The 72,089-nt window shown below is 38.6% G+C and overlaps 2 protein-coding genes and 1 long non-coding RNA gene across 4 annotated transcripts in view; 1 reads left to right on the forward strand and 2 right to left on the reverse strand.

Annotated features, from left to right (window-relative positions):
• Positions 1-2,485: 2,485 nt before the first annotated feature.
• CERK (ceramide kinase) lies at positions 2,486-43,604 on the reverse strand. 2 transcript variants are annotated; one of them, XM_085041484.1, is made up of 14 exons: positions 43,329-43,604; positions 34,464-34,577; positions 33,164-33,286; positions 31,040-31,165; positions 30,458-30,521; positions 26,224-26,369; positions 17,998-18,021; positions 17,394-17,468; positions 15,764-15,916; positions 14,859-14,964; positions 12,108-12,178; positions 8,308-8,513; positions 6,187-6,395; positions 2,486-5,240 (listed from the first exon to the last, which is right to left on the reverse strand). In XM_085041484.1, the coding sequence occupies exons 1-14, from the start codon at positions 43,465-43,467 to the stop codon at positions 5,141-5,143; spliced, it is 1,656 nt and encodes a 551-aa protein (XP_084897610.1). In that variant the 5' UTR covers positions 43,468-43,604; the 3' UTR covers positions 2,486-5,140. The 2 variants fall into 2 exon arrangements, with proteins under 2 accessions (XP_084897610.1, XP_084897614.1); XM_085041488.1 differs by lacking the exon at positions 17,998-18,021.
• Positions 43,605-46,860: 3,256 nt separating this feature from the next.
• LOC146443235 (uncharacterized) lies at positions 46,861-69,107 on the reverse strand. The gene is made up of 2 exons (XR_014846447.1): positions 68,558-69,107; positions 46,861-50,383 (listed from the first exon to the last, which is right to left on the reverse strand). It is a non-coding gene; the product is annotated as an uncharacterized LOC146443235 (long non-coding RNA).
• Positions 69,108-70,855: 1,748 nt separating this feature from the next.
• Positions 70,856-72,089, forward strand: part of TBC1D22A (TBC1 domain family member 22A) — a 146,592-nt gene continuing 145,358 nt past the window's right edge. The window contains exon 1 of the mRNA XM_085041493.1: positions 70,856-71,062. Within this exon, the coding sequence (XP_084897619.1) occupies positions 71,001-71,062 (62 nt within the window). The 5' untranslated portion in view covers positions 70,856-71,000. The remainder of the gene's footprint in view (positions 71,063-72,089) is intronic.

A 72,089-nucleotide genomic window follows, 5' to 3' on the forward strand; every position in this document is an offset into this window, starting at 1 on the left:
TTGAAAAAAAGAGATTAAAAACCCCTTCATTTTATTTATTGCTGAAGGATTTCTACAAAATAAGGCAGAAATTTGCAACTTAGGTGAAATAGCTACCAACAAGAGCAAATCACCCTTTCAGACACGCAAGAGTCTCAAAGGAGCCAACATTTTTTGAAGACCACCTCACTGGCAATTTTGGTAGGCACATATTAGGAATCATTTCTAAACATTAGCAAATTGAATTTAAAAATTGTTAATACTCTCACTGCAGAGTGTTTGAAAGGCATGACTGAAGAATGAATGCCCCACTCCCTTCTAATTAATTGGACTAGTCATGCATTAATTAAGAACATGTATAAGCCTTTGCAAGAAGTACATCATGTACATGAAAGTGGGAAAAGACAGAAGTTGGGAAGACTGTCGCTTCAGTATGGACAGAACTCATTTACTGCAACTTAAACACCAGTTAGAATCTATTAAATTACTTAACTCTACTGGTGAAATAAGAGCAATGTCACTAATGAGAATAGAAATTATTAATTCCTGTTACTCATTTACTTCACAGGGAATTTATTTCTGTGTTCAGTTCTGGGCCCCTCATTAGAAGAGATGCTGGATCGTGTCCACAGTAGGGCAGTGGAGCTGGGTAACTGTCTGGAGCACAAGACTGGTGAGGAGCTGCTGAGGGAGCTGGGGGTGTTTATTCTGGAGAAAAGGGGGCTCAGGGGAGACCTTATTACACTCTACAACTACCTGAAAAGAGCTTGTAGCCAGGTGGGGGTTGGTCTCCTTTTCTGTATAAAAGCAACAGAACAAGAGGAAATGGCCTCAAGTTAAAGCTAATATGAGCTTTAGACTTGAGTTGATCTTTAAAGTTCCTTCCAATCCAAGTTCCTATGAAGTTGTGTTGTTTAGATTTGGTATAAGAAAAACTTCTTCTAGGAAAGGATTACCAAGCATTGGAACAAGCTGCCCAGGGAAGTGCCTAAAACACAATCCCTGGAGGTATTTTAAAGATGTATAGATATGGCCCTTAGGGACATGATTTAGTGTTGGACTTGGCAGTCCTGGTTTAAGGGTTGGGCTTTATGATACTAAAGGTCTTTCCAACCTAAATGGTTCTAAGACTCTATTATTCTATTACTTGAATTATAAGACACATGTTTAGAGAAATTTCTGATTCTAGACCATCCTCCTCAGGATGGGGTAAGATTGGTGAAAAGCTCATGGGTCAAGCTAAGGACAGGGAGGCCCCTCAGCAACTACAGTCAGGGGCAAAACAAAGTCAACTTGGGGAAAATTAATTTTATTGCCAATTAATACCAGAGTAAAATAGAAATAAACCGAAACCTAAGCTCGCCACCTTCTCTCCTCCCTCTCTGCCTCATTCCCGTGCTCAACTTTACTTCTGACTCTTCAACTTCATCCTACCCACCTTGAGCAGTGCAGGGGGATGGAGAAATGGGGGTTCTAGTGAGTTCAACACTTTTATTTCCCTTACTTCTTCCCCTTTCCTGAAGAGGAAGGGATCCCCCATGGGCCACAGTTTCTGCCAAAAATACCCACTCATGTCTGTGCTCCTCCCCATGGCTGCAGCTCCTGCCAGAAAACCTGCTCCAGCATGGGCTCTCCATGGGCTGCAGCTTCCCTCAGGGCACATCCACCTGCTCCAATGTGGGATCCTCCACAGGGGAATCTCATCTGGTGCCCAGACCACCTCCTCCCCCTTCTTCACTGTCCTGAAGTGTCTGCAGGATGTTTATTTTCCACTCACCCCTTTCACTGCTGTTGAGCAGCATTTTTTACCCCTACTTATTTATGATATCACACAAGTGCTTAGCAGTGCCATCCCATGAGCTCAGCTTTGGCCAGTGGCAGGTTCATCTTGGAGCTGGCTGGGGAAATGACTGTCTGACATGGGAGCATCCTCTGCTGTCCTTCCACAAGTCACTGTTGCAGTCCCACAGCTACCAAAACCTTGCCACACAAAAACAATATACTTCAAAAGCAGAAGGGTCTACAGTGCCAAAAAACATGTTCTCCTTCTGTGCCCATTGTTTATCTACAATGAACATGTTTTACTTGTTAGAATATGTACTTCATCTGTAGTAATTATTGCAACAAAATTCTAGACCCCCATCTATTTAACACACACTACTTATAGTATAATATATATTTCATGCTTCTTAGAACAGCAGTTTGTTTTCACTTCCATAATAATAACTTTAAATAGCTGCATTATAATAATATTTATATCTAGTATACTCTAGTAGAGTTGCTTAGTTTTACCCTTAGTCCAGCTTCACTAGTTGCTTTCCTTCACTCTCAGTGTTTGCTCACACTCACACTTGCCACGAAGCAGTCGTCAACCCAAATGGAAGGTTATGAATTGCGTCACTTGGTTTGATCTGCCCACAGTGGGTACACTAAGCACACTACTGCCAGATTTCTGTCAAAGTGAGATTTTTTTTTCAAATCAAGCTGTGAAAGAAAAAAGCCAATGTATTGTTGTACAATGCGGTTTTATTTTTTTAATGAAATGCCCTAGCATCATAAAACAGAACACATTTTCTAATCTTGAAGCCAGCAAGATTGAAAAAAAAGAAAAATCGAAGTTGGTTTTCCTGTACATAATTTCCATACTAAGATTACATTCAGAGAAACAAAAAACCCTAGAATTAAATGTAAGCAGACATTACTTATGTAGCTCTCTTAAAGATAAACTGGACATGTCATACAATTCACATATGGCTCTTTGCTAGTTTAATATGCTACAAATAGAATTATTCAAATGCAACTATGCAGCTTTTCTACTACCTAAGACCTTTTCATTTTATTATGTTGCAATACCTTTATTATTTACTTCACACTTCTTTACCATAGCATACAATGATCTTTCCTCCTTTTCTGGTGGCTTTTTCTCAGAAAGGAAACCTTCACTGTGACTTTCTTTGGAAACACCAAGCACTCAGTTGCAGATACTCAAATATTCAAAGCATTTCAATTTACATTCACTAGGAGATTAAGAGATTTTTCAAGTAGGGGTCTCATGACTTGCTAATAAACTAATGGAAAGAGCTGGCTAGTATTTATTCCTGTTCACATTGATAACAATGTGCTCTGGATACCTGCAATGCCTCAAACTTCCTCACTGTTGGTAAGCTGAGTGTGCACCATTATCTCCTGCACAAGAATTACTGTAATTTGGAAGTCTGGGTAGTCTCACAATATTCATGGATAGACCACAATAAGCATAGACATTTTTAAACAAATGACACTTTCGAAAAATATTCACATTTGTAGAACTGCATGATTTCATTTTCAATGGGAATCTTACCTCAAAAGTACTATTCCACTTATTAAACATGGCTTTAAAAATACAGTGTATTTAACACCTGTTACAAATGTCAGAAAAACATTGGATGAATCAACATTTCAATGCATTGTATTAATAAGGAAAGCAAAGAGCAGTAGATTTGGAAAAGTATTCAAGTATTTTCTGGAATACTATATAACAAAATAAAGATCCTAAACTTTGTATGATTATACTTCAGGCAAATATAATTTGCAAGTGCTTTTTGTCATATAGAGCAATATGAACAATACTTTGTAGCAAAGATACAGCACACAATTTTGATAATACACAAAACTGGAATGTTAATAACTACAATAGAAAAAATAACCTGCCATTTGTAACAATATTCAAGTGCTTCAGTAATAAAATGACCAATCACCATGGCTTACATTGACCAAATATATGAGAGACATGAAACTAACACAAGCTGGATGACAGAAGTACCAATAAATACACATGAATACAGAACCATCAGCTGTTTGGACACAAAACCCCCTCAGATGTAGTAAATTTTAAAGAGAACTTTAAACTTAAAGGAACACTTAAAAAAAGACAGAACAGGGGCTAACTTCTGGTCCTCAAACAGGAATAAGTCTGTACAAGAAGAGCAAAATTTAGCCCCAACCCTGGACACAAAACATGTATGTGCTAGCTTCAACACACAAAACTGTACACAACTTAAATAATCACTCCATAGCTCTATATGACAGTATAATGTTTTTTGTTATAAAAACAAATCAGCACAGTGAATTCATGATTTGTCAGATGCCAGTTTCTTCCCTTGGCTTCCCAAAACAAGTTATTTTGTTTCATATTTAGTTAAACAAACATCATTTTAAGGACTTTCAATCATCAAATCATATTTCTAGACTTAACAATTTCAGCACCTTATTTTGCAAAGACATTTTAATGTATGGAGTAGAATGTCCAAAGAATTGTGTACTGAAGAGGGAAACTTTTAATATGTTAATATTAGGTATTTTTAAAAAATTAAAACTTGCTGGTGTTTGAGATCTTATTTATATTTTCCTTTGCCTGTGCCTTCCTGATATTATACAAGTATTCCTGCAATTTGCTTGCAAGACATTTCAGTTGCACTGTGTGGTATTTGGTATCATCTAAACTGTCACAAAACCCTTTATAATCCCAAAAAGTATGATGCAAGGACGCCTTCAAAGACAGAATATATAGGATGAGGTGTGACCTGAATATAGTTGTGCTTTTATTTTTCAAAGTATTTGTACACTATTATTACTACTTAAAGCCAGGAATGTATGTTTGAATTGCATTGATAAGTTGCAAGGTATTGTCAGAATTACAAAATGCAAGAGTTAAAAAAAAAAAAAAAAAGATGAGAATGACAAGACAAGACTGTTGTCCAGCATTTAAGCCACATGCAACTACATAACACTCCCAGCCAAAAACATCTTCTCAGACACTGAAAATGTCTTGCCTTGGTGCCAATGGGAAGTCCAATGTTTCGTAACATTTACATATTATTGCAACACAACTGCTAAATTAGCTCTCTAGAAAAGCACAGAGAATTTATCAGTGATCATGAATACACAGATAAAGGCCAATCCTCTCTTTTCTAACATAACTTAGATTACATTGCTCCAAGATATATTTTGATGATTACAATATTTTTTTTTAAATTACACTATCCACTAAGATGTCTAAAATGATACTGAAGCCATTAAAAAAATCTAAAAGTTTAAAATACTTGTCAATTTGACTAAAATGCATATTTACTCAATTTCCTTGAGCTTTTATATTTTCTCCTCCCCATTGGAGGAACAATGTCTATAGCAATTGTTCAATGCTACTCTGGCTGTAGGCAGCTTCATCTTTACCGTTTTCCTCAATTCCCCTTGCAAACAGTTTCATTAACTGGCAGTGAACCCTGAAAATATATAGAAATCAATTAGTAAGAAATAAATGGGTACAACATATTTAATTCTAGTAATTTAATACCAATAATCCATTAATTTCAAACCGCTGGACAAAGTTCCTTACTCCTGACTACAGAAACCACGCCCTCATTTTTCATACAATCCTCCCCTGCAAAGAGGGCTGGATGCTTCCATGTATCCTGTTATTCCTCCTGTCCACACAAAAAGTTCTATGAGCACTTAGATGAGCCAATCTTTTACATGTACAAATATACAGCATTTATAAAACTCACCTTTGGACTGTTAAGTGACTATGTTTTAATGGAACACATTTGTATGTAAATATGATGGATTTAGTTCCCTTTGTTCTATAAACAACAAATAAAACAAGCAACCAAAACTAATCCAAACAAAAAAAAACCAAACCAGAAGAACAAACCACCTTTCAAATTTTACAGACTTCTTTTCTAATTTGATTATTTGCACAACTGCAAAATTCTTTCTCCATATGCGAAGACTGGAGATAAGACTCCGTGCTGTGTGCCAAAAAAAGAGAAGTATGGGACATATTCAGTATTTCTGCACGATAAAGATGCTTACTTAAGCTAAATAGGAAAAGCTATTGCTCATACTAATGAGGTATTCCACTCATTTAAAAAGAATCCTTCCAACACCATCTTCACTTTCAGCACTTTAAGCACATAATACCAGTTCCTAAGAAGTAACTATGACTTCAAAGGTAGGGCCATCCATCTCACTCAGAGTGATCATTTACAACTTACATGGTTGCAGTATCCTCTGGAAAGGATTCAAAACGGTAACAAAAATATTTAAGTTTATTATCAGAAGACTCAAATTTGCTATGCACAGGCATCTTTTTGGGATGTCTCTATGAGTGTCTTTAAAGTCAATGGGAAAGCTTAATGTGTTCTGCTACATAGAAAAATTGAAGCTTACCTCACTTCAATTGCTGAACTATCCAGAGTTTCTCCATCACAATTCCAGGTGCTATTAACAATATTACAGCAACAGGCTGGATGATCTCTGCAGAACTGGCCAAAACGTTTCTTTCCTATGTCCATGACATTGCTTTCGTTGTCTTCTGAAAGTTTTGATATAAATTGGAAACACTTCACCCGATAAACATCTACAAATGGAAAGTCAAACTACAAAAAAGCAAATCAGACAATTACAATTAAATACACTTGATGTGTAAAGTAACTCAGCATGCAGCATTTTGTACTCAAGAAAAGCCTGTCCACTCCAATTTTCTAGAGAAGCTGACCTGAGGCATAGAGTGATTTTTGAAAAACTGCACAAGTCAAAAACAACAAAGCCAAAATGAAACCTTACTTCTCAATGGTCCTTTTCAAGCAGATGCAATACTGCTACTGTGTAACAACCAGATAACAGGTTCGGGGATTACGAGTAAATGGATTATAAAAACTATTTTAAATAAACTATAAAAATCATTATAACATGGTATAAAAGTCAAAAATGTTTGGATTGTATCTCTGCACGATCCTCAGGACCTGTTTAAGTACAGTCCTTAAGACACTTAGGCTTTTCTGAAAGTCTTCTGCTTTTGCCCTTGGAACAATGCCCTGAAGGTGGGAATTCCATGGCTGTGTGATCAAATCACAGAGCTGGGGATACATGAAAATAACAGAGGGCAGTATTATTACAAAATAAAAGTATTTTTAACTAGTTAATTCAGCTAGAAAAAGCAGGTCAATTAGGAGATTGCTCTTAAAGCAGAGGCTTTTTACACTACGATACTGTACAATTGCTTTAAAACAGGCTACATTAATTGAAAAAACAAAAAATTAGAGGGTGCCCCCATCTGCCCTGAAAGCAACTTAAGAGATATAGAGCTAAATATTCAGCAAGCTGTAGTGAATACAGACAGGTCATTTAGCAAAGGCCATGGAGTACATCTGTGTATGTCTATGGGAAGGCAAGGAAGCAAACATGAAGAAACAGTTTACCCATAAAACAGTCTGTGTGGATGTACAGTCACCCTTTTCTTCCCTTTTTTTTTCCTTCAAATTTCGTTAAGTTTTCAAAAAGGGTTTCCCACTACTATGGTGAAGCCATCCCTATTAGAAGCCATCCCTGGCTACCTTTCAAATTGGCTGTAATATTGAAAGGTAGCCAAGGATGACTTCAAATGATTGAAAACATCAAGGGAACAGTGAGTGAGGAGTGAAGGAAAGAAGAGGAGATTGAGAACAGCAGGAAGGACAAATACAGACACATTCACAATGTCCCAGGAACTGGTAATGAGAAAATTAAAAAAAAAGAATCTACACTAATTCTTTTACAGAGGAAGAGGAATGGCATCATAAACATGTGATATTTGTTATTGCTTTTATGCACTGGATATGACATTAGTCCATTGTTCAGATAATTTCCAAAACATGTGAATAATATCAGACTGTGACAAATATTAAATGCATGTATTCACAGCCATAGCTCTGTTTCAACAGATACTGCAATCCAAAGCATTGATGAATCTTCCCCTGACAGCTACAACACATGCAAGAAATAATGTTGAAGCTGAATGCATAAAGCTCATATCCTGGTCACTTAATGTAGTGAAATACTGCTCAAAGCCTGCAGTTTACAATCAAACTGCAGTTCTGGTAACTTTCTTCTAAATCACATTTTTATACAGTTCACAAAAGTGATTTATTATTCTTTACCACATCGACCTCAGCTATTCATGCTGTGAGTAGTTTTTCATGCTGTGAGCAGTTTTTCATGACAACTACATGAGGGCACAGTTGTGATAAAACAACTTTAAATATTGTCTAAACAGCAAATACATGGAAAAGCTTACAAAACTGTATTCAGTTGGCCAAAGTGGAATTTTGTTAGAATGCTATGGCCAAAGAGCTGACTTTGGTAAAATGTTTTGAGCTGCTTGTTTTTTTTATGGTATACATGCTGAGATAGCATCACCCAAAATGTATAAATTTAAAAAAAAACAAACAAACCTGCTTTACAGATGTTATTTCTGTTATATAAGAATATTAGATGGACTCTGTATAATTCACTGTCAAAAGGAATACACACCTGATCATCTTGGTTTGTGTGTCTGACAAGATACCGTAGAAAATCAAATCTGGAGCATTTCCGAACTAGAATGAGGTCTGCTGAACCATCTGCCAAATGAGCTGCTGGGGAAAGACCTTTTGGACTTCGTGGACAAGCACAGCTCATATTTACTGCATTAATGGCTAGGAACTTCCCTTTTATAATCTTCCATTCTTCTTCACCTTCTGAAACACATCAATAAAGACGTGGAGATAGGTAACCATTTGATCTACTTAAAAGAACACTATAAAGCAAGCCACTGGCAACTTAAAAGTCTTCCCTGGGCATATTCATGTACTTTCAATAAATATTTAAAATAAACTACATTAAAAAATTACATTTTTAAGTATCTGTTTTTCACACACTAACAGAGAAAGTTGCTTTCTCCCATCAGAGACTGTGACTATCTCCCAAAACTGCTTGCCTGTTCTGGCATATGCATGTCAAATTCAGGATCAGTGCTATTTGGGCAAACCTGCAAAGACATAGGAAGGGAAAAGACAGAGGCAAGTTACAACTCTTGTGTGAAAGTTCAGAGGGATTAACTTTTTTAAATTCTGTTTTTGCTCTTCAACTTGTTAATCTTAACTAAGAATGCAAAGATCGTAGTTTAGTATTTGGTTTCTAAAGCAATATTCCTTTTCTTCCTCAATGCTACAAATTAATATTTAAAAAAGACAAAGGGAAGAGATGACTCAGGGTGCAGCAAGGACCAGCAAGTGGCAGATCAGGAACCTGATCATCCCAGCCCGAAATGTCTGAAGATTTGAACTGTTAATAGAGTTAAATGTTCCTGGGTCTAAATCTTCAGAGATTTCTGGAAACAACACAAAGCCTGTTTTCAACCCTGTGAAACTCTGTTGAAGATTACATCTAGACTGAGCTTAAACATGTGCTGGCATCGATACTACCAGGATGCAAAGGAATTTTTTAGAACAAAGAAGCATTGGCAAGCAATGCATTGTTACCTAAACTGTATTTTCTTGAATATGGATAAAAATAGATAAAAAATGCCTTTGCATTATTATATTACACATAATTGTCTTCCTTATCACAATAAGAAAAAGCAAAAAAGCAGCCATAACACTCTTTTCTCCTACCAATCTAAATGGATTCATTTCAAATGAACAATTCCACAGACATAATGACTGCAGAATAGATTATGGACATACATGTTGTTCTAAGACTGGAGTTCAGGAGTGAAGTGCCATTAGGGGTAAAATTAAGGAGTGAACAAAAAATGCTGAAGTTTGTTTGGGTAAAGAAGGTAGAGGTTTTGAGCAATGTTAACTGGTATGAACTTGAAAATCTAACATTATTCAGTTCCCCACATTTCAGTTAAATTACAGTGATTTTCAAGGTGTTTTTCTGACATGACTAAAGACGATGATCATGCTATATATTGCATGTTCTGAAATTCTGATATTCCTTACTGTCTCAATTTTAGGAACTTCACATTTACGTTAGAGAATCAGTATTACAATTGCCTAGATTATTTTTAACCTAAAGTCTAAGATGCATTCATTTTGAATTGACCTGTTCCAAGCTCTATACATCAGAAGAAAAAGAAAAAAAAAATATTTCCAAAGTATTCTGTAGTTGTTCTTCACTCTTTGAACTTTTCTGATTTCCTGGAATTTTTATTCATTGAAACTTCTTCCTATCCACTCTCCAGTAACAAGACCAAGAAAAACAGAACTCCAAGAAAAAACATGTAAGATCATAATGTGACAAAAGACTTAGAGAAAACAAAATATTTTATTGTAGTTTTTCCATCTAGACTACCCCCTTTATCTCTTGGGAAACAAATCAGAAATGGCAAGAAAAACCACAGTTTTTAAATTCAACATTTTTGCTTCATTTGCCACAGTGCTTTTTAGTATTGCCTGCTTTACTGCTGATCTTTTTATGTTGCTTTCAAACAGGACATTACTGAAAGAAGTAATTTAAATCAGATTCAAAATGTGCATCTTAAGAGAGATGAGACAAACCTAAATGTCAGACTACAGAATGACTGTTCAGGCTGCAGGCAAATGACAAGACCCTGCTCTGAGATGAAGGTAACTGAACAGAACATAAACTACTGGAACTGGAAACAACAGGCATTTTCTGATACACAAACAACAAATTTAAAACAATGCCCTTTACTGATAAATCCTTTTGCTGTTTCTCTGAGAAGCATTAGTAATTTAGTCATCGGTGCATCTAGATATGTATTAACATTTTAAGTATGCTCACTGCAGTAAATAAGTCTCAAAATCCTTAGGGTAAAATGCTTATTTATGTTTCTGTAATAGATGGTTTTCATCTGGTATAAATTTCAGCATGTCATATTCAAGAACACCTTCACTGTTAAAACTAAGAACAAAGTCAGGGTATTAATCACATTTGAAATGAATGACTGTTTTCATAACCATTTTGCAGTGTGTATCAGTGTAACAGCACAAATTATTTGCTCAAAATATCTTTCCTACCGGAGGGCAGTCATAAGCAGGGAGTGCCTAAATGGCACTCATTTTAACTGCCTATTTTGTACATACACTGCAAGCTGCTGAAGTCAGCATAAAGTACTAACACTCAACATTTTCTCAGCACATGCACAGAAACTTCTGCACAATACAAAGAAATGTGTTCAGGAACAACCAATCAAGCATCCTTCTAAACTTATCTGAATCATACACAGACCCAGTAGGCACAATGCAAGAGTCAGCCAAGACACCCTGCTGAGTGAAAAGCTTGTCTAAAGTGGAGACTTAAAATCCTTTCTATTGTGAATGAGAAGTAGCTGACTGTATTGTTTCCTTACCAGTACTGCATGGAGAAGAGACTGGACTGCAAAGAAAGCCAGCTACCAGAAGCAGAATGGATTAAACAATATCCTACATAATCAGCTGCTTAATGTCATGTGCAATGTTGGCTAAAACTGTCTTGATTGCTAACTAACTTGTAGCTTTCTAGTAGCTCTTTTGCTGGATGAAAGGTAACAAAATGGCAGATTTAAAAACTAAACCAACCAACAAAAAAACACCACACACAAAGGTGAAGAAAACCAAATAAAAAATCCCAAAACCAAAAGAGGTTTGCAATTTCTTACTACTATTATTTCTCAAAAAGACAGATTCTTTTTTATCAAGAAACCTACTGTCACATTTATATTATTATTTATACCCATTATTTATACTCTATAAAAATTTCTTTAGCTGAATCTGGGCATAGATTAAAATATCCCAAGAAATATTCTGATTTGGCCACCTCTTGACTGTATCAAAGATCTGAAAGCAGCAGCTGGGATGAAAGCACTAAACATGTGTAACTGGAATTTAAGTTGCACAGGAATCTTTATGTTACCAACGAATCTCCACAGTATGATGATCTACAGGCTACACCCTCCTCTCAGGCAATTGTAGAGAATGATAAGGTCTCCAGAGCCTCCTTTTCTACAGGCTAAACACCCCCAGCCCCCTCAGCTGCTCCTTACAGGACCAGTGCTCCAGACCTTCTCCATCTCTGTTGCCCTTCTCTGGACACACTCCAGCCCCTCAATGTCCTTCTTAAAGTGAGTGGCCCAAAACTGAACACAGGGTTCTAGGTGTGCCCTCACCAGTGCTGCACAGGGGAGCAATGACACTTACACATGTTTTCTGTAAGCTGAAAGAAACAATGGATTGTCTAGTAACACAGAATGTTTAAAAAACCAAAATACACACACTTGAAGTGATATATTGTGAAAAATAATAATTTGCATAATACTATCACAGTTTACATTTTTGACAAATTACCTTCATGTTTTAATCCACATTCCTTCTGCTGTTCTGCCAGCTGTTTCTCACTTTCCTTGCAAATGTAACATCTAAAAATAAAAATACAATTCAATTCCTGAAAAACCTCCACTATTATTAATTTCAACCTTTTTATTTTACCCAGTCATTACAGGACCTTCCCCCATCACAAGATGCAGCATAGCACTGCCAACCCCCATGTGGCATGAATCACTGCAGGCAGTGCAGTTATTTAAGTACAGTTTGGAGATTACTGGATGTCAGAGGTAACAGCAGCACAGAGCCATGAGATCACATAGGTTAGAAGAGATTTCTGATCGGATCAAAGTTGGTCTCACAGGAGAGCTCAAAGTTGCCCTTACAGAATCAGGATATTCAGTGTCTTATTCAGTTGAGTTTTGAAGATCTGCAAGGGTAAAGTCCACAGACCTCTGGGCACCTTGTTCCAACATTTGACTGCTCTAACAGTGAAAGACACTGACATACTGGAAACAGTCCATCTCACGAGTGTTGAGTGCAGGGGAAGAGTAATTCCTGACCTGTTGACTTCCCTTCTGCTTAGAAAACTCAATGTACGGTGGGCTTTCCTTGCTGCAAGGACATACTGCTAACTCAGGTACAGCTGATGCCCACGAGGATTCCAAAGTTCCTTTTGGCAGAGCTGCCTTCCAGCCAGTCAGTGCCTACTGTTACATGGGACTACTCCACCCCAGGTACAGGACATTCACGTCTCCTGAAATTCAGGAGATTCCTGTCACCCATTTCTTTAGCCCACCAAGATCCCTCTGAATAGCAGCACTGACTTTCAACATAAACCACTCCTCCCAGTCTGGCATCATCCATAAAACTGCAGAGAGTGCACGTTCTGAGACTGTCCCAGTCATTCCTAAGGATGTCACACAGTATTAGTCTCAATATTCCCAAGAGATACCATTACTAACTGGCTGCCAGCTGGACTTGGCATTCACAGCCTTTCTACTAGTCCAGCCAGTTTCTAACCCACCCACTTACCTACTCCACACCTCACCAACTTGGTTTTAATCCTATCACAGGAAACAGGACCAAAGGTCTTGCTAAAGTCAAGATATGTAACATCCACTGTTTCCCCTTCAGCCAGGAGCCTGATACTGTATGTCCTGGGGGGAGACTACGTTAGTGAAAAAGGGAGTAAAGGGGCACTTTTGCAGCCTACTGATATATCTTATCATATGTTCCCCATGCTAATAAGCAGCAGGCCCACAGTTCCTTCAGCCTTTTGTTATGATTGGTATATTTAAATAATCCTTTCATAAGAAGCAACACCCTTCACATCCCTCACTGATTTCAACTCCCCCTGGGCTTTGGCTTTCTCAATTTCATTCCTGCATGTTTAAGCAATGTCTTTGGTGTTCTTCCAAAGTAACCCATTCCACTTTTGCCTTCTCTTTACTACTCAATTCCTTGCTCATCCAAGTTGCTTTTCTTTTTCCTGGGTATTCAAATTTCTGCATATCAGAATGGACTATTCTTGTACTTTGAGGAGGTACCAACTAACTCTCCTCTATGCACTCCAGGACAGTCTCCCACGGAATCTTGCCAAGATCCCCAAATAAACCAAAGTCCAGGGCTGCAATTCTACTTTTTGTCTTGTTTACTTCTCTCAGAAGTTAAAACTCTGTAATTTCACAGTCACCACTGCCAACACTGCCCTCAACCATCACATCCCCACTTCTTATTTTCTGTAACAAGACTGGCAGAGCAGTTGTTCTAGCCAGCCTGTCAATCACCTGCATGATCAATGTCATTACCACACTCCAGGATTCTCCTAAATTGCTTGTGCCTGCCCTATTACCCTTCCAGCAATTATCAGGAAGTAAAAAATCCCCTGTGAGGCACCAGGCATCCTTTACTATATTACTGAGACCTCGATGACAGCTTCCTCCCTCTGGAGCTTCCCCAGCATCAGGACACCTGATGGGTGGGGATAGTTGCTCCAGCTGATACCAGAGACTGCGATCTGTAGTGTGTCACAGCACTAGCACAGCAGTGTTATTGTTTCTGGACAAAGTTTGCAGCTCCACTGTATCCTGCTGTTCTGGTTGGTGCTGTAAAAAATACTTTATCCCTGATAGCTAAATTCATATATAAAGAATAATAAATACTAGAGCATAACTTCAAGCAGGTGAAAGCAAGGAGAAAGGAAGGAATGCTGTGAAATTAAGGTAGGCCCCCTGACTAAAGAAATAAGTGAAGAATATCACATGGAATTTATACAGCATCATAGCAGTATAGAAAAAAACAGGCTAAATAGGCTGCTTCCTGAGAGGACTTGTCCTCAGGACAAGCCATGCCAGCTGTTGTCATGGCACTAAAACAGCTGCTAAAATTGCTAGATCCAGTTACTATGTGAACACTTGAGAATTTCTGAATTATTATTTCCATTTGTAGAAGCTATGAGGCATCCAGACTTTTGATTTCTTAGTAGTAACACAGCATAGCACCACCAGCATCTTGTAACTGGGTCCTGTGGTATATTTTGCTTCAGTAAAACTGAGGGAGGAGAAGAACCAGCTAACAAAATTTTATTAGTTTTTTGTTTAATGACCTGAAAAAATGAGGTGCCCTTTTTAATGAGTCAATAACTTTTTTACAAGCTTATCTCTTTTAGAGTAATTGTTTTGATACTAAAACCAACACTTCTGTAACCTCTATTTATGTACAGGTCTTTTCAAATATTTCATACCAAATAGCCAGAGATAAACACTAGCCTACCCTGTTCTGCAGCTCTCTTTATCTCGTGGAGATCCTTGTGTGTGTTTTGCTGGTTGATAAGCAATTGTTCCTTCATAATAATGATGGGAAAGAAAAGTCTTGAAGCCTACATAAGAAACACATTATGCAGCATTAAGTCATTGTAAATCCACACGGCAAACATTTCTGCATACATTCCTTAATTTTTCCTCTTCTTCCTTCTCTAAGGACTGCAAAACAATAGTAGCCCTCCTCAAGCTCAGACCTCTTTTTCTTATAATGTTTTAGACTGTAAGGAGCAAGAAAATACCACAGCACCACTTCAGTTTTTTTAACATTCACCAAAAGTGCCATTATTTCACTTGACATCTTCAAAAACCAACTAAAATATTTAGTTATACATCACTGCTGAATCTTAACTTGGCCTACACTAAAATTCTCCCCATGCATCTTCTTTCCCTAACACAAGATAAATCAAAGGAGGCAAAAGATACTTTCTACTAGTAAAGGATTTATCCAAATATCAGGTTACACGACTAAATCACTCATCTCTCTCTAATCAGTGCTAGAATAAGGGCAAAATGAACAATTCATTCCATCAGCTGAATGTTCAAGACAGAGGAGTGCCTATCTCTCTTTAGTTACTAAAAATGATTAGGACACAGAGTTACTACTTTTTAGGCCATTTTCAATAGGTGACACATATTTAACATAACTTTATTGAGGCCACTGTCAATATTAACCCCGAAGTTACAGAGCTTTATATGATGTGATCCAATATACTTGGTGCTACAAGGAGCTTAAAATCAGATTCAGTCTGCTTCTGATGTTTACAAGCTTCAGAGAAGGTTGGTTTGGAGAGTGTAAATCAACTGCTCCAATATGTTTACATGCTGACAAAAGAATGTGATAATTATAAAAATTACCTGAGTAGTCGTATCTCATCGGACCCATCCACCGCTTCTTCTCACTGTCTTTCAATATATCTCCATAAAAACCATAACCCAGCAATGACACGGAGTATTTCAAAAATGTGTTGTTGTGATGTACAGAAGAGACATCCAGAGGCTGACAGTCACCTATGAAGATGAGAAGTGCAAGCATCTATTAAGCCTCATTTTATTTGCAGCTGCAAACATGATAGTAACTTTAACACTGCCAAGTCATTAAAAATAAAAAATACATATTGCGTTTACGTCAATCTGTATGTCATGAATGCATATACTTCTTACACATGCTGAAAAGGAAAAATAATTTTTAATGCTAATTTAATTTCATTCTTTAAAAGCATTAAACACTAAGTGAGAAGAAAAGGCTCAGTACACCAAAAATGTATAATGAAGAATTTATATCCCCTTACTCTGAAGCAGTAGGAGGGGATAGAGTTACACAACTATTTTGATTGGAAAAGACCTTTAAGATCATCAAGCCCTAACATTAACCCAGCCCTGCCAAGCCCACCACTAAACCATCTCCCTAAGTGCCTCATCTACACATCTTCTAAGAATCTCCAGGGCTGGTGATCAACCACTTCCCTGGGCACCCTGTGTCAATTGCCACAGCCCTTTCCCTGAGCAGATCAAGGCACTACCTCCTGTACGTCCCCTGGGTACTACTTAAACCTCTGTGTCATACTATCAGAGGATAATTCAAGCTGGAAGGTTTGGTTTCTCACCAAACCTCCCACTCAAAGCGGATTCAGCTATGAGGTCAGATCAGGTTACTCAGGGCTTATCCAGCCAAATCCTGAAAATCTCTAAGAACAAAGAGTACACCACTTCTCTGATGTCCTCACTGTGCAAGCTTTGGAGTGATGGTGGGCATTGTGGGGGTGAGTGTTGGTTTTTTAGCTTGTTTGGTATTTTGGTGTTTGGGGTTTTTTTTGTTTCACAGGGAGATTGGACCAGATGAGCCACTGTTCTGGGACTTAATAAAACGGATCAAATACTATGATATACTAAAGCCACATCAATCCTAGTCCAAAGGCCTAAGCCCTACAGATGCTGAACAGAGTTAATCATAGGTTAATAAGAGAAACACATGTGCAAACCTTTGCAACACCAGATCCTAAAACTGCAACTATTAAATACTCAGTAATGATACCAAAAGGTACCTTAACTCTAACTTGGCATGGGAACATTGAATTGCCCAGGAAATTTGGACAACTTCCACAAAATACTACTATTCAGACACTTCTCAAGGCTTTCTATAAGATAGATATACATATATACAGCGAGAGATATTGTCCAACAACTGATGATGCTTATTGCATTTTAGTATTTTCAAAGGAATGCCAGAATGCCTGAAAACTTTAGCAAAGTTTCAAAATGTTATGATTCCTTGGAAACAGTGAATTACTGTAGAGAAAGAAAGTGATTTTTAACCTCCTGTATTTCAAATTAGAGACTTAAATCACAGACAAAAACTTGGTATTTCAACTCAGCCATTATGTTCCAATTATATTTTTCATAGACATAAAGAGAGAACTAAATGAAAATAGTATTTTGGGCTACTTTCACCACTTCAATAACACAACAGCAAACTGCAAACACCCACCTACAATAATATGAAGAGCCGAAGTTACAGGATCAGAAATGCCAACAGTTGAATAGCATATGCAATCTGTTGATCCTGAAAAATAAAACACTAGGCATCAATTTGTATCTTTTCAAAATGAATATTATTGGCATAGTCCTCTAAATAAAAGCATTATATTCCTTTGGTTTGGTCCTTTCTATTTTATGAACAAAGTAAATATGGGGATACAAACATTACTATTTAAACTGTAACATTCCCCCCCAGTGAGTACAAATTATTGCTCTCCATACAAAGTAGAAAATTTTCACAATATAAGCAATAAATATGTAGCAGTTAGTGAAGGGAAGTTAATTTACACTGAAAATTTCATTATTACATTATAGATTTTATATCAAATGAGGTAGGCATACATGGATATCCTCTGTTTAAGATTTCTTGCTCATTGAGATCTCATGAAAAGATGAGAAATTGACTGGTCTGCTGTTTTTTGTGGTACTGATCTAAATTCCAAGGTATCATCTTTCACCAAAAACTTCTGCTTAGTTCTATTATTTGGAAATTAGTAAATACTTATTTTCAGGAGTTAGTTTACAGATAGGGTAACAAATAGGTAGAGAGGTACCTTTACAGTCTTGATGCAAAGTACCTACAAGAAGAAAGGGGTGAAGCTTTAGGTTTCACCTATATGCTGTTTAGAAATGGACAAGTCTACCTGTTCCCTATAAAAAACAAGAGCCTAACGTAGGGATCTGGTTTCTACTCTGCAGCAGGGACTTGGAACTCAGGTCCAGACATATAGAAGTGTATTTATTGCAACCTAACTCCAAGTTTATCTTACAGTTTCTCCCATCCCTTCCATGAAACTGAATTCCTTGAAAGTCAAGGCTGGACATCTGAAAAGATAAACTTTGTCCACATACATGTTCACAGATTTCCTTCCAATACACTAGGCTGAAGAGCAGCTCAGATAGAGCATACTTGATTCTGAGGCCTTATCAAATTGAAATAGAAACTAAAAATGGAGGAATGAGCAACCATTATTTAAAACCCACTTTTGGTTCTTTTTCACTTTGAAAACAGTCAGGGCATGAGCAATTAAGAACAGGAACAAAAATAATCCTTTCCTCTCCAATTCACTTTTCAGAAAATTGATACCAGTTCCCCTAGCTGTGAATGGCACAACAGAAGCTTCTACCAAGTGAACATTATGCAGAAATCTGCCACAGTGAACAAGCAGCAGCTCCAGGATCCAATTAAAGAGAATATAACAGAACTGTAGAACAAAAGAAACAGTGTGACTAAATAGACCTCTTGCTACAAGGCTGAGGTTCAAGATGGTGCAAGTGTACCATTACAGGCATATGCCACTGCAAGACAGAGGACTCCAGTTTCCCTCAGTATCATAACAGACAAGGTACACAGACAATAATCTCATGTCATATTTAAAGTTTTATACCAGAAAACACTAAGTGGAGTTCTGAAGCTGAAGCTATACTTTATTGCCAAGTTTTTCAGTTCCATTTTGTCTCCTACACTCATGAACAGAAAAATCTGACTACTTTTGAAAAGAGAAACAAATAATCACTGAGAAATCTGACCTAAACTTTGACTGCTGAATGTAGAAGTCTAACACTTTACCCAACATTTCCCATTTTTTCCAGATTTATGGGCATTCTGCTCCTAGAATGGCCTCAATCACACTTGTCTTGATGTAAACAGAGCTTCCCAGTAGTCTTACACTACAGGTGGCAGGAGAAGAGGGGAATTCATGCAAGCTACATTTCAACACCAAAGGCTCATCTCTCTATGATCTTCTGTAGTCCATTAAAAGCTGATTCATCTGTTTGGCAATTACGTATGACTTATTTTCATTTCTGTTCATTAACTAGCAAGGAAGGGCTAAAATTAAAACTGAAGTCTGAAATTAATTCTGAGATCCTAAAATGGGAGACTGGGGAAGACACCTACAGTTTTTACCAAGTGCCTTTCTCAGACATGAGAACTACAAACTACAAACAGTAAAACACTGTTTTTTTTTTCTCTTAGAGCTGGTAGTATGGAGCTAGTGACCAATGACCTATTCACATGGATGCCCCTATGGCATTCCTCACACACATGCCAAGAGAATGTAACTTGCCACAACACCACACCAAGCATGAACCTAAGCGCATTTATTTAAAGGTCACAAAAATGTTCATGATAATTAAGGATTTGAATCCTTTTGAATACTTCTTAACCAAACAAGACTTCTAGACCATTAGGTTGGTCTCCACTAGATGTGGAATCTGCAACTGCTGAAACAGCACTCTGAACAGATGCATAAACAAACCCACCAAAATCTGGGTTATTTTAACAGTACAAACCTAGTATGAAAAGCAGGATTAGAATGTAAATTTAGCTTGAATAATATGCCACGATGAATAGCTTAAGACTGCCAGAGCACTGAGTTCAGGCAAGAAGCTTTCCATAGAGCATGACTCTTGACTAATGAGGTGGCTATTGTATGCTCTGGCTAAACCAACAGAAAAAATATACACACACTCAGCCAGATTTTCTGTGGGGATTTTTAAGGGCAACAGCCTGAGTGAAGAAACATAGAAGAGGTTTTTAGGGATTGCAGAGAACTACAGTCAAATGTGAAGAAAGTAGTTGGACTGCTTGCTAATTGGACCCTAATTCACTTTACAAAAAAAAAACCTAAAACCCCGTATTTGATATAGAAACAAATTTTTGCATTGGTTTGCTAGTAGAGAAGAAAATCAGCATGCAAAGCAATGAGTGAATTTCAGGTTAAGACACTTCGACACAGCTATATGTATGCATCCTCCACTGCAGACAGTACATGAAAGCTTCTGTTCTGGTCAGGGACATCTTGTCAGGAAGAGCTGATGGCAACTTCAGCTTGAATACTCACTTCACTGTGTGTGAGTCCTTCAGTACTCACACACAGGCCTCAGTGAAAGGGACTTGGGAGGCAAGACATCTGCACATGACAAGCAGATGCAACAGAAGATGAACAGGCTCTGCTGACCCCATGGACCAGATGGCCCCTGGTATGAGGTTAGATGCCATCTCACTTGCAGACACCAAATGAGCAGGAAAATTTGAGTGCCAGTTTCTAACTGAAACTTACCCGAAGGAGATTAATTCCTGTACCTAAAATGCCACCAACCACCACAGATCAAGTGCTGCAGATTACTCTGCTCGTCCTCCAACTCCTACTCTAGTACTACCATCATCTTGCATAGGGCCAGCACATTTCAACGATGGTGGCACCACACCACCACACCATATGTAGATGCTGAATGTCTGAATTCTCCCAGCTAAAAAAGCTCTCATCCCAGATACTTTGATATTAAGAACTCACTGAAAACATGAAGGATGTAGAGGGCACAACAACTTGTCTTTGTTAAAGCAAGTATAATTATTCTCAATCTCTACCATCCATTACTCATTTTGCCAGAAGTCTGTTTTTTATTAGGAGGTATCATACAATCACATAGTTGTTATACAGGCAAGTTGTCTGTGTTCTTTTCCTCCCCAAATATGAAAAATGCAATCTTTCATACAAATACATTTAATGATTTAAAAATTATGAAGGAAATATTTCCTTTTAATTAATCACAAGGAAGAATGATCAAGCTATTTATTAAAGAGCATGTACTCCACATAAGTAAGTTTTGCTAAAGCAATATTAAAGAAAGCAAAGTGATGGACTGCATTACACAGAATGTACTACAGCTAAATGACCAGATTTCCCCTTTGCATGTGAACATCGCCAGGTATTTTTGAGTAGACAAGTCATGCAAAAAGGTACACTCAGACACCACAAGTTAAAATTAGTCACAAAACAAACTCAAGTGGTTAGGCAAAACCAGGTAATTTGATGGTTTTATGGAAGAGTTCATGCCATTGATCGGTGGACCAACAACAAAAAGTCAAAGTGCTAGACTAAATATCTGAAACGTAATCAGACTACTAACTTACAACTAAGGTTTCTTAAACCAAAACACATGTGGTGTGGGCTACAAGTATTTGGTTTTGTGCTTTTATTGATGGAAAACTAAACAACTTACAAACAACTGAAGAATTAAACTAAGCAGGTGACAGAAACAAGTCAGCTAGATGTTGATCCTATGGAAAACAGTGAATTTAATAAAGAAATAGAAATACTTTTAGAGCTCATGAGCAGTGCTTCATGTGAAATACTCTTGACGGGGGCATGTTCTCCCATGGCACATACAGAATCCTCAGACAAATCTGTATTTGTGGTGAAAACAGGTAGAATGGCTACTTCAGTGGGGGCCCAATATTTGTGCAGTGTTTTTGTGAATCCATAATCCATGCAGTCATTGCACAGACAAAATGTCAGGTAAGTCACCCTAGGGACAGTAACTGCATGCTCTTGGGTCAAACAGTATTTAATATTATGAAAAAATCTAGAAAATTACTTTTCTGAGAAGTGATTTTAAAATGAGAAGGAGCTGGCACATTCAAAAGTAATGGGGAGAAGCTAATGCTATAGAGAGAGATGAAGTGTCTAGGCTTACACCCCTGTACCTCCTTGAAGTTTTATATATCTTCCTTTCTGCATACAGAAACCAAGAAGTCAAGTTTTGGTAGATAATTACTTCAGCATAAATTCAGTAACACAGAGCAACAAAAATGGATTAATCCAACAATGGCAGATTTTAAAGATGAAATTAACATCACAGGAATAAGTAATACTGACTTGTCTCCATGGCAGGCCTACTATATTAAATGCAGTATTTAGCCCTAAGACTGCCATTTCAAGAAGTTTAATGGATTTAAAATGCTGGAGGAGGAACATAAAACATGCATTTCAGATTTCAAAGTGGATATACTGAACTTTGAAATGAGATGCTAACTAAATGGCAAAGATCATTAAATATTACAAGCATTGTAATTAAGAAGGCTGTGAACAGATCACTTGAAGTAATTAAGCAAGAAAGACAGCTTTTATTGCTATGCTTTAACACATTTTTAAGATAATTTTTACACTCTAAATGAAAGCAGTATGTCCAATCACACTTCACAACTTGACTGGAATCTATTTGTTAAGTTTGTGAATAAATCCTCCGTCTTTTTCCTGTATTACCTTCAGACAGGAAGCTTACACTGTCTTTTGAATTCTTAACTTCTATAGCAGCCTATCAACAGTCTGATTATAATCACACTGCATCCTTCAATCCTAAATGTTACTGAGCTGACCACCACAAAACAGAGTGATCTGGCAGCACTAGAAGCCTAAAATCACTATAGTTATTGACTTTGTGTCTATACTTTACTCAATCTTCCCCAGTGCTTAGATTTTTCCCCCCAGGGTGGGATGCAGACTTGTTTTTTGGAATCAGTGTAATAGTATTATCCCACAGCACAGAGTGAAGTGGGATTTTTCTTTCCTATCTGTTAAGATCACTGGAGTATTTAACCTAGGTAAGTTTGTTTTAACTAAAACAGAACAGCAGTTGACAGTTTTATCCTGTTCTGTGCCAAGCAGAATAAGAACAGCAAATTATTTTGGTTTACTCCAGAGGGTATAATTTTAATACTAAAACATGTGGATGAAATCTCAGTGTCCAAGCTGTATCAGGAACGATTCTCTGTTTTCAAGTTCTATGGAGACTACAACTTCTCTGAATGCAGTGAGATTACATGGCTGTATGTGCTTTTAGGCTAGTGGGCAATAACTAGCTTTTAAGGCTGAGAGGAAGAAATAACTAAACAGAGGTTTTCATAGATGCACTACAACCTCTAAGTACTCTTAAAAGCAAATCTGTTTACACGGGCAAACAGTTTCACTGGCAGATTTGAAGAATGGCTGCAACTAAGAGGAATTCAGAAGTTAGAACTGCCATTTGAGCAGGAGTCTTTTATTCATGTCAACAAAAACACAAGTTATTTCATAAAAGTGTTCCATAAAGCATAAGGATAAATTATATTTTTCAACCATGAGACACACTAAGGAAAGAGGCTGGCTGGAAAGAGACACAACTGTTCTAGGAAAAAAAAAAAAAAAAAAGAGCCAAGCAGGGACTTGCTCCATAAAGTTGGAATGATGATTTACAAGTTGTATTCCACATTCAAGAAAAAAGAGCCTGGACAATGAAATTCTGCTACGAAATAAAGCTCATAACTCAAACCCAGTCATATAGACAAAAGTGTTTTAGCATTACATGTCTTTCATTCATAATTTCAAACCTTTGTAAAAGTAAATTGTCAGTCTCAGAGCAAAGAACTAAGTCTGCTGAATTTAGTGTTTGTTTGAAAACAGAAACTGTTTAATCACAACCACAAACTACAACCTGCCACGTTTCTCTTCACAATCTGGTATCAGGAACCAGATGATAAAAAATGCAAAAACACTGATCCACTGTCATCTTACCCCAGGCTCCTGTCATCACTGAGCAAACTATCTCCATGCATCAGAAGACACACAGAGCTTTAGATCTTCATCTCTAAACTATGGGTAGTGTTTGTTTTCAGAACCTCTTAATGAGTTCTTGGGATTTTAAAAAAAGGTTGGTTATAAAGAAGCAGAAAGAACATACTGCATGAAGTTTTACTAGATGCATGATTTGTATTTCAGGACTAATGTTTTACTTACAAAAAAAGGTCTTTTTAAGAATTTAACTTATTTTTGGAACAGACCTCATGCACTAGTGATGGAACTAGGGGATCTATTGGAGCCAATACATGGCAAGAACTACATTGTATCAAGCAAAGATGAACAGACAACAGCTTCACTATGGGCTGGAAAAAAACCCCCAGAACAAAAAAACCAAATCTTGCTGCCTTCAGGGTAGGTTAGCTATTTCATAGTCAATTTAGGGTCCCTGGAATGACTCGATGTCTTAAGATTTGTTCAATGACTTGACTACCTTTTTCAGTAACTAAGCACTTTCCCATATATATAGCGATGGATCATTTAAAATAGATATATAATATGTACAATATACAAGCAGATCAAGACGTATATTATGCTCTGTATTTCCAAACAGTTAAATTATGGAATTTTAAGGCCAACTTCCTTATACACCATTTAAATAATTTTCGAGGGATTTGAATAATGACTTGGAGAAAATATTTGAACTATAGCAGTGATTACAAGGCTGTACCTCATGTCGTTCAAGGAATAGAACATACAGTATACACTCAAATAGCAAAAGGATACAATGGACAAAACAAACAAAACATGAAAATATGTAAGACAAGTGACTTGAAACAAGTTAACAAAATTAAAATAACAGTGAAGATCATACTTTTTGGGTGCAATTGGAAAAAATGCATTAAGAAAATGTTGAAAAAGCAAGGTTAATCTTTCCTGAGGACAAAGAAATAGCTCTTAATATTGAGGTTCTGTTTTTTTGATTGTATTTTCTTATGGTCACATATCACCAGTAGCCAAATCTTCTGAAACCAATCATGTAAGCAAAAAACCTTTAGCTCAAGAAATTTGCCCAAATAAGAAAAAGGAGTAGAACACTTCAAATTCTATTATTGTGATGTTTATTACATATACTGACTTTAATACAAAGCTTTAGCAAATCAACTAAAAATATACTTAAATATAGTAGGAAAGTGAAAAACCGTAAGGGGATATTCACTTTGCAACTTTTAGATACCCAATATTTATTGTACTGCAAGCAGAAATGGTTAAGCTTCTTGCAAGCATGAATTCAGGTTGCTCGGATTTGGATACATTCTTTACACAGATGTAAGGAGTATAAAATTAGTCACTATAGCTTGAAGGTAGAAACACTGTACTTCACTTGGTGTATTTTTACAACTTGTGCTAAATTTTCTCACAAGCCTTTATTTTAATTCTAACCAGAAGCTCACAATGTTTATTTCATGTCCAGTTCTTTAATCCAAAGCTCAAGCATCAGACAAGAAAAAAGAACAACATAGAAAGGGTACTGAACTGTCCATCGGTATTCCTACAGAGATCTCAAAATTACTGATTCTGTTAAAGAGTTACAACACTTAATTTGGTACTGGAAGAGAGAACAAACTTGTTAATCTGCTTGTGAAGGAATCTTTGAGGACCAAACAGGCAGGATGAGGTAACACATGGGACATCAGATTGAAAACAGCAAGATAGATCCAAAGAATGCCTTTATGGTCAATAATAATAATAATAATAATACAATCAAAAAAAAGACCTCAATTTGAAGAATGAGTTCTCTCAAATGACAGCAGTCAGGGCTGCCTGAAAAAGTGGCTTACACTGAGAACTGAATGTGTAGCATTCAGAATTTAGAACGTGAATGTGTAGCACCTCTAACAGGGGGCAGAAACTGCAACTTGGTCTGGAAAACAAGAACTGTTCCTCAGCTGTAGTTGCCCTGCAGTTGCTCTGAGAGCAAATGGACGAAAAGAAAGTCAAGGAATCCTGCATTTGTTTGGAGTTTGCCAGACCAGTGAGAAGTTCTCATTACAATTCTAAGTTAGTGGAGGACCTGGAACTGGAAAAATATTTATCAGGTATATTTCTGTTTAGTAAATTCCACTCCTTAATGTGTTTAGAAGAGTATTTCTGTCAACATCTTATCTCATATTAACACACAATATACCACAAAAAAAGAAGCAGTAATTAAATTCTGAAGTTATACATTAAGATTTGATTTCCTTTACAAAATACTCTTCCTAAATAAAATTGCATGGGATCAATAATTTTATATGGATACAAACATCTTTAGTCAGGTGTCTTTATACACTATCATTGCTCAGATCTTACACTTAGGCCTAAATTTAAGAAGCTATGAATACGAAAAAATTTCAAGAACGAATGAATAAATTAAACCGAAAGTTAACCCTTTCTTACCAGCAGGAATTATGCCAATCCTTATATTGCACTGGACTAACGATGCTTTGGGATTATTTTGGTCTATGCCAGAGTCCTTCTGCATTCTTCCAATGAGACCATGCATCACTTCACTGAACATGCCGTCCCCACCAACACAAACAACACTGCCAGAAAACACAAATTAGAATGCACACTAACAGTCAATAAACAACAACACGGCAAGTGTTCTACTTAGGGCATGCACTGGGCACACCAAAAATACTTGTTCTGTTCTCCTCCTCCATTTTTACAGGATACAGTAGCCTACAGTCAACTACACAATTAACAAAAAGCAGAAAAAAATTTCAAGCTACAAAACTGCAAATGCACCTATATATATCTGTAACATTAGGAAAAAATGTTGGAATGCAACCTGCAAAAAAATTTATCCTCTGCTACTTTGTGCAGACAGCAAGTATCAGTGGAAGTTCACTATACAAATAAAACACTGAACAGGACTGTACATACAGCTTTCTAAGTACATGAAATGGAAACGGTACCTTTACTAAAAAGGGAAAAGTTGACATTTGCCACTTCAGGCAGAAGTATATTTTACACAATTTAACAGGAATATACACTATATGAAAGTCAAAAACTAGAGAAGTGTATGTCTGCACGCTCTTTTGAACATGCTGAGATCCCATCAAGCAGACAACAGTTATGTGTATTTACATAACCATTCATAATGAGACAGAGTTCTAAATGTTACTAGATGCAACACTTTGTTTCACAAGTTTAATTCAGGTCAGAGCTGGTACAGCAGCTACACAGATCCTCAATATGTTGAAGTTCAGCAGAGAGTCCACAGCCAAGCAAATTCTAGGAAGTAAAAAGACTATTCTACAGTAGTACACATTTTATGAACAATAATCAAATGCACTCTGACCTCTAAATGCATAAACATTCTTTAACTGAAAAACTAATTCAAATACAGTTTAAAGGAGCACATGAGAAATCCAGAGTTACATATGTAGTTCCTAGCATACAAGTCTAGGAATGTGTGCTGTTATCCATAGCAATAATTTCCAACTCATAAACTAATACTCTTCCATATCATCAGCAACAGATACTGCAGAATGAGCACTTATTTTATAGGACAAATCAATTTATCTAATTTTTAGGTATAGATTATTTAAATTTTGTTATTATTGTATTTTCAGCAGATGGAAAGCTTGAAAAAACCAGTCATATTTTTTCCTGAATGAAGAGGACAGTCTTAAAAACATGAACTGTTCAACTCTAAGTCAAGACCTAGGAGACTGGGAGAGAAGGAATAAAAGGTATTTTTTTTTCAATTTTTGTAATTTTTTTTTCTCTTCCAATAGCTTAACTATGCTATTCCTCAATTTTAGCCCATTTTATCTTTCTCTGCAGACTCAAGAAAAGAGGCTAAAGAGACAAAAAATTCCATATCAGTACAAGGTTAATGTTGTCTCAGTGTGAGTTTGCTCAAAGCTCCATCCAACCTGGCCAACACTCCAGAGATGGGGTATCCACAACTTTCCTGGGCAGCCTGTTCCAGTGCATCTCCACTTTCACAGTAAACAATTTATTCCTTAAGCCTTATGTAAACCTGCCCTCTTTCAGTTTAAAACCATTCCCTCTTGTCTTTGTGGAATGTCCCTCTCCAGCCTCCTTTTAAGTCCCCTTTAGGTACTGAAAGGTGCTCTAAAGCTTTGCCAGAGCCTTCAGCTTCTCCAGGCTGAAAAAGCCCAGCTCTCCCACCTGTCTTCATGGGAGAGGTGCTCCAGCCCTCTGAGCATCCATTACAAACACTACATCCAGGCTAAGAGGAGACAATTACATGAATGCCTGTACCTATCAAGGATAAATATGATACAGAACTTCACATATGCAATAACAGCACAACCAGATTCATAGCAAACACCAGATGACCACTGTACAAGTCACATATATGCTGCACATGTGAAGGTCCCTAGTGAAGAATGTCTGAAAGAAACATCTTCGAGTGATTCTTACTCTTTGGCTTTATTTTACTAGTGGGCAAGCATTTAGCTTTTTAGCTAGATGGTAACAGCAAAAAACATCTGCTAGAGGACCTCAGAAAATAATCTGCAAGTCAAGTGAGTTTTTAAGGAACTACAGTCCCTTCTAATCTCAACCATTCTGAGAACTTACTCAAAAACTAGGAAAAAAAAGCCCCAACCAGGAACAATTTTGCAAAGGCTTGTGCAACAGGCATATGGATAAGAGAGCACAGAATCACTTACTGCAAACATGGCTGTCACCTGCACTATATTACAGAAGGCTCCAATTGTTCTGCACAGTGATATACAAAACCCTGCTATATTGTAACCAAATGAATATTTTAAGTAACAGTGCTTAAAGAAAAGCTGCTCTATCACTGAGCTATTAGGTTACTACATTCACCTTAAGAAATTCCTATAAGGCAAAATAGGAAGAACAAACAGGAAACATGCATAAGATATTTAAATAAGCTGTCTAAAGTAAAAACATTTGAAAAGCAATGAAGCAATTATCATTAAGAATCCTGCATCTACTCGCAGAATTGCTCACGTATGGCTTTGTCAAATAGGGAACTTGCAGATTAAATGAAGAAATTCATCACTGAATGAAGGGAAAGCCATGCATTAGAACCAGTCTACAAGGATAGCTGAGCAATTAGATGCAGGAATCCAAAGAACCTTTTCCTGCATGTGAGAAAAGTCAAAGCTGAAGAAACACACATCTGAAGAACACAAGTAGTTCAACCAATTTTTAAATGTTCCAGATGACCATCTGATGTGTTCTTCAAAAAGTAGTTTTAATACAAGGAGTCCTTCCTAACATCACTGTTGACCACAGAAAGAGTTGTACATGGTGGACAAAAGTCAGGCTTGGAAAGACAGGCTGCAGTTCCCAAGCAAACTGCCATTCAGGCCCAGCCCAGGAATAGAAGAATCACAAGATTTTTCTAAAAAGATACAGTTCTCTGGCCTATTGTTTATCTTGGCATGTTAGAGAGAGAAAACAAAACAAACAAAAAAAAAACCAACCACCCAACAGGGAAAAAATTCTGCAATGCAAGACTTTGAATCTGCCAAAAACACTTCAGATACCACAACTAGTCACTACCATTTGCTGTAAAAATAATTTGCTAGGAGTGGACATGGGCTCACTCGCCTCCCTTTCTGCTCTGTACTGAAATTCACAAACCATCAATATACTTATTTCAAATCACAAGTCAGATAAAAGGGAAAAATCATAACTAACTAGGTTTTGCTAGGATCAATATTTCACTTTCTTGAAATTCTGAAAAATTAGGAAAAATCACAGTATAGACAAAACTGTTTATTTAAAGTCAACTCATTAAACAGATGAAGTCTGTGAACTCAGCCTATGAATATCATTTCTTACTAATGCTCTCTCAATGTCATGCCCTTACTCAACACAGACAATGTATATAACAAAGCACTACAGCAAAAGTACTCTGAAAAGACAGAATGTGCTTTCTTTTTGCAGCTTACCAGTTTAAATGTACCTGTTAGCAAGCAGATGATAAAATTTTAAAATATTGTAGCTATGAGAGTTTATCTGCATACATTTTCATATTTTTCCAGACATGTAACTTGTTTCATGTAATGAGCTGGAAACTGAAATGGCTTTTTAATTAAAATATTCTGCTTCAACAGCAGATTTAATAATGGAATGCAAGACCACCATTCAGTCAGGTCTTCTTTTAAAATAGTAACTTCCAAACAGGAGAAATGCAAATAAAGACAAACAAGGTAGCCACTATACAACAGTCATATATAGCAAGAGGAAATACCTGAAACACTTCTAAACACTGCATGCTTTTTACACAAAGGCTGAATGCCACTAGTGCAGTGTTCTGAACTCATGTATGTCAAGAACACAAAACATTTCTGGGTAGCTTTTGAGCTACAACAGAATGCTCAACTGAGCAGAATTAATCTTACATTCATCTTTTGAACACAAATCTCATGCAAACATTGTTATACTATGCTTGAACATATTGTGCTGAGCAAGTTTACAGTAACAGTTTAGTTTCCTTTTTATACTCCTAAATGCAGAACTCCTACAGAAAGGAACATGCCCCAGGACTTTCAGCTATTGCAATAAATGTATCAGTAATGAAGGTTACCATTTTAAATTAGAAAGAAGAACAGACCAATTACATAACATATCAACTTGAAAAGAATAATAAAAAAAGGCAAGTAAAGTTACTTACCCATCGTATTTATAAATATTAATTTCAAACAAGTTGTCCTTAGCATGATTAGCATGTTCAGTTACTGTGAAGAAATAAACACATTAAAATTTATTATTTAAAAATACTACTATAAAGCCATATAATATATAGACTTATAAAAGTTAATTCATTAATAACGATGAGTCTATCGCCAATGTGACCATAAAACAGCCTGTCCAAAAGATGTGTCTCAAAAGATGTTTGCCAGGGAAAGAATTGAAGGAGACATGCACAGTACATACAGAAGAAATATTTAATTAAAAATTGTGCAAATGTACAGATAGTTTTCACAGTGAAACTGAGAAAGAAAAGAAAGGTGGTATCTTATAAATTAAGAGCTCAAATAGCTCAGGAACACCAGAAGTTTTAGTTCAGTAATCAGAAGGTTGATAGAAGATTGCCATTTATTTGGCTATCTACACTTTAATTAGAAAACATTCTCCACCCCTTTGTTTCCTTAGTAAGAAAAGGTAACTAACAGAAAGAACTTTAGCTAATCAGCGATGTTTTAAAGGGTTCATACTGAGCTTATTAAGAAATTAAAATATTCATTATACTCACTAACAACATCAGTGGATATGGAAGCTAGACTGAAGAGTGGAGCAACCTTCTGTTCATAAATCCTCTTCCCTTGTCTTTTTCCTCCATATGGATTAATGTACACAAGCAACTGCTTTGGTCTAGACTCTGCAGCAAGGAAAATCATAGTATACTGCTTTTGTACACAAAACAAAAATTCAAAAAGCCATACAAACCCAAACCTATTAACATCAAAGCAAACACAGCATGAAAGACTTGTAACTCTTTATTAACTCTTAAAATTCTTTAACAAAGAGCTCTAAAAGCCTTCTTCATCTGCCCTCTTTATTATACCAATACAAACCGTACTGAACAAATTGTTAGTAAGACAGGAGGTGAAATACAGAATAATTTCTTTTGACTCCCTATGTCACATTCTTAGTCACCATTCCTGCAGTACCTTCCCACTACACTAGTTACACTACTTCCATGAGTACCATGGGCATACAAGACTAAAAGGGTAGCAATAGCAAAGGCACTTTTAAGTGAAGCATGCATAAAAATAATTTTTTAAATTAATAATTTTTATTAATTTAAACTATCCACTTACTTTAATGACACAGCTAAAATGCTTTTCCTTTCTGTGATTGTCACAGTAAGAATGCCTCACAAAACTACCTGCTGCACAGCAAGTGTTTGTCCTACAGTGTTAACTGCCCCAAAGTGTTACTCTTTCCCCCCAAAAAACACCTCTGATGTTACTATCTCAATTTTCTCTGAACAGTTATGGATTTACACTTGTAGTGCCAATGAAAACAATTACTACACCTCTGCATTAACAGATGTACAAAACAGTAATGCTGGCTGCACCTAGAAAAACCTCCTTTTCTACGGAACAGACAAAAGCCTTAACATCTGTACTTCCTCTGATGGCATTCTAAATTATTGTATCGAAAGAAAAAAAATATCAGACTTATTACATCAGCACACAAATCCAGCCAAGCTAGACAGACTGAGTAGTTTAAATCTGCTGCACACACAAAGCACTGCTCACCTATCTAAGAACACATTGCCTTTCCTGAAGCAGTTCATTACCAATAAAATGAGAATTCCATTCAAGTGGAATTGACTGCTCAGGGCACATTTCTCGCAGGTGTACTGAAGGATGCACAAACCCTAGTTTTTGAAGAAGGCATACCTTCTGTAATGTATCCAACACAAAAACATTAAGAACGCTTCTACTGCCTGTTCAGAACAGTTTTTCTTATAAGTTCATTCTTATTCTATGAGCCCTACGTACTTGCTTGAGTCACACTGTAGGTGTACTTGTATCCAATCCCTTCTCCAGCTCTGTATCTCAGATGGGCCTCAGACCTACCCTGTAGGGAGCTCATCCCTAGTCCTGTCTCCAGCTCCAGCTGCTCCGCTCTGGCCTCTCTGGATGGACCCAATTACTTCATCTCATCTGGGCTGTAAACTGGACCTGCTTCTATCCCCATCCTTGTTCTGCCCACCCTGCTCAGATCCAGTGAGACCCTGGTCAGCATGCCTCTGCTATGAACACCCTTGACCTCCTTTCTGTCATAGAGTTACTCTGCTCCTGCTGCTTCCTGACATCTACCAAGGTATCTCCTTCAGGAATAACTGCTTCAAAATTACTTTTAACCTCCCATGAAGTAGATGTCCAAGAGTCTCAGAAATGATTAATGGGAACTCTTATTACATAAGACACGTTTTGTTGATGACAGAGTCTGGAAAGCTGAAACAAGAAGCCACCCATAAATCTTCCAACTGCTACAGTCCTTGCCCTCAAATCTCAAGAGTACCTCAAATCCCTGAGCTTACATCTGCCCTTTACTTTTTCCAAACCTACAGGCATTTAAAACCTCTGCTAAGCTTCCAATGAGTCCCTATTTCATGAAAATAATTTTCTATCTGAGCAAAATTATGACACCTACAGTCCTGACTGATTAAAGCACTCAGTACAACTTCATGAATATGCAAGATAAAATAGTGATAAGGAGACACTTCAACTACTGGCTCCCTCAATTTTTGAGTATAAGCTGCTCTTAAGAGCTCAAAAAAGCACATATATCAAAATAACATTGATTGATGTACCAGCCTACAAAATGATGGTGCAAATGTTCACAGTTTATTCCAACTTACTCTGCATTTCAAGTAATTCTTTCAGCGCCTGTATCCACTGATTACATAAGTGCTCATCAACACACCAAAACGTCACATCACTGCACCGCCAGCGGTGATTTCGGGCTCTCTTCACATAATACACTATTTAAATTTAAAAAAGAAAAAAAAAAAAAGAGCCATAATAAGATGGTTCTGTGGAATGAAAAATGCATTTCAGAAAGATCTCCAAAATACTGACCTGTAATTAACCTCCACTACACATTTCTGCAAATGACAGAAGCATTCAGAGTATGAACAGCACATTTGTAAAGAGTCCAAATGAAAACATAAATGAAAAGATGTGCTCTAGGTGTCTGCTCATAGCAGACATCAAAACACAGATTTCTTTTTAAAGAAGCCATTTCTCATCAACTTATTACAGACATACTTGTTCAGAAGTTCACTGAACTTATATATTATCTGTGCTAAAGTCTGCAATATCAACATAAAATGGCACAAGCTCAAGAAGATAAGCCATACTGACATCAGCTCCCTTGTAACCAACAGGGTGGATTTCATTACATAAATCTGAAATCTGAGAAAAAAAGATTTAGTTTTCTTGTCCATTAAGACCTTATACTTACTTCATCTACAGTATCTCCAATCACTCTCACTGGAAGACTAAATGTGAGGAAAGCACTCTACAACATGGAATTTGGGCATAGCATCATTGTAGCTTAGAAGTCACCACTCTTTTACCAAAACAGACAGACACTTATTTCTGGCACTGCATTATTCTGACTGTATTATTATTAATAATGCAGTCAATAATACAAAGAAACTTTCATGCCTATATCAAGATGGTTGGGGTAATTTAAAAAACACCAAACGTTTAGAACTCATTTTTTCAGCCTCTTTTGATTTTCTAGTCAAGTAGTAGAAAGCAGGTGTCCTGCTGCAGAGGCATTCAGCAGCAAAAAGGTATTAGTTTGAACACTCAGACAGTAGTTTAAACTTCATTAAAAATAACTAAACACATGATGTGTTCCTAAAGGAAGGGTTTTATTTTCCAAATTACTATCTTTAAATGTAAACTGATAGATTTTTGGTGAGGGTTCTTTTGTTTGTTTTTGTGGGACTTTTGTTTGGGTTTATTTAGGTTTGTTTTTTTTCTGTTTTGGATGGTTGGTCTTTTGAAGTCTGGCTTTTTTTTTTTTTTTAAACATATCATTTCTGTTCAAAAAACCCCAAAACTCTGACAGTTATTTCTGGGTCTTCCTTAAACTACCTTTCAGCAGAATAATCAGCACAAGCATCCAGAGACTGTTACTTGCCTTACCTGTGAAAGCATGTAGCTTTGCCATTTTTTGCCATCTGCCAATGTTACGTTGTTTCTTGTTAAACTCAGTTTCTTCTACAGCAATGATCTCAGAGATCGGTACAAAACAGTTTCCTGTATGAACACAAGATCTTACATTATAGAATCTTCAAACAGCACCTGAATTATTACTTTTATACCCAATATGATACAGACATATGATTAGAGCAGCTGCTCAATAAGCACAACCAAGAGCATAACTAGAAATCTCTTGAATAATTTCAATTTTCTTTTGTCTTTAGTCAAAGTACATAATCCACAACCACCTACGAACTACCCAAAACAGTATTTTAAATGTGTATAATTTCTCAGAAAATTAGCTATTTCATGTATAAAAATATTTTTTGCATGAAGCCAAAAACCAGCAACGTTGATTTCAGAGTAATTAAACTGCCCCTTCAGTGAGGCCTAGTCCAGACAGTGAATAGCACAAGCTATTTCAAAGAATGTGCAACTAAATCTAGTGCACAGACTACAGAGGCTATTTGTTATTCTCAAGTAAGTAGCTGGCTCATGAAAGAAGGGCATTCATATGAATTCTTAAGATTTTAAATCCCACTAAGCTTTTAAACTTCAGTATCTCTTAAGAAAAGAATTCTAGATGTTATACGTACTGTGAAATATTTTCCGGGTATCAACTTTAAAGCTATTGTTTTTCAGAATTAAAGGCCTCTTGTTCTTAGACAATGAAATAATTTCCTCCAGCCTCATTCTTTTTTCTCTTATATTTCCTAAACATAATCTCAAATGCTCTTAACTCCTGTCAAATTGAAGATTTTTGTCCCATTTTCATTACTGATTCCAACACTGTTCTGCTTTTACTTCATCTCAAAAAAAAGTGGAACTTGAAATGCATGCTTTGTATTTATTTACAAGCAAGTGCTCTCTGTATGTGTACACATATGTATAGATTTATATTGTTATAGTCTTACATAGATAATATCTTATTATATAAGGATTATAATGTACTTCTCTCACATATACAGAATGAGTGATACCAAGACATTAAACACAAAATACAGACACTAATACCACTGTTACTGGGGTTCATCCTACATTTCATTTTCCTCTCTATTTTGCCAAGGTACAATGGGAGTGGTGAGGACTGTAAAATGAGCAAAAGGTTTTCCTAACTTCTTCACAGTGATGACTGCAATTCATTTACCACTAAGTCAATTTTACTATTTTTCCCATCCTATTTAATTGGATTAGTCAACAGAGTCTTTACCTATCATGACAGGTATTGACAATTTATGGAATACTCACTCAAGAGGTTTTGGAATTTGAAGTGATTTACACTCATTTAGTGATTTTATCTTCCCTGAGGGTTTTAGCATGATTCAAAAGAAACACAGCCTTCAAACTTCAAACTGAGGTCCTTTAGTAATCCGGCTGTATTTGAATGTTTCAACTTAAAAGCAAATTTTGGCTTATAATAATTTCATTTGCTGTATTTAAGGCCCAATAGGGAAGTGCAGCAGTCACATAATGTCTTCATAAAGATCCAAGAGCAGAGATAAACTTTGAAATGTATGACATACATACTGCACATATGCACATGCAAGACTAGATCAAGTATCTGATATTGGATGGTAACAGTTATTTGGTCTTCCTAACAGATATAAGATCTCCTAACGGATCTCAATATGATTATTTAACCTATACATTTATCCAAGGAAAAAGAAATGCAGAACAAAGATGGAACAATAAAAGAAATTAAGCACATTCTTCCATCTTTCTTCCCCAAAATTGCTTTTACTTGTTTCTGTACTGGCTCTGCCACCAATGCATATGTCAAAGTACTAAAGAAAGCTGTTGCATTTACAAAGATTGCACTTAAATGGTAATTTATTTTGTTACTGCTCAAAGATATGCAACACAACTTACAAACTATATTTAGATCAAAATTTAAATGACAATGCTCTAAATAACATTTTTGGAAATAGTTGTACATAGTGCATACTTATTAGCATGTATGCTGGGAGCAGCAACTGAAGTCGTCTTACTAGGCATTTTTCAGATAATAAAGCTGTCCAACTGTACAGATAGCTAATAGATTTAAAACTACTTTGAAATCTGTATCACTGAAAGCATTTCTTTGGAGTATATACTATAGCACGTATAACACAGCTTCTATTAACAACCTTGAAACCACTTTAAAGCTCTTCTAATTCTGTGTTCCCTGTCCAACAGTTGCATGACTGTTTTGATTTTCCAGCAAATCTCTCCACAGATGTGGCCAAAAAAGCAAAAAGTAAATATTTTTGTTACATATGTACTTTTTTTTTAACCTTATGGCACTAGAGTTACATATCTGAAAAATACAACATTCCTGAAAAATGGGGGGAAAAAACACCACCAACAAACAAAAATGAAGAACAGATCCCATTTTCCATCTGTAAATCTTTGGGTTTGGTTAAAGTCTGAAGAGCTTCTGTTGTGTGAACACCAACCCTGCCAATTATACCCCTCAGTATTATTTAGCACCATAAAAGCATCAAGCAATTCCACTGCCCTGACAGTGTACTCCAATCTTACATCAAAACCACACACTACTGAACCCAGTAACTGCAGATGGCCAGAAAGATGCAAAGCTGTCTCAAATAACTTGTGTTATTCAGAACATTCCCTACCGCTTGTAACAACAAATTCCTACGGTTTTGAATAGAACTCAAGAATTTTTATCAGTCCAAATATCTCTATTTGACTTAGTGCTACACAGAATATTGTTTAATCACATTGCAAATCAACTATTTAGTCGCACCCTTCCCCCTTCCCCTCAGAAGGAAGAAGCTTTCCATGTGAAGCAATCACAGACCTTCCGTACAAGCACCACAGCCCTGTTCCTATAAACACAATGCCCTCATCTGCCTTTTAGTCACCAAAACCTGCCCCATAAAAAAATGTACTAACCCAGCCTCTCTTGGAGATTCAACAAGGTTCACATATGTACTAATTACAGTCCTTTCCTACACCTGGTTTTGCAGCATTTATCCTATTATCAAGTTGCATGAGACATTTATTTCATTAACATAGCATAAAGGTGTTCACTCAAAGGCCTTCACCTTTATGTGCTTCTCCCAAAACATGGAAAACCTTACTGCCACGTTAACAAAACAAACACAGACAAAAAAGTTGCTAACACCAGTACTACAAGATCAACATTATTGAAAAAAAGTTGGAATATGGGCTCAAACAATACCAAACAAATAACTTGACTTGGCTCAGTCCAATATATTCAACCAAGTAGCACACAACAGCTTCTAGACAGAATTTTCTCCTTGGTCAATGCCTAGCCTACTAGAGACAAAGAGCTGACCATCCAGAAAAGCTGGATGAAGGGATATGACAAAAAAAAAAAGGTAAAAAATTAAAAAGCCAAACAAAACACACAATAAACAGGTGACACTCTTCTCAGCACTCCTGCTGTGCCAGTCATTACTCATTTTGGGTCACAGTGCTCTTAATCTTAACATTCTTCCTAAGTGCAAACTGATAAATCAGCAAAACACTGCAGTAGATGCACACTACTTTTCCCACATTAAGCAAGCAGGAGGGGGGAAATATCCCCCACAGAACCAAAACCAAGGTAAGCACACTAACAGCATGTTTTCTTTGTGAAAAATGCAGCCAGCAATTGGGAAATGTGTTTTTCTGTGTTAAGAAAGGATTTTTGGTGTGTCATTGCTGTCTGCCACTCCCACAGAACACTTCCTGAGTTTATATGCAAACTCACTCAGAACCTTAGTCAAGACTTGCTCATTCATCACTGCCAGCTATGTATCCTAAAGGCCAAATTTCCCCCTCAGAAATGTGTTACCTCAAAACAACCTAAACATGCACAAGCATAAAAACATCGCTGATCACAGCATTTGGTTTATTCTTAAAATTCAGCTGAGGCTCAAGGATGCAGTGGTATTTACAATTAACTTAAAATATTAGTATATTCTCTTTACTTTAAAATAGCAACAAGTAAAAAGCTGGGATGCAGGTTTAAAGAAAAAGTGTATTTTCAATCACTTTGAAAGTTAATTTGCTGTTAGAGACCACATGAAGGACTAAGCTTTTAGGTTTAAGCTTTGCCTTCACCTAAAAGCAAGAGAACAGGAATGTTTTCTATCAGAAGGTACATGGTATTATACCAATCATGCACAGAAAGTTGTGTTTTACAAACACTAGAGTAAGAGAAAACAGGATATAAAGCAGAATTACCAACAATTCACATCCTAAGGGAGAGGAAAGAAAAAAGGTATCATGATTGATTTGATTCAAAACTGTGGAGGAGTCACAGAAACATCCAAAGACCATGATTTCACCATATACAGCCATGTATAAGGAAATTAGCTTCCTTTATTTTAAAGCAAATCTTCAGGTACTTTGTAAACCAACAGACCAGTTTCTACTATGATCACCCAGCTACTTCACATGAATTTGAATCAAAGCAGAGGAATTTGAACTTGGGTCAATTTGAATATTTAAATCGTACTATTGAATGTCTATCCATTGTTTCTTTTTCATTTCCATATAAAATTTTCCCACTCGACTATGAATGTATCAATGATAAAGCAGGGAAATAAAGATGATGAAGATGCACTGATTCACCTTAAGGGGGTGAAAAACCCAGCAAAATGGTGTATGCTAAAGCACATGTATTGTTTAATGTGGTGTGCATCTCTCTTTCAGAAGACAACACATTCCAAAGAAGCAATGCCTGCTGAAGCAATTATTTCCCACATCCTGCCTGTGCAATGTAGTTGTGGCATTGCCTATAGAGAAACAAGGTTCCCATTCCTGCACACACCCACTGCCAAATGGGAATGCCTGATGAAAAATGACCTTGACTAATGATGTGCCAACACACTGCAGGTACCAGCTGCTGGACAGACGTTGTTCCCAAACCGACCCACCCTCTGCTGTGTGTCAGTACCCTGTTTATCAAACTGAGCTTTCTTTAGAATCCACGCCAGAATGGCATCAGTCTTGTGAACACTAGCACTGAGACCTCTTCAGGCAGTTGTTTTGGTTAAAGACATGGAGGAGAACTCTGGAACAAGAAATACAAAGGGTAAAAGAAAGTGCACACAGTAAGTGAATGCATAGAGTTCAGGGTCTAGTTTGGTCACGCCCTTCATGGTTGTACTTTAGAAATAAAAATAAATCCTAGGAAAACAGTAGGAGGATCTCATTCTGCATTTGTAATGCCTTACTACCAGGCACAATAAAATCTTAGTCAACACTTCTAAAATATGTATGTACAATACATACTTTGCTATGAATTTGGTACAAAATGTTTTATCATGTGTTACTTGAGAAAAATGTGACTGTGCCACCAACATGAGGGAAATAAAACAATGTATCCGACCAGCTTTGCATACACTATGTATGATTAATGATAAATCTCATGGAGAAATGTTACAAGGCTGAAAAATAATGATCTTCAGAAAATTTGAAGATGTACACACCCCTAGGAAAAAAAAGATGCATATCTGAAAGTAACAGAGACATTCATAAAATTTACAGGTAAAACTTTTTCATCTAAGTTCAAACATGTCTAACCATCAAAGAACAGGAAATGGGAACCTGATTACACTGAAGACAGAACTTGAAACTATGTTGCTGTTAAACAAGGTCTAACAGTAGGAAATTAATTGCATTTAGGAATTTAAAAATACACCATTGACTTGAACAAACATTTAATGGTTTCGTTATTGTTGGTATCTTCCAAATCATGGCATTACAAAGAATTCTTCTGAATTAATGCTTCTTCTGCATTTTGACAGAACAGGATTTAAATATATACATATATAAATGTAAAAATCTCCGTACAAAGATGAGAAAATGCAAGAATCTCCCCACTGTATTTTCCTGGACAACAGGAAAAAGTCTGTTTTGTTTCCTATCTGTTCCTGATTTTTGGATGCAACAGGGAAAGGTAAACATTTCAACACTCCTATGGTACACCTAGCTATAGCTCTAGTTCTGTACATGCCAAAGTCTCAAAAGCTTGAAAAAACATACCAAACAATTTTTATTTATATAGCTAAATTCAAGACTGTACTAAATGCTCTGAAAATAAGTAGCCCTGAGTTTTTACAGTTTAAAGACAACTGCTTCACTGTAATAACAACCTACTAAACAAGAAATATAGCACTTTTATACTGCATAATTTAGTCTGTATTTAGACACAATGCATAATACTCATGTAGTCAAAGGCTAAATGGTAGAAAGATAGCAATCATGGTCAAGCAACTCTTCTGAAATTATATGCTTCTAACTAACCATCTTCCATATTATTTTTATTTATATACTGTCATGTATGCTGCTCATATTTCCAAAATAATTGCAGAGAACACAATGAATCATCACAGGTCTTCAAAAGAGCTTGGAGACAACAGGGCATCATGAGTACAAAACTGTGATGGTATTAAAACACTAGTGCAGGGAGCACATGAATTAATCAGGGTGTTAAGAAGAGAAGGTACATTATCTATTGTATTGTTCCCTACATAAATTATACCTGTGCCTCCAGAACACTTAGGCATTTATTTTTCTCCTCTTTTCTCTTTTGATTCCACATCATGTTTTCCAAAATCTTGTAAATAGCTACGCTACAAGACAGCGGGTGCACCCAGTAACCACACTTGCCTCTTAATGGTTCTCCAGCTGCTTTGGAAACTGCCTCACAAAGGGTCTAATTTACTGTGTCCCACTCTCCTTCCATCAGCCCCAGAATTCTGATATTTGAAACATGCTTCAGGGCAGGTTCATACTCAGTTTGGTCTACTAGGAGCAAGTCAAAAAAACTTACAACTTAAAAAGTAGTAAAAATTCTCAACTGTAAGCAGCTGTAAGCTTTAGAGTGCTTGTGAGAGAGCTAGTGTGGTTCTGTGGCACTGGTGCTTGGTCTAAAGGAATTCATCAGACAGTAGAATGGCACTCCCCTTGAACTTGCTCTAGCCTACAGAACAGGCAGCTAGTGACTTTGCAAAGGCATTTGTAGAAGGATTTTACACAATTCAACCAAATGATCTCCAAAGGAGGAGCTGCTTTACCTAGTGGGAGCAATTATCCCAAAAGGCCTTGAAAATTTCTATTTTAAATTTAAGATTCAGGTACCTTTCTCTAGACTAATTTTATTTCATTTTGAAAAGTATATAGCTTATTATTCACAACAATATTATTGTTCTTAAAGTCTGAAGTTCCTTTAGCTGCACAACAGCGAAAAGTTCAGGAATTTTCAATTACTTTTTTCATCAGTACTGCTGATAAAAACTAGATTATGTTAAACTACTTGCACAATAGCAAAGGAAGGATAACAAACTCTATTTTTATATTATGAATAAGAAGGGTTGTACTTAAAACACAACCAAATCTCAATTATGTAAACTGTAACACCAAATTCTTACAATTCTTGAGTTCTCCTTCTCCTTTTTCCCTCACCTTCTTGAAAAAAGCCTCAGGCCAATATGATACTATGATAAAATCTGAAAAATATTTAACAAAGGTACACTGTAAGAATGGAAGAACGATTTAACTATTTAAGTTTGGTTACTTGCCTGGGATTGAAAACATCTATATTCAAACCTTTCTCAGATAAAACTTCTAGTCAGCCTTTCTATTATTAGTTTCTCTCTGTCTCAGCTCCTGCAACCTCTAAAATGAGGATGACAGCAGTTTCCAACATTACAGCAGCTGCTGTGAAAAAAAGGACATTACATATTTTCAGATCTTCACATGACATATTAATACTAACAATAGCAATAATTACTACATAAAACCTCCAAGGTCAAAGACTCTGAAAAAATACCACTTAAAAGTATAGTTTGATATGCAGACATTTCCAGAAGTTAATCTGAATTTTTTCATGTATTTTCATCAGTGACTTCTCACACCGGCAGTTTTGTACACCTGTACTAAGCTAACTGCATGAAAGAGGAACTGTAAACACCTTTGTTACCACATTGTAAACTAGTAGCCTATATTAGATCCAGCAAATCGCAGAAGGTAAACTTTCTTTGTAAAATTTCCATTATGCCCCTGAGAAAGCGAAAAGTTTTTTTTAAAAAACTCAAGAAAAAAAATAGCAATTGCCAGAGACATTGCCTCAGTATGAAAGTGTTTTAATCACAAGTGTTGTAACTAAAAAAACAAAACTGCTTTTAAGGTTTTGTAAGTCACTTATGTACTGCTACGATTACTTTAAATACATTGCAAGCGACACGCTTCTCGCGGCGCCCAGAAACAGCAGGTCTCAGCGGCACAAGTGTGTGTTGGCTCCGGCAGCTGCGGGACAGGTGTGCCCCGCGCACCAGCGGCACGCTCGGAGCGGATGCTCGGCCGGGCTGCTCCGCCACACGCGGGACGCGCTGCGCTCGCTCGCAGGGGCTGCGGCTCAGCGAGAGCAGCTCTCGGCTTTGTTTCGGAAGGCGCAGCCCCGGCGAGAGTGCAGCACAGGCGGCTGCTGCCGCGGACAGTCCCGGCTCCATCTCCCCGCTCCGAGCGCCCGGCCCGGCCCCGCGTGGGATCAGCCACCCTCCGCCCGGCGGACTCTGAACCCCGGAGGCGACGCAAAGGCGCCGAGTGCAGGAAGCGCTCCCGCCGGCACAGCGCTCCGGATGCTCAGCGCGCCCCGAGCGCGGAGGCGCCGCCGCGGGTCCCGGGGCAGCGCTGGCCGCAGGCCGCCCCGCGCCCTCCGCCGCCGGGGACGCCGCGGACGCCCTTCCCTTCTCTTCCCTTCCCCCGCCGCCGAGGGCGGGCGCCCCTCAGGCGGCCCCGGCCCGCGCCAGGCCGCGGCAGGTGCGCCCCGGCCCCCGCAGCCCCACTCACCGCCGGCGCGGCGCTGCGGGCGGGGGTCGCGCCAGGCCAGCCGCCCCCGCTCCTCGTCTAAGGTGACCTCCCAGGAGCGCCGCCCCAGCCCCAGCGAGGACACCAGCCGGGGCCGGCGGCCGCCGGGGAGCCGCTCCATGGCCGCCGAGAGCCCGGCCCGCCGCAGCCGCTACCGCATGGCCCGGCGGAGCGGGCGGGCGCCGCGGGGCGAACCCGGCAGCAGCTAACGGCGCCCCCGGCCCGCCGCTACCCCGGCTGGCCCGGGCGGGGCGGCACGGCGGCGTCAGCGCTACGCCAGCGCCACGGGGCGGGGCCGCGGCTCCCGGAGCGGCACGGCGGCAGCTGCCGGCACGGCGGCGGCTCCCGGAGCAGCCCGGGGTCGCGGCCGGGGCAGCGCGGGGCAGCGGGGCCGGGCGGCTGCTCGGGGCTGCGGGGGGCGCGGGGAGCCCGGTGATCCCGGCCCGCTTTGTCTGCTCGCTCCGCCGGCGAGAGACACGTGTCCTGCGAGCCGAGCAGAGCCTCGCCCGCCCCGAGCCCCCAGCTCCGGGCTGGGACACTTGCGCTGGCAGCGTAACGGGCTTGGATTGCTTTCGTGGGGCTTTTTGCGGAACCTATCTCAGCTTCGATGGACTCTTCCCTTTTTCCCTTTAGACAGTGAAAATGCAATGAGAATGTACAAGTGGATAGTGATACAAACCTCTCCATCTAACTTCACCTTCTTTTACATAAAAACATTTTGGGTTTGCCTTAAATATAGGGACAGTAATTCACGATAATTGAGCTCTTAAATCTTTGCTGCCTTCCTGCCTTGGTGTTGCTGAAGCTTAAAACCATCAGCATCCTACCAAAATACAGGCCAGACAAAGGAGCAGTAGCTCCACCTCCAACCTTCCTCCAAATCTGAGTACTTCCTACAGAGTTTACTAGAAATATCTCTGGTCTGTTCTTACCTGGGTCCAGACTAGGGTCAGTGCTCTGCTTCATGATGTTGATACAGAGATGCTCCGGCTGGCTTTGCTCAGGCTAAAAGAACTTATGTACTTGAGTTCTGTTCTGAACCTTATAATATACTCACATCTCACTCACATTTTACAAGGACATGTAGCAATAGAACCAGGGGGAATGACTTTAAATTGAAAGAGAGTAGGTTTAGATTAGACACTAGGAGGAAGTTCTTTACTGTGAGGAAGGTGAGCCACTGTAACAGATTGTCTAGAGAAGCTGTGGATGCCCCGTCCTGTGAAATGTTCAAGGCCAGGCTGGACAGAGCTTGGAGAAACCCCGTCTAGTGAAAGGTGTCCCTGCCCTTGGCAGGGGGGCTGGAACTAGGGTGATGTTTAAGGTTGCTTCCAACCTATTCCATTCTGTGATTCTTTGATTTCATCTTCTGAAAACAAATGAGCTAGGCACTGTCATCCAAGTTACATGTTGAAAATAGTCTTCTTGTACAACAAATACTAGTTGTCATCTATCACAGTCATTTCAATATTCTTTCCTCTAGCCTTGAAAGACATGGTATTACCACCTTTATTGTTGAACAAACCTAGATATGCCACACTTCCACAACTTCAAGGAATATTTTGTCAGTTGTTTTGTTCTTTACATTTTTGAATCTGTCCTTCCTAAACACGTGAAGAGCTCTTTATACTGAGGCTTAAAGTTTGTTGCAAAAATCCATTGTGAACATTAGTCTGCCAAATGCAGTGCTGAACAGTCATTAATATCTCACTGATTCCTCATGTTTTGCCACCTACATCATCTCTCATCATCCATCTTACCCTTGGATGGTGTAGTGATCTGACCCTAGCTGATTGCCAGGCACCCACCCATCAAAGCCTATTGCTCCTGTCCGCAGCTGGAGAGGGGAGAGAAAATGCAATGAGGGGTTTGTGAGTTGAGAGAAGGACAGAGAGAGGTCACTCACCAAATACAGTCACAGGCAAAACACACTCAAATTAGAGATATTAATTGAATTTACTACTAAAAAATCAGAGCAGGATAATGAGAATTAAAGTAAGACCTTAAAAACACCTTCGTCCACCCCTCCCTCGTTCCCTGCTCTACCTCCCTCCCCCGCAGTGGCACAGGGAGATGGGGAATGGGGGTTCCAGTCAGTTCATCACACATTGTTTCTGCCTCTGAGCAGGGAGAGGAGTCTTTCCACTGCTCCACCATGGGCTCCTTCCCACAGGAGGCTTTCACTGGTGAACCCTTCAAACATGCTCCAAGACCGAATGGATCACTAATACAAAACTGTTATCTTTGAAATATTGCACAGGGGTACTTACTTATCATTTCTCCAGTGGGCAAAGTAGATATAATCTTTTATAGCCTACAGTCACGAGAATCAATATTTTTACACTGTGATCCATGTTAACTGAAGAAGTAAAAAGTTCATTCTTTTTACCACTCTTGCCTATGATGGTTTCCCTTTATTCTTACTAATTTGACAACTCTTTTTTGCTTAGTTAAGGCTAAAGCCTTGAACTGTAAAACACAGAATTGATAAAATGTTCTCTGGTCTGTTGGAAGCCTACTAAGCTGTACTAGCACCACTAGCAGGCATGGCATTCCCCATCCAAATTTCTTGTTTAGATAAGAAGCCACTTATTTCTTCCTTGCACACTGTTTTAGTGAAACAATGTTTTGTTCACAGAATCACTGAATGACTAAGGTTGGAAGGGATCACAGTGGGTCATCTAGTCCAACCTTCCTGTTCAAGCAGGGCCATCCTAGAGCACATTGCACAGAACTGCATCAAGGTGGTTCTTGAAAATCTCCATTGAGGGAGGTTCCACAACCTCTCTGGGCAATCTGTTCCAGTGCATGGTCAGTTTGACAGGAAGGAAGTTCTTCCTCATATTCAACTGGAACATCCTGTGCATCAGTTTCTTCCCATTGCCTCTTATCCTATTGCTCAGCAACACCTAGCAGAGCCTGGTTCCCTCTTCCTGACACTCACCCTTCAGATACTTATATACATTGATGATATACATCTTATTCTTGTCTTCTCAGTACTGAACAGGCCCATCTCCCTCAGCCTTTCCTCTTAGGAGAGATTCTCCAGTCCCTTTATATTCTTTGTTGTCCTCCACTGGACTCACTCCAGGAGCAACATATCTCTCTTGTGCTGAGGAGCCCATGATTTGGAATCCTCCATGCTACTACAGGAATGTCTTGCAGGAATTCTTACTAGTGCTTTGTTGGGTCTATTCTGGTAGTGCCCTGAATATCAAAGTGGGCATCTGTCTCTAGAAAGTAAAGGTCAAATTTGAGCCAACACATTTTATTTTCAATCAGTTTTAGTACTTTACGTTTTTCTTCCCTGATTGTAACAGAGAAAGAATTTCTAAAGGATGACTGATTTAGTCGACTAAAACACACATCAATTATTGTTTTACTGCTTATTACCTAAGCCTTTAATTACCACTGAGGGGACATAACTACGGATGCAGTGAGGCCAGTAAATTGCAGGATTTATAGCCTTGGTGGTAAAGATTCCCATCACAGGGCTCCACCCTGAGAAATAACATGGTTGTAAAAGCACCTCACTTTATTCACAGGTCCAAAGAGGCCACAGGAAAGGTTGCAATTGCAGTTAACTTGAGAACAATAATACATTATGTAACGAGCACAACTCACAATGTCAAATGGGAAGAATACAGGAGGATAATGCAACTTACAAAGTTTATTGCTATGATCCATTTACTACTTATCTAGCAAGCAACACAACATTTAAAGCCAAATTTCTCTCCTCAGTTTCTGGTGTTAGAGTAGGTCATTCAACTCAAATTACAACAAGTTAAGCGGTGCAGCTGTTACTCCTGAGGGAAGTGGTGCCATCCAGAAGGATCTTATCAGCCTTGAGGAGTTGGCCCTTGCAAACTTCAGGAAGTTCAACATGGGAACGTGCAAAGTCCCACACCTGGGTCAGGGTAATCACCAGTATCAATACAGGATGGGGAAGGAAGAGATTGGGAGCAGCCTTGAGGGGAAGGACTTGGGGGTACTGGTGGATAAAAAATAGGACATGACCTGGCAGTGCACTCTTGCAGCCCAGAAAGCCAGCTGTATCCTGGGCTGCATCAAAAGAAGTGTGGCCAGCACACTTTATCCCGGGAGATATTTCTCCCCCTTTACTCTGTTCTTGTGAGATCCCACCTGGAGTGGTGAGACACTGGAACAGGTTACTCAGAAAAGTTGTGGATGCCCCATCCATAGATGTGTTTGAGGCCAGGCTGGATGGGGCTTTGAGCTGCCTGGTGTAGTGGAAGGTGTCCCTGCCCATGGCAGGAAACCATTCTATGACTCTGAGATCTCTATAAAAAGTACTTACCTCTAGCAACTCTATGGTACACTGAACAAGATCATTAGATGATAATGCAGGCAGTCAATTAAGGAACACTTCTAAGCAGGTATATCTTTTTAATCAACAGCAGCAGAGAGGTATTCTTAAGCATGACCTGTATTACCAAAATATTGATTCAAATCATTACAAACTCCAGTTATCACTCTTCCAAATCTCTTGCAGGTGTACTTCTTCATTAGGATCCTGCAACTAATTTATTTTCCACATTGAAAATCAAGTATGCCCTTGTAGTATTTTGGCAGAGGTAGAAAGTACTGTGTATCCAACCTTATCTGAGAGAGTGAGTCTAAAATGAAAAATATCTTAAACACAGGGAAAGCTGGATAATACATAAGTGCTGAAGAACAAAGAGTCACATTCCACCATATTTTGGCCACTCTACTCAGTTATGTGTTAGAATTCTAGAGGGAATCACAGATTTGTAGGAGGAGCTCTGAAAAACACAGCTAGTCACAGAGATGGAAGGGAGCCCTTCAGCTGCTATGCCCTGTGCTTCCAGGGAGACAGTTCCAGGCTCAAGGACTCTTCCATGTCCCAAAGAATATCTGCAATTATGCTCAGTCCCACTGAGGGAAGAAAAGGACATTCAAGATCAGTGATGATGTTCCTAATGTCATTCCTTGAATATGTATGTGAGTGTCAGCTGTGGTCTTGTCCAAATGACAGCTAGTACAGAAATGAAACTTTAATATCATTGCTCAAGAATTTAAAATTGGAACCAAAATGAGGGAAGGGTTTTTACTTTTTTCCCTTTTTTTTCTTTTTTACTGCTCACAGATAACTATGAAGTATTTATTTTCTTGAAATGAAAAATGCCCCAAGAAATTTTTTAGACAGCTGCTTGGGAATTATAAAAAAAATTTATCTCAGTTCATGTCAGGCAGATTGAAGTACTTGCACATGAATCAAATTCTGTTCTCAAATACACACACATTAGAACAGTGTAAATACACAAAAAGGTCAAAATTGGCAATTGAAATACTTTCAGAAAATGAAAACTAGCTGAGAAAGATAGTAGAACAGAGGAAAATAATTAATTTTAAATATCAAAATACTGACTAATGTTCTAATTCCTTTTCTACTTATCAGCAAAGGCTAAAGCATGAATAAAATATTCTTTCTCCTGATGGAAAGAATGACATCACCTTCTCCAGAAAAATACCTGAGCTATTTTAAAGCTCTTCTAAAGTTTTATCATAAAAGTTTAAATTGCATTTATTGTTGGAAATTATCTGAAAAAAAAGAAAAGAGTAATTTAAACAGCTTGTTAAAAAGGATGATTGCAGCCCTTTATTCACTTGAGCCAAAAGGTAATTGAGACAAAGTTGTTGATATACTGCTGGGAGTGGGAAGAGATCCAGAAGGTACTTTGTTTCCTTGCGAAGGGAAATGTTACATGCTGTTCCTGAACGATGGAAATTTACAGAATCCTTCCTTTCTTCCAAAACTCCAACCTCCCTGTATATTCTCTGCATCAACTGCCTATCACTGTGAAAAATACTAATTATTATTTGTTTCAAGCTGTTATAGCTGTGGCTCCCAACCGACAGATGTACACAGAAATATTGATTTGTGTTTCTTTGTTTAGGTCCTTATTCCTATTTTAATGATTAGGCTCAACCAGAGTCCTGGAGGAGCTGTGAGACCCCTCTCAACCAACTGCATCCTTTTGAAAAACAGTGACATCTAAAGGTCCCTGTCTGACACAATGATGATGCTCTCTGGCAGTGTCAAAGAAGTCTTCCAGTACCTAAAGGGGTCCTACAAGAAAGGTGGAGAGGGACTTTTTAAAATGGCATGGAGTGATGTGACAAGGGGGAATGGTTTTAAACTGAAAAATGGTAGGTTTATATTGGCTACTAGGAAGAAATTCTCTATTGTGAGGGTGGTGACACACTGGCACAGGTTGCCCAGAGAAATTGTGGATGTCCCCTCCCTGGAAATGTTCAAGGCCAGGTTGGATGAGGCCTTGATTATTCTGGTTTAGTGAAAGGTGTCCCTGCCCAAGGCAGCGGGGTTGGAAATATATATGACAGATGTTTATGTATAATAAAAGAGTATATTTTTCTCTACAAGACATGCTTTGCTGATATTTCCAGTCCCTCAAAGCTGCAGAAAAATTGCTCTTTACCATGTCCATGCTGACCTTGCCTGGAGCATGCCCAGGTGCTTTTTTTACAGAACCACGTGTATGGACCAGTTCTCAAGAAGAGCTGTAAGAAGCCATAATTCTGGGCAGGCAGATAATTTTTTATAGTTCTGGTATCAAAGTATTATCAAATTATGTATCATGTTCAATAGCAACCTTCATCATATGTACTAACTTTTATACTTTCTGAGTATAAGAACAGTAAGATTTTTTGATGGTTTATAACTCTGCCTAGAGGGTTTTTTACACTATTACAGGGCATGTGTGTGCCACTAGCACAATGCTATTGACAAATTGCAAGTGCAGGCTCCAATCTATGCAATAAAAGAGCTTCAGGATGAAAGTATTGTTAACATAAAAATTCCTACCATCACCAAAGCAACAACTTTTCTCCCAACTCATTTTTAGACTTCTAAGTGGAGCCATTTTAACTGGATCTTTTATTCCCAGAGTGCTTCTCTAAATTCTTTGCTTCAGCAGGCAGGGCTCTAATCCATATCAGGGCTCTTAAACTTGCACCAGTGTGGCCTTCATAATCTGAAAAATAAAGGAAAATTATTCTTCCATTTAAGATGGAGAGACTTATTTTTATGCCACTTTTAGAAGAACACACTGTAAGACTACTAATCAATGCTGCTAGTGAAATAATAGGAAAGCACCAGGGAGAAAAAAAAACATCACACAGACTGTGGAGGCAGTAGAAAAAATCCCTTTACAAAGAGAATATAAACCAAACCAGTAGCAAGTTTCTCTGAAGCAGAAAAATCTGGAGAAGATATTTATAAGACTTAAAATAATCAATTAGTGAAATATTTTAAAAATAAAACAATCTCGCAGTGAAAAATATTATTTACTTCCTTCAGTTCTGGATAGCCTCATTAACAAAACAAGAATTAAATAGAAATACAGATAATCAGATTATCAACACTAGCAAATAAGTACAGCCCCATTATTTATCACAACACTTCAGACCAACTATTACCTATGATGTACCTAGCTGGACTAATTAGTCTGGCAGATAAAATCAGATAAAGTATCTAGTACTTAGGCAACCATGGAAGCATCTCTGTATGCACCACCTATAGTCTTTATTGTCTTAATATACAAACCAAAATTTTAAAAAGCATATGAGCAGCAATGTCATGCACGACAGTCAAATCAATTCTTTATTTCCAAGTATCAGTGGACATATCTGTAGCCTCCCAATGTTATTAAATAAAAAAAACAACTCAGACATCAGAATGTATATGCAAAGAATCTACATTCCTAAAATAGATCTTGATTCTGTGTAGCTGCCAGGATTGAAACTCTACCTGATACAGACTGAATTAGATGAAATGTAAACCTAATTCGTATTATTATTTGAAATAATTTTCATTTTTTCTTTTCACCAAGGAGATGACACTGATGTATCGTTTCTGACTAAAGCTGTAATCATTCCTGTGAACACAGGTAGATTGAACTCACTCAGAAGCTAGTGAAATGCCTAATCACCAAAAATCCTCCCACTTCCTCTTTGACATTTTGAAGGTTTTTCAACATTTTCATCAATTTTTCTTCTTCTGAACTTATAACCTATCAAATATACTATGAAACACAAACACTCACACCTGCCTTCTTAAAAGACATTTTGGCTGATATTCACAGGCTCATGCCTTTTTCATCACCTCTGCAAGATGACGAATAATTGGTTAAAGATGGATCTTGAGTTCCATCTTCTTACAGGAGCAAGAGAGGGTCTAAGACACAGCCACTATTCACAAGACAGCAGAGTTACTGTATGAGGAAGAAAAATGCTCAGAAGGGCAAAGACATTTGCCTAAACTAAAAATATTTGACAGATTAAGCTCTATCTTTCCTGTGAATACTGTAATTTTGAAACTGAATATCATGAGTTAACTTTGCTAAAGTCCAGTTTGAAAAATTAATTATTTATAATAAAGATTTATACTTTCATAATTTCATTTAAACTATTCCACCATTTTGATTTTGGCAGAAAAAACCAAACTTACACAATACCTTTATCATAATAAAGTTATTCAGAAAATATAGGAGTGTATGAAATAAAAATAATATATCTTTTCTCAGTCTTATCAGTTTTTGGACACAGTTTCATCAGTTGTGTTATTGATTCACTATATAATTGAAAATTTCACAGGTGCACAAAGTTTTTTTTTAATAACAACTGTCTTTGTAAAGACAAAGATCCTGTTTGCAGATTCTTTCAGAGTTGCATTTTCAGATTTAAGGTAAATGAAAGAAGGGGATTTTTTTTCTTTAAATAACAATGAATTTTCTCCTAGGCACAAGTTTAGTTAATTCATGTGATTTAATTAACAGTGTTGCTTTCTGTGATTAGTACAATATTTTAAAAATATTATATAAATCTAAAGTAAATGCTTAGAAATGTAGGTGAAATTCTCTTTTTCAAACCAAGGCTCTGAATGGTAAGATCAAAGATGGATTGAAGCAGTTTGTCTGAGTAGAGTAATCTTCACTTTGATTGTTTTTCAGATCACTACTGTAGTAGAGATGATGACAGCTGGTATGAAGTTGTCTGAATCAGTGATACTAGAATGCAAATACATGCCAATACTTTGCATAAAATCCACAAAGCAGAGTTATTTATGCATATGCCTTTTGACATCTCAGCATGCATGTTTACTTGAATTGACATACTCTCTTTTTGATTTTCTGGTATTAAATTTAAATGGCAAGATAAGAATAGAATATAAAATCAGGCACAGCAAAAAAGAGGGCAATGGTGAACAAACAGGTTCAGCTCATAACTGAAGTTAAATATTTAGTTCTAGCAAAGAAATATATTTAAGGAACTTTGCTGTACCCAACTTCGAAGTTGTTCAAAGGGATGACAGGCATCTTGGGTATAGTTATGAGTACACTGAAAACAAACTTCAAAGTCAGAAGAGTAACATAATAAACATTTCTAATCCGTTTGTTTTACCAGGTGGCAATGGCTGACTAATTTGGAGCATCCATTTTACTGGAAACATATTTAGAGCTGACTAATCTACATGTCATTTGAAATACAAGTTATACAAATTGTAGATTTTGATGAAAGGTATATGTTTTCAAAAGATTGCACAGGGTTTTAGTCAATCAGCTCATTTAGTCAGAACTATGAATCAGACTTCAGTGCAATGCTTTGAAAAATCAATCACCTCAAAACTATCTCCAGACAGTGTAATGTGAAATGTTTTGCAAAAATCATGACTCTGAAAGACATAATTCTAAGTCATTGTGGATGAGAAATGACAATTAGGAGTAATCAAAAGAACCCGAGTGCAGAGGAACCATGCAACCCAAGTGCTTTTATGGCTGTATCTATAAGTGGGGGAAAAAGACTATATTCTTAATGGCAGATCCTTTGTCTTGATTATAAAAGAAAATGCAATAGTGAGACTTGAACTAATAAAACATTCTTTCTACATTTAGCTGTGAGAAACTTCCTCCACTGTCACACTAGGATGGGCGTAAGCTCATAAAGGGAGAAAACAGCAACTATAACAGAAACCAGGGAAGTAGTGTTGAGTTAAAATAAATATTCAGTCTAATTAGACTTGACAAAATTTCATTCCTCTTGCATTTTTTTTTTTTTTAAATTATGAGACTGTGACTAGAATTCTTAGGAGAGAAGCTGATGTAATGCTATGTGTGTCTTTCACAGCCAGCAATCACTGGCTACTGAGAAAGCATGTGTGACTTACTCACTGTACCATATGGTTAATAATCTCAACATCACAAATCGTTCTGGTCTTGGATGGAAGCTTTATGAACACTGTGGGATAGAACATGAAGTGGGGAGGGAGAAATGGAGAAGTGAGCTACAGATTGTCTCAGTAAAAATCAGAAATGCAACTAGAGACTTAGAAGAAGCTGATAGTACCTAACTACAAACAGGATGAGCAGAAGGAGATAAAACCCCCTGCCACATCTTCCCTTTTTAACCAGTGCAAACCCCTGTATTCACAACACAGTGTTTCAGAAGACAGGCAATGGATGTTTCATGTGGCTGATTAGAGACATGCATAGCAGTGTTGACAGCAACACAGCATGAGGTGGGGTTAAAGCAGACAAACTATTCCTATGTAACTGAATCAATGACAACATGGCCCTCTGAAAACTATTAGATAAAAAGCAATATGAGTAATGACAAAACTGAAGAAAGATGTTAATTCCTTTCACTCTCTGAAGATGCTGCAAAGCACGTGGGTATGGGTGCAGGTGTGTGTGTACTGTTCGGTCTAAAAACATTTACCAGAGCCTCCAAATTCACTGGGTAATAATGATGTTAACACCTCACCCCCTATTTAACGCTTCAGAATAATGAAAAAAAGTATAATGCAGCTAGACTTCTTTATCTTTGAAACTCAATTTGGTAATCCTAAAAATGATTAAAGTTTCTCCTTTCAACTCTCTGGTAATCTATTTAGCTGTACAGAGAGTGTGATATATGAGAACAAATCATGCTTGCTTTACAGAAAGTGGGATACAGCCTAATGAGAGTGTTAGAGTGTTGTCTCTTAAATTATTTCCAAAGATATGAATTATGGAAAGGCATAAACATATGTGGGTAAAGCAGGCTTAAAATGCAAGTCCTCACCATCATTTCCTATCCCTCCTTCCACTCCATGGACAGACACCAAAACTCTTAATTTGGACCCAAGCCATAGAAGCCATTGGGTTTCTAATCTCTTCTGACATTGTTCACAGCTACACTTTTTTTTTCAGTTTTTTTTGGTTTTGTTTAGTGCTGAACCCAACTGTGATCCAGCTGCCTAAAGCACAGTGGCCAGTGCCAATTGGGAGGCTTCTGGATAGCCAAGATGCCTGTCTGGAGCCAGCAGATTATGACAGTGTCTCAGAAAAGACCCACGTGCTCTGCAGCAGCAGCTGGTGGCTGGGGTGGGTTTCTTACAGCTACTCTGCATCTAGAACAGCACTAAATGCCTAGGTTTAAGCAGCAGAATATCATGCCTCATGGCTGATAACACTCCCTAGAAGGGAGACCTCAAGAGTTTTATCACCTAAATCCCAGGATTAGTGTTTTATCCAAGGGAACTTCTAATTAAACTCATTTTGTCCTCTACTAGTAGTGCAGTCTGATCAAAGTATGTCATGCTAAGACTTCTTACATATTGATTATATGAGGGCTGGGAGGCTCCCCCTTGTTGAGGTGTGAACTGATTTCCCAGTTAAGATGTCTCCATTACATAGGTGGTCCAACGCTCAAGGAAGAACGATAGGCAAATACTGGAGCACCTTTCGGTGGCATAGTTCATAAGCAAATCAGGAATGTTCTTGAAAAGCATTGCAGCACCTGATTTGGTTTTCTTCCAAACAGAATCTCTTTCATGGGTACCACAGCTGTCCTCACAACTTACCTAACAGACAGTAAATGAAGTTTACCAAGGTAGTTGCTTCAAAATTGCATTATTGCTCTGAACCATATTGCTAAGGTAAATTTGATTACACTGCTCATTCAAAACTTGATTTTGGCCCAGAGCCACAAGGCCAGACCATTTATGTGGTTTTATCAGCTTCACTTTTTGGTGTAGTAGTTTCCATGGCTTAGAAAACATTATCTTAAAAAAAAAAATGCACCTCTCCTGCCTTTACTGGCCTTTGTATGTCACCCAAGGCTCCAAATCATCATGGGCACCTGGCAATAAAGGGGTTAGGACAACTCAGAGTTGATGGCTGCTACCTGATCTTCCATAGTTCCATGTGTTTCAAGTTCCAGCTACAGTTCAAGTACTCAAAAAGCTAAACAGATTTCAAGGAAAATATGGCTGAGTTATAATGACCTCAAGCTGAAGAGACAGCAGCTAATGTAGAAAACTTTTGGTAACCACCAAATTAAAATATCCTGGTTTTAAACAGTTTTGTAATGGTGAAGTTATTATCAGGCTCAAGTAAATCTTGTATTTGCCCACTTGGAATTGAATCTAGAGAAACACTTTCTACAACATTAGTATTTGTCTGCGTAGCTCACCTCATTACTTCCTCTTCCCCAATCTACCAATATCACAACACATGGTGCTTATTTGTCCGCTGCTACAAGTGATTTATCACACCCTAAATAAATAATATAGAATGTCTGATTCCTTTAATTTCTGTTTTTTATTGAAAAATGTAATGGACAGCTGGTGAAAGGGCACTTCTGTGAAATCACAACCATGTTTATCATTATGGTCTCAAAGATGCTGTTGCTGTAAGGGGCCAAGTACTAACACACTTGTAGCTACTTTAAACTTCACGCAGAGGACTCCTGTTTTTAGTTTAGGAATCCAGAAGCACTAGCTGGCAGGGTATGTTCAGTCAAACCTGCTTCGAGGGTATCTGTGAGGTATTATCATACCATCCATCCTCCTTTTCACATGTTCCAGCTGACTGTATGGGAATAACCTGGTCAGTTCCATAAACTCTTTCCAAGCCACACATACCACTCAGTGCTCCTGGGACATTTTTATAAATGACTCAATAAAGATTCAATCAATCCAGCTAAACCCAAAAAGGTATCATACTATTTTGTTAAGAACAGGTACACAGAATCCTCCACTGATCAGAAATCCACAGGTGGATGCATTTTCTGTGGAAACCTCTGACTCATACAGGAGCATGGCAAGCACAGAAAGGCTGTGTCTTTAATTTGGCGAAGAAGCTACTTCATGCTGATGCAATAACTAAACCACACAAGCAGGTTTCAAGTTTATTCCTACCAATTAATTTGGAGGCATAATGCAGTTTCTTCTCTATTAAATAATATTTTGTTTTCCTTGGAGACACCAAGATTTGAAAACTAATAGTAGAAGCAGAAAATCAGCCTATAAACTAATCATCTTGTTTAGAGCAAGCTACTAGTGAATGATCAAATCCTGCATGAGATTTTGTAGTATGGAATAGCTCAGGAGCTCTTATTTATTTTAGGGCATTGCATAGCACAGATGCACAAAATAACATAAAGAGTACAGTCCCTACAATACAATCTCATTTGCCACTATTCATTGGGGGGAAATGGTTGGCTTGGAATTTAGTTGACCTTTACAACGCCCATGGGAAACTCTCTCAGACAGCCGGGTTCTTCCACTGTGCTTTAAAATCCAGTTCATTTCTGAGTGGGCAAAAGCTTCCATCAAATCATTGGTTGTTTAACAGATTTTTCTCTGATGCAAAATGATGCGACTTTAAGAATAGTTTCAAGGCTTGTTGGAAACTGTTCCAATTCCAAACACTTTCTTTGTTACAATATTCTAGAACAATCAACATGAATTGATTTTAATAGTTACCCGTCATTTCTCAAGCTGCAGTACAGTTGGCCTCCCATAACCGGCCACCAGTCTGAATTGCAGCAGTGAAGCTGTGATGAGAAGCCATGGCGGTGCTTTGGCAGCCATAATTACTTTGATCAAACGTAGAAAGTGTTGGGCCTACTAACTTTGCAGTCTACAATCAATTTTTCTATCCTTTACTGGCATTATCATGTGCTAACCCCTATAATGTCCTGATCCCTGCTTAGAATAAACACACATTAGAAAAACGAAACTGGTGAAAAATGAATGATGAGAAAGGAAAGAAGGTTTCCTCAGATTTTATCAACTTTTTAATTAATATGTATGAATTAGATATTAATCAGTAAGTAGTACATACTGTTTAAAGAGGTTTAATGCTGCCTCTTACATAAAAACCACCCTAATTTTCAGTTACTGATTTGTTTTCAGCTGGCTTCTGTATGGCCACAAGAATAAAAACAGGAATGGAAGGGATGTTTTTCTGAAAATTCTAATGTGAAAAAACAACCATTCACAGCTTCTATATTAAAAAGCATAACAAGGGAGACAGAAGCACTGCCCATCACACAGTGCAGATGACTTTTATATTGAAGTATTGGGAAGAAATTAATCATTGCTGTAAGTAGGCAGAACACAGCTGGAAGTGGCTGAATTGTGCTTGCAACCAAGGCAAACTGAACAGCACTCTGTAGGGCAGCTCAGCTGGATTCCTGAGCAGTGAGAGGCTGCTAACCATCACAGCCTTTAAAACACCACAGCAGTAAAAGCCCACCAAATGGCTGCAAGAAAGTGTTTGGTCTCAGACCCAGTGGGAATTTCCTCAGGTTTCAAATAGTGGGGGCCATATGCCAAGATGCCTGCAGCACTTCTTAGGTTGAAAGTAAACAACTGAATGTATTTGGCAGAGTTTTTACTACTGCTGCTCAAGCAGCTTTTGTATGAGTTTGTATAGGCACACCTACCATAGCACTGGAATTATGAAGAATTCTTTTTTAAGTCAATAATTTTTAGCTAAATCTCTGTAAACTGTGTATAGGGAAAGTAGGAATTGACAAATCCACCTTAAAAATAGATAAAGAAAAATGCAGGAGTTTATTCTCGTCTCAAGCAGAAATCACCCTCCAATCATTCTTCTCTAAGGACAACACTTGCAAGTGTGGGATGAAGTAGGATGTGCCCTTCAAAATTCAGGAGGGTCTGTTTTTCTCCTTTCCTGTATTAACATTTTTCCATCACGATGTTGTCAATGTTGCAGTTACTCTGAGAAGGAGACTTTGTTTCCTAATACACTAATGGCATTTTCAAAGTAGGTAAGTTCCAAAACTGTAGATTCACACTAGCAGCCCAGTAGTCATGCTGGCAAGAACAAGGCCAGGTTCAAACATCATGCCAGATCTCTTTGGTCTGCAGCTGACTGACATCTGGACATACTGCAAATGCTGCCTGACTTGATCTTCAAGACTGAGATTACCAAAACATTACAGCACTGAGCAGTATCAATACATCTACTCTAACAGCTGTTTTGCTGGCAGACTCCAGGGAGATCTCTTATCATAATCTCATAATGAGATATTAATAACAACCTCAGAGAAAACTGCTTGCTCTTTCTCAGAGAGGAATTATCAGTAAATACCAAACTCCGTTTACGGTAGTGTACAGGATGGAAATGCTGGTGGCAAGGAAAGCATTCCCTGGCTCTTCCTGTGCAAGTGGAAAGATGCTCCTGAGCTATGTCCTTCCTTCAATAGGGAAAACTGAACATTTAAAGTCCAATATTGGTCAACAGAAAACATAAACCAAGACAGTGGGCATTAACAATACTTTAATATGAGGAATAGCAAGACAAATTTTCATTTTTGCCTGCTTTAATGAGGAAAAGCATTGATCCTGTGTGAAAGGATAGTGAGAGCTACTTATACAGTGATACTACAAGTTCAATTTGTTGCATAATAGAGAACAAACGAAGTAGACTAATTCTAACAGAAGAGACCAAGTCATAAACCCCAGTCTTCTCAAAAGCACACAAGGCTCTAATTTCTTGTGTTTGTTAAAAAGTTTTCAGATTATTTCTGAGGAAACAAAGTCTTTGTTCGAGGTTATGGCTCTTAGAATTCATAATATCTGTATCTAGGCTCTTTAGAAAAACCAGTGTTTCTCAGAGCAGTGTGAAACCTTACCACCTAGGTTCAGTTTCTGCCAGGCATTGTACATGTGTATATTGAGGCCTACCCGCCAGAAAAAAATCGATAACAATGCAGGTTAGATGAGCAGGTGGCAAAATAAAAAAGACTGCATGAAAGAATAAACATTCAGAGAACCACAGATACCTATTGCTGGCTGATTTCTCCAGGACTCCTAAGCTTACAATAGATCTTTCAGATATTGATCCTTTTTCCTTGGTATCAAAGAGATGAACAATCCCACTGAAGTTTGCAGGAGCTGATGGATGCTATGAAAGGCTTTTCGCAAGAGCACTGATAAAGTTCCTTGCCTGTTTCTTCAGCCAGAAGATCATATGGCTTCATTGTTGAAAGAAACAAAACAGCAAACAAACACTGAGGAATTCTTTTAAGGTGAAATAGGTATTCAGGCTGATCTTGCCTTCCAGATGCAGAAAATCATATTGTTTCTGTATGAAAAGAAGGTTCTGCATTGGTTAGGTTTGCAGAAAATAAGCATTGTTTTTGTCAATAATTCTGAAGCTCCTACAAGCCCTATGTTATAATCAGTATTTTGATGGTGGCATGTAACAGTTAAATTGAGCTAAAATGGAAATGAATTCTTCAAGATTTTCAGCACCCCAGAACACAAGGAAGAACCTGGGACTATTTTTGACAAATTAGGCCTGAACAAATATGATAGAAGTGAGTCGGCATTGTTAAGAATGCCTTCTGTCAAGGTAAATATGTCTGTTTACTCTGATAACACCAATGAGCAATTTCTCTCTATTAGACAAGTCAAATTCACTCAAAACTGTACTAGGTACTGAGTCTCTATCAAGCTAGTACAAACAGACAATGAATCTAAAAAGTATTAGGAAAATTTATAGTGGAAAGATTTTGAATTCTCCTTTTTTTCTTCTGCCATATTTCTTAAGGTTATTGGAATCATTATTTTCCTGATCAATATAACAGGACCTTCACAAAATAATTCCATGTCTTTATGCATCTAAATCCTCCAATTGGGTTACCTGGGGCTTGAGTCAACAGAAGAATTAAAAGAGTCAACAAGAGGGTTAAATGATGCTTTGATAGCTAGCAAAATAGTGTTTTACCCTCAGATGACAAGCTGTTCCTAAGGAGCTACAGCACTTCCATACAACCTTTTTACAAAAGCCACCTCCAACTGCATGAAAAGGATACAAGAAAACCACAGAAAGTTTTTTAATCCATTTTGCTAACCAGTTACATAATCCTTGGTTGTTGTATACTAGTGATATTATCTAAAGCAATACTAGTTTAGCACTCTGAACAACACTCATCTCTTTCAAGACTTGTTTCTCAGCAGAGAGCTGAGCTTGTTCCAGCTGAAAGCCCTTTAGCTCTATCTGTCCTGCCTTTCACAACGCACTGGCCCAGGGGCCTGTGGCTCTGCTTTGTCTCAGCTGCAGATCCCCAGGCAGACACACATGTCTGCACTAGCACTGCAGCCTGCCTGGGGAGCCGGCTGGGGGGCAGCTGGAAGGACTGCAGCACTGCACCCTCTCAATGTCTGCAGCACTGCACCCTCTCAATGTCTGCAGCACTGCACCCTCTCAAGGACTGCAGCACTGCACCCTCTCAATGTCTGCAGCACTGCATCCTCTCAAGGACTGCAGCATTGCATCATCTCAAGGACTGCAGCACTGCACCTTCTCAAACTCTGCAGCACTGCACCTTCTCAAACTCTGCAGCACTGCACCTTCTCAAACTCTGCAGCACTGCACCCTCTCAAACTCTGCAGCACTGCACCCTCTCAAACTCTGCAGCACTGCACCCTCTCAAACTCTGCAGCACTGCACCCTCTCAAACTCTGAAGCACTGCACCCTTTCAAACTCTGAAGCACTGCACCCTCTCAAAGTCAAGCCTCTGCGGGGCTGCCAGCCCTTGCCCCCCACCCAGTGCTGCACTGCCAGGGCTGTGTGGTCACACAGACCCAAGGGTAGGCTCATCTGGCCTCAGCAGCAGGAAAAAGGCTAAAAGATTTTCCTCTCTGCCCCACTGAATTAATTGTTGGGATGTGAAGTACTTCCTTCACAAGGAGAGTATACTATTTAAATGGCTGAAAGGCTGAAGCCTAATGTGGGCAGAAGGTGCATTTTTCTCATTATCTGAGGTTGGCAGACATGTATTTACAGATGAATCAACTCATTTTCCTGGGCAGAGAGACAAATCAAATCCCTAGAGCTTCATACCACGGGAAATGCTTTGGAATGTGTTCCAAGTGGTCCTTCATAAAATAACAATGCAGTTTTGAGCCAGCAGCTACTCATCAAAGTATTGATCCTTTCCTGGCATAACAACATCTTGTTTAGATGATGACATAATGTTTCCAGTAGAGCCAAGGGCACCTCAGCCCCTCTACAGACATGCTTGAGCACACTGAAAAGAGCAATGAGATGCAGAGTGCTGATGAATAGCTCTTTGCCTTCAAGAAAGGAGAACTTGAATGAGAACAAAGATTTATTAAAATATGTGTTTGTGTCTCATTTTGAGATGGGTGAAAACAAAAGTACAAGCTTCAACCTTATAAATACAACCGAAGATTTCCTAAGTGTTGTTAGATACTGAAAGGTTATGGAACAACAAGGATGTTATGAAAAACATCATGGCCGAATTCAAAGCCTACTGAAGGCAGTTTTATCCTAGATCCATCACTTCTAAGAACTAGATGAAAACTGACTGGTATTTCTCTGCCATAATAATTTTCTCATTAATTTTACTGGTTTTCAGCATACTGCCAACTATTAGCAATGAAATAAAGTGGACATTTTCTTCTATTGTGCAGTGTGAAAGAGAGAGAAAATGGGGATATTATAAAAAACACATATAGCTGCTGCTGTGGTGATTTATTCCTTTGCTGTTCCCATATATTCACACTTCAACTGGATAATTATTTAAGAGCTGTGAAGAAATTACCTGTTACTTTTTCCAAAGGAAAAGGCTCCAATTCAGACCCCCTCCCATGAGCCATATTAGAGAAGGTGCCAACTCTCCTAACCTCTCAGTGAAGAGAGACAGAGCACATTTCCAGACAGAAATTTATATTCTAGTTGGACTAAAAACTATGCAGAGGTAGCCCCTTTCTTCACTACACAAACACAGGAAAGCTCATTTTGAGACTTTAGACACAGCAGTTTAAATAAAATTGTTCCATTAAATTTCCTTTTGCCACAAAGATGAAAAGTCCACTGTTCTTGGTGATATTCCAACAAAACCACATTTTGATTTCTAAATAAGAGTAAGAGTCTGTATCTACTATGCATTTATATATATACATATGCCATATCTAAAACAATATAATGCTTTTGAGAGTTTAATATAGCCAAAGAGAGTTGAATAATACCAAGAAATTAAAAAATGAATAGCTTTGAAAGCAATTAATAGGTTTTGCAGCCCAGGGATGGTTATGATCATCTCTGATTTTCTGCACAAAGAACATAGATTTTTCACACAGTAAAAGCCACAGTCAGGACCAATGAATTATAGCTAAAGCACAGCAAAGTTTTCAGCAATATAACTGAAACTAAGATCACTTTCTCTGGTATTACTTTTCAATGACTAATTAATGTTACAGCTCTGCTACATTCTGTAGTAGTTATTGCTGTTATCATTACTTGCAACTCTTAATTTTTGCCATGAGTGATTTTGAAATTTTAGACCATTAGTAAAAATGTTGGCCAGAATTGAGAACTGGTATAAACAGAAGAGCATCACATACAAATTTATATAAGTCATAGACATTAAAGATGGTATGGGATTGGATAGATAGTAATAATAACAATAATTATAGTATTATTAATATGGGAACAAGAATATAAATGGCTTTAATTCCTAAAAGCTTCCTGTGATTATCTTATCATTTTCTCTTCAAAACTTAGGGACTCTCTGGTGGTTTTAGATCAGTGTTTTCAGTTCATTTCTTGCACTAAGACTGCCAGTCCTGAAACAACTGTCAAGACCACTCAAGCAAAATTGCAAATTTTCATTTCAAAATTTAGAAGCTAAGCTGTTCTTTTATTACTTTACAACATGATGCTACATTCTGCATTATATCAGAAAGTGATATGAATAGCAAAATACCTAATTCTCACTTTTTAGTCTGAGCTCTTTTTTCACTTAGCTGAAAACCGTATTCTATTCCTACACACTTCTCAAAAGTAACAAGATCTAAAAAGAACAAAATTGAAGGTTTTGATTTTTTTTTTAATTCCCCCAACAATATTAAATATTGGAAAACATTTATCATCTTCAGCTAATGACTACTTTGTAAATCCACCTAACAGAATATACCTTTTGGATAAGGAACAGCAACACCTAAAAGCAAATGTATAAAATACTTCATTACCTTTATCATGTATTTTCACCCACATATATGTAGTTACTCCCATTTTCTTTGCACTGTAATTTTGCTTATAGCTCTTTCACCAAGCTCTCAGCCTGTTACTAAATCCTATGCCTTGCCAACACTCTCCCTAGTAAAATGGGCAGCTCAGCCAACAGCATTACCCCCGGAGCACACAGTAACTCTTTTCTACTGAAAGTCATGCTGGAAAGACTCTTGTTACTAGGACTCCAACTGCATTATCTTCATTGTACTCATTACTCATGTTTACATTTGCTCTCATTCAAACAAAAGCATACACAAACCACAAAACCAGCTACAAATATTCAACAATGGACAGTTCATGAGACCTGATATAGACTTACCTCTTGAATAGCAAATTCCATTCCTCCTTTAGAAGAAGAAAACGTGAATTTGATACAACTCACTTGACTTGAATAATAACTGTAATGTATTATACTGAAGATACTTTTGGAAATTACATCTGTGCAACACACTGTAAATCCAGCTGTAATTTTAAAAATTTTATCAGGTATTTTTCATTCACCTTAAACTACCTGAACTTATTCTATCACTAATCCTTTTCTACAGAAATTGTATTAATAGGATTTTAATGCTGAAAATATGTGGAACACAAAAAAGAAGGGAGTAAGACTCTTTTCAGTTCAAGGGTACATTTCAACTGCTATGCAGAGAAACTCTGAAATGGATTAAAAAGTGAACACTGAAACTTAATAACCTTCTAATGCACATTTGGATCAAAGAGAAATTAATTGAGAGATAAATTGGGTCAAATAGCATAGTAAAGGCTTTGCTATCTTCAAGAAACACCAACAAAAACTAATCCCTGCCGCAGATACAAATGACATGAAAAATGCACTAACAGTGGCTTTGAGACATAAAAAGAGATGTCAGTGGCAGACTTAGATACAGAGATTCAATGAAAAGCCATAAAAGCATTGGTGATGAAGCTGGATAAACAAAGACAAGACTACAGAAAAAAACCCAAAAAAACCCAAGCCCCAAAACCCAAACCCCAAAACCTGCAGCAGCGAGTCATGAACATTGCGAGAGAACAAATGTGTGCTCTTGAGATAAATGGTAGATGCCAATTAACACACAGCTTGATGCGTTCTAACACCTGAAAATACCTGCTGAAGATAATCCATTGAAATTTCTATGTATCATCATGTCTCCATTCTTCTTAGTTACATGGGAGGAGTTAAAGATTTACTTGTAAATAGATTTTTTTGACCAAAACAAGGGACGGACCAAGAACATGACTGATGCTAGTGGCATGCCAAATGCAATGACTCCACACTGAATATGTCTTCTGGGAACAATGGACCAAACAGGAAAAGAAGCACAGACTCTCCAGGGCATAAGCCAAAATAACAAAAAAATTAATACTGATAAATACTTCTTTGTCTGATGTTTTCCCTGAAATTTGAGATTAAGTTGCCCATTAGAAGAAAAATTACCAAAACGGAGTGGTTGAACCAAAGCACCTAACCTTGCTGTTGAATTCCATCTTAGAGTTACAAGACACTTTATTTCAGGGGCCTTCCCCCCAAAAAAATCAATAATACAAACTTTGAAAAGATGAAAAAAGTGAGGCACATAGAAGGATGAGTATGGGTGTTTTGAACAGACCTGAGAGCCTTGCTCACTCTCATATTACACGCCCAAATCTAATTTTGCATTCAAGTACATTACAGATGATTCTTAAGGGGAAAAAAATTCAATTTGTAGATTCAGAATATCTCCAGACACACATCTTTTACATTCTGTCCTGTTATGTGTCCAGTTTTTAGACTAAAGCAATAGCTTTGCTATTTATTTGCCAAAAAAAAAAAAAAAAAAAAAAAGAAAAGAAAAGAAAAAAAAGAAAAGAAAAGAAAAGAAAAGAAAAGAAAAGAGAAGAGAAGAGAAGAGAGGGGTTCTGTGTCTGTTCCAAGAAGTTGTCTACTCTTACTGACCTTAGAGAAATGCTATTGCTTATTTCTTCATCAAGTCACTGTACTAAGCAGGTCTTCTGGCATCTCTAAAGGTCCCCCAATATCTTGAGATATTTTAACTTCAGAAAACATAAACTAATGCTCCAACGATCTTGCTTTTCACCTTGTTCTGACAGTAAGTTGAACATGAAATTCAGAAACTGCTATGAACTATATAATTCAAAGAAAGTAAGTTTCTCTCGACAGTGAACAGACGAGAATTATCATGGCTCAGAGCCAAATATGCATTGATTTGTTTCTCTGTGTTTGAACTTCTGTCATGCTGTAATGCTATGTTAAACACTCATTGTATGTACAGGAGGCACAATTAGCTGGAATTTCAAGGAAATAGAAATATGTTTGAAAGAGGACCTGTTGCTTTTGCCAACTTCTCTGTCTTCTACCCAATACTTCCACTTAAAAGTGTCCTTCTTTCTCTGAGTCATTTAAGCCTTAACTGCATATTGCATCAGACTCCAGGGAAGGGCATTTCCGTCCACTGGGCTGCCAGTGAGCAGCAGTCCTTGGACACAGAGTGCAGCTCCAGGCTACACCCAATAGGCTGTGGCAGTTAGTATGTTAATACAGACAAAAATAAAGCTAAAAACATTCACCTAAAGTGCAGAAACTGTCACTAATATTTTAGTGAATGACAACTTTCAAGAACTCCCCACATCAATCACACTTCTAGATGGAGAAACAAGAGACAAAAACATTTACTCCAAACCAGCACTTATTTATTTTTTTATTTATTTTTCTGTCTCACAGCCTTCTTTTGCTGATATTAAATAGAGTGTGAGTGTGCGTGATTCCATACATGTGCACTGCCAATGTAAATGCATTTTGGGAAATTTGCTATTATTTTCAAAATCTCTTTCAATTCACATGTAATAGGAAAGACCACTGACAAAGAAGAAGTTAAAAAATGCTACAGTGATGGCTTGTCTTCAATCATGACTCCTTGTGGCCATTACTGTCATGTTGATTCCTTCTCTCTTTTATCCTCTCCAATTTTCTGGAGAAAAATTGCACTGCCCTGAACGAGGTATTGTGACTATGTGATTTTCTGGACCATGTTAACCTCTTTGAATGTAGACATTGCTTATCCCTCTTCTTTAATATTCTTGTTTTCATTTTTCCATGGTTCTACACAATTGCTTATTCCTTTTATCTTACCTTGCCTCTTTTTGTCCAGGCACCAAGTACTGTACACTCTGGGACTGTTTTCTGCCCAAGAATAGCTTTTGTCTTCCTCTCTTTGATTCTATCTGAATTCTGATTTTGGGTTCGCCTGCTTGGTAACTTCACTCCATTTGCTGAATTTGACTTTAAAGAACTGTTTCTTTCATGATATTTAAAATAAACAACATGGATATAATGGCTTGGTAGAAAGGCATGCCCACAGACCAGACAAAACAGTGACCAGCAACCATAAAAGCCTTGTGTGCCTCAGAAGAACTTCCACTAGTTTGTTAGACGAGTAAAAATGTGCAGAAAATAATGCTTCAGTATGGAAGTGTCTAATTTGATTTCACTTTTTTCCTTTTTCCTTATTGATTAAAGCAAATTAAAAAAATGCATGTAGAGACACATGGCCTTGTCAGCTAGTAGAGTGAGTTTAAGCCACACCTCACAGCTGTGTCGACATTGCAGCTTGTTGCTGACACAGCAGTGTAAGGATCAGCACCAAAAAGCACTCCCCAGCTTATACAACTTCATCAGCAAATCCTTCTGGTCTGAGTGCAGCTAAGTTAGCAGAGGAGTGCTGTTGTCAGCTTAGTCAACTATGTTTAGCATCAATCTATACTCTCACATCTATCATCAGAAAAGCTTCTTTTCCTGAAACATACTGTACCTCCACAGAAAAGGCTACCTGTGTAACCACTCAAGCATAGATATACCAGCAGAAGCTTTCCAGAACAGATGAGCTAAAATCCAAATTGGTGTAACTGAATGTCCACCTGGATGCACAACTCACCAGCTATCACAGTGAATAAACATCTCAGCGCCTACATTGTTCAAAACATTGCTAGCGCAAGCTACAACACTCCTAATTTTGATCAGCCAGGAGAATGGCTACATGTGTGCATTTCAGAACACACAGAAACTTCACAAGCATCCTCAATAACAGTCACCAACTGTATGCAGTTACTTGATTCTGAAAAATGCTCAAGTTAAAAGAAATGCAAGGGGAAAAAAAAGAAAAAAAATCATGAGAAAAAAAGAAAAGGAGAAAAGGAAAAAGAAAGAAGTCTACAAAACTCTCTGTAGCTCAATACATTATTTGACCATACTGGCAACAGACCTCTTCCTAACTATAAATTCTTGCATATGACTTTTCATGAAATAAAACAAATACTATTGTAGACATTTTAATATTTTTTAGTGCTCTGAAGTAACAAAAATTCCCATACAAACGGTACCTGAAATATTACTGCACCATGAGGCAAAGCCTAGTTAATACAGCTGAGCAGATTTGAAATAGCTGGTTTGGATATTTGGATGATCTTGAAGACTGTGCTCAGCAGCTGCAGTAAGTGAGTCCCAGCAGTGAGTGCAGCGTTGTTGCACTCCTTGAATGTCAGCACCTGGACACTGGCAGCACTCCTCAACCATAAAGAGACTGACAGTGGAACCTGTGCACACCCTCAGCTGCCCATATTACATTACAGTAACCAGGAAAGTTTAGCAGTAACACTGCTGAAATACATGCTCAGACCAAATTCTCCTTCTGTAGCTGGGAACTTACCTTCTTGTAATACTCAATTAGTACCATTTTATAAGTCCCCTTCAAGGACATATTCTTGGTAGCCAGATCACCTTGAGTGGTGGGCATAAAGAATTGCACCTAATTTACCTGATGAGGTTTCAAAAGGTTTCTCCTTCCAAATCCCTTGCATCTCCAGAGCCTTGCCAGCACAGGTCTGTATCAGGGATAAAATAAAACTCAGGAGAAGGAGTAAATATAAAAATGAATGGAAAAGGAATGAAAACAGTGTCCTTGCCTTCTTGAAAGTCAACAGCAGCTGGCTCTGTAGGGCTTCAGTCCACAGGTCTAAAACTGGCAGCAGCCCTCACAGCAGCCGAGGAGGGCACTTGCAGTTTTTGATACAAATGTAGCCCCATTGGTAGGTCAGATTTATTCACGGGAGAAATCCTTGCAACAGTCAATTGTTTCAGTGCAAAATTCTGCAACACATTAAAAACTTAGGCACAAGGTAACATATACTTAAGAGAATAAAATATTAATAATACGGTTGATCTGGTACTGAATTGATTATGTAACTCAGCAAAACCTCCACTGCTAAAATAAACCAGAAGTTCCACGTGGCTATGCCAGATTGACACAAAAGTTAAATGGTGTCACTTCAGGATTTAGGTCAACTGTCATAAGGATGACAGACGGCTCAGGCTATCTAAGCTGAATCTAACTACGTTTCCCTTTGAGAAATATCAACAATGAACAAATAAAAAAACTCCTGAAACATAATGCTAATTATAGAATGTATGTTTTATAGGATTTATCACTTTTTTGACTGTCACAACTGGAATACCTTATTTTTGTATTCTAACAGCAGCGAGTATAATTTAAATTTATCTAGATATGACCAAGCAAAGTTCCAGTCATGACTTTGCCGGTTTCACTTCACTTCAGCTAATAAACATAGATAATATTACATTTATTTTTCTTGTGTATTCCATTAATGCTGATGATACACAAGGTTCAGAATCTGTAAGAGCAATCCTACTTAGAGGACACTAATAGAGCAGGTGCTACTACCTACAGCATATATATATCTATAAATATATAAACAGCGTTGAAATTACAGCTGTCACCTGTGAACTGTGATCTAGAAGATCTGTGTAACATTTCATTTTTGTCAGTTCTTAAAAGGCAACTGCGAAAGTAAATTTCAAAGCCAGAATAAGACTTTCTTTCCTTTTTAGTTCTTAAAAAGTAACTTACACATTAAATACATACTAAACAACAAATGTTGTACTGCATATCAGATCTTGTACTACATTCCAATTTTTTGGTTTAATTGTGGCATCATGTTGCCTGAACACTGGTCTATATGTTAAATTATATGCTAAATTGCATTGAAATGCAGCAAAAAATCCTGTAACTCAGCACTGTTTTCTCAGGAGCCATACTCCAAAGAACAACATAAAATCAAACTTATTTTGTGGGCAGGAGTGTGCATCCTTGGATCAGAATTGCTGGGAAATCTACAGATCCAAATAAAACCCCTCAATCTTGTACCATTTCAAAGCCGTAAATGAAGTGGGCACAGTGACTGGAGAACATTAAAACAGAGGGAGATTAAAGCCCCCACCCACTAACTGGGTTGATTATTGGAAATAACTGAAAAAAAAATAAAGTAGAAAAAACGCGATGGGTTTTGTTATAAGCCGATGCCTGCTTATCTTCAATTAATATGTCCACCCGTTTACAAGGCGAGTTTTGCATTTCTAAGCAGTACTCTGAGGAATTGCTCTGTACGGCTCAATCAAAAAGGATTAAAGTCTGAAAACGTCACACACGGAGAGCCGCACAGCAATCCCTGGGCTGTAGGAACACTACGGACGGGGAAGAGCCGCGGGAAGCTCCGGGCGGGGCTGGGGCTGAGTGGTCACAACAGCCGAGGCTGAACGGCCACCACAGGCAGGGCTGACTGGCCACCACAGCCGGGGCTGACTGGCCACCACAGCCGAGGCCGAACGGCCACCACAGCTGAGGCCGAACGGCCACCACAGCGGGCGCCGAACGCTCACCACAGCCGGGGCTGACTGGCTACCAGAGCCGAGGCTGACTAGCCACCACAGCGGGCGATGAACGCTCACCACAGCCGGGGCTGACAGGTCACCACAGCGGGCGCTGAACGCTCACCGCAGCCGGGGCTGACTAGCCACCACAGCCGAGGCTGACTGGCCACCACAGCCGGGGCTGACTGGCCACCACAGCCGAGGCTGACTGGCCACCACAGCGGGCGCTGAACGCTCACCACAGCCGGGGCTGACAGGTCACCACAGCGGGCACCGCCCAGCACCTCCCCGCCCGCCCCCAGCATTCCCTCGCTGCGATTGGCCCGGCCGGACTCACCCGGCAGCAAGCTCACTTCTGGTTGGCTCAAACTTCCGGGCCTCTTCGAGGGGCGAATGAGGCGCGGCGTTGTTTTCCGGTCCCAAGATGGCGGCGCTCATTGGTGGTTCTGTGGAAGGGAATGGCGGGGAGTGAAGCCTGAGGAGCGGGCCGGGGCCGGGGCCGCCAGCGCGGAGGGGGATGAGGTGACGCCGCCATGGCGAGCGACGGGGGCAGGAAGCAGTTCTGGAAGCGGAGCGGCGCGAAGGTGCCGGGCAGGTGAGAGGCGCCGCGGGAAGGTCGGTGTCGCGGGCCCTGCACGGTGCCGGCCGGGCGGGGGTGGCTCTGCGCGTCGGGCTTCGCTGTGAGCCCAACACCGCCTTCCTGAGCCCAACACCGCCTTCCTGCCCCCAACACCGCCTTCCTGCCCCCAACACCGCCTTCCTGCCCCCAACACCGCCTTCCTGAGCCCAACACCGCCTTCCTGCCCCCAACACCGCCTTCCTGCCCCCAACACCGCCTTCCTGCCCCCAACACCGCCTTCCTGAGCCCAACACCGCCTTCCTGCCCCCAACACCGCCTTCCTGCCCCCAACACCGCCTTCCTGCCCCCAACACCGCCTTCCTGAGCCCAACACCGCCTTCCTGCCCCCAACACCGCCTTCCTGCCCCCAACACCGCCTTCCTGCCCCCAACACCGCCTTCCTGAGCCCAACACCGCCTTCCTGCCCCCAACACCGCCTTCCTGCCCCCCGGCCGCCCTGCCCAACGGGACCTCGCTGGTCCTGCGAGTCCCCGCCGCAGGGGCCGTGCCCGGTCGGTCGCTGCTCGGAGCCGGTTCTCTTGTTAGCTCAGTGCTCGGAGCATTCCAGCGCTGGGCACCTCCACTTGTCTGACGGAAATCGCTGGTGGTCGCAGGAACCGGTGGTTATAACTTGTATCGGAGAGATTGTTAAATAGTTACCTGAGTTTGCGTTCCCAGCCTAGCACCATGGTGAAGGAGTTAACGTGATTTTGGGGATGTATTCGCCCGGCAATTTTGAGTGGGATAATGTTTTTGTAGCTCTCAGCAGTGACAAGTTAGGATGTTTGAGAACTTGTATCAAGTTCCAATGTTTTTGAAATACTTTTCCGGAAACTGCATTTTCTAGGTATAGAAACATGTTTTAGTTTCTTCTATGTACTTCAAAATATTGTGAATTTCTCAAATTTCTTCCTGAAGTGTGAACAGCAGACCAGTTGTATGATTTCAGAGAGCTACAAACACGTTCTCCCATTCGAGATTTTCCTGGGAATAAAGCCCCAAA

Source organism: Lichenostomus cassidix, chromosome 1Aa (assembly GCF_008360975.1).
Source record: "Lichenostomus cassidix isolate B80296 chromosome 1Aa, HeHo_3.0, whole genome shotgun sequence".
In the NCBI taxonomy this organism is placed as follows: Eukaryota; Metazoa; Chordata; class Aves; order Passeriformes; family Meliphagidae; genus Lichenostomus; species Lichenostomus cassidix.

Coding starts and splice junctions, on each gene's coding strand:
- CERK (XM_085041484.1), bottom strand. CDS start 43,467: ATGGAGCGGCTCCCCGGCGGCCGCCGGCCCCGGCTGGTGTCCTCGCTG. Junction 15,917..17,393: donor GGCTCTTCATATTATTGTAG/GTGGGTGTTTGC, acceptor TCATCTTCATAG/GTGACTGTCAGCCTCTGGAT. Junction 8,514..12,107: donor ATGTGGATTAAAACATGAAG/GTAATTTGTCAA, acceptor GATGTGTTTCAG/AAGGTGAAGAAGAATGGAAG.